Raw genomic sequence first — 72,089 nt, 5'->3', positions numbered from 1 at the left:
TGCAACAAGAGGAGACCGCAGCCTAAATGTTGTTGATACACGGCAAAGTTGGCAACCAAATGTTGTTGCAACAGACCTGAAACAAAAGGCTACGCAGCTTTGATAGACCTCGAAGATACGCTACAAAGGAAAAGGTAGGAATTAAGGTGAGCCAATCATATGAGAGGAACAGTTCTCATAGAAGGTGTACGAAAGGCAAAAAATAGGATGATGATAATAATAATAAAAATTAGTTTATTAATAATAATAATAATAATAATAATAATAATAATAATAATAATAATCATATTATTAATATGATAATGATGACAATGATACTGGAAATGCATAGTCTAAACATGAGGATAGGGAGAAAAAATAATGTGATGATAATAATAATGATAGTGATAATGATAATGATAATGATAATGATAATGATAATGATAATGATAATGATAATGATAATGATAATGATAATGATAATGACAATGATAATGATAATGATAATGATAATGATAATTACAATGATAATAATAATGACAATGACAATGACAATGACAATGACAATGACAATGACAATGACAATGACAATGACAATGACAATGACAATGACAATGACAATGACAATGACAATGACAATGACAATGACAATGACAATGACAATGACAATGACAATGACAATGACAATGACAATGACAATGACAATGACAATGACAATGACAATGACAATTACAATGACAATGACAATGACAATGACAATGACAATGACAATGACAATGATAATGACAATGACAATGATAATGACAATGACAATGATGTGAATATTGAAAATATAAATAAGTAATATAAATATTAATAATAATAGTAATAGCAATAATACTTCTAGCAGTAATAATAATAATAATGAACAGTTCCTCAGCTCCAACTGTCTGCTGCTTAGCAATAAAATCTCGTTGTACTCCTCACATAAGACATGTATAAGTGGACTTTTTATGGCCTGCTTCTGCAATATACCCCTTCTCAGTCGGTTTAAACAGGGCTTGGCAGCAGATCGAGTTGAAAAAACAGAAGAGGACCGCATAATTGGCCAAGTGGTTTGGGCCTGCTGTTGCAGTCACCACCTGGGCAACATCGCCCATCGCCAGCACAGCCAGCGCAGCCAGCACCACGGGCACAGCGAGCGAAGCATTCGAATCAACTTCAACCTTAGCTTCTATCGCTGCCTTTGCATCTCGAGACGAGTTTGCCGGGCCATAATTTTATTTTTAGCCATCCTCCTTAGCGGACGATTGGGTCGGGCTAACTGGGATGCCTTGTTGGCCAGGCTGATTGGTTGGCTGGCTGGCTGGCTGGCTGCCTGGCAGGCCATAACAACTTGCCGCTTGTGTTATTATCTCAGGGCATAAATTTTATGGCCAATATTCACAGCTCCACCCACTGTTGAAAATGTTTTGTGTGTTCTCTGCCGCCCTGGCCTATGCCTCTCTCTCTCTCTATCTCCATCTGGCCCTTAGCTAGCCAATTGCGAAAATTATTTGTGGCCATAGGCCGAGCCATATAAATTATGCAAAGCTGCGATGCCTCAACCAAATTGATTTGCTGCGATTCGTCTCTCCCAGTGAGCGAGCCAGCGACTGACGGACAGCTCGCACAGTTGGTGACGGATTTGCTGTGAGAGTCGCGGCAAATCGCTTGGCGCCACTTTAGGACAATTGACGTAGCTGTGGGAGTTGTAGCTGACTGTTCCACTCAGCCTCACAGGCAGCGCCTGTCGCTGTTTGCTTTTCGCTAAATCAGCAATAGATTGCAGTCACATTGGCCGCAGCTTGGCTCAGTTGACTCTGTCCCGACCGCAGAACTAGTTTCCATTACACATTCCAAAAGGCATTTCGGTGCGAGCTGAGTTATTGGTGCCCGTTTTGGGTGTCAACCTCAGCAGTTTATTGTTTTTGCTTTTATTCATATAGTATATTCAGATTTCATGGCAGCAACAACAGAATTGACAGTTAAAATTGCTTACAAGTGGCACACAGCGCTTTTGGGGCTTGAGCTCGACTACGGCTCAACGCGACTCGGCGACTCATCAATGAAGTTGTTAAAATCTGCGACAAGGGCCACTCGGGACCGACGTCCACAGCTGGCAGTGGGAGCAACTAAAACTGACGGCTTTTTTTGTGCACTTCTTCCACTTGGCAGCTTCAAGTGCCAGCGCGACTCGAGAGACAGCAAAACAAAAAAAAAAAAAGAGCTTGAAAACTTAAAACTTGAAGAGCGTCAAATAGTTGGCAAAAATATGGCATGTATATGTGCCTAGATATGCTAAATGTGTAAGATATACAAGCCTATGTCGGCACTTTTTGCTGATCTGCTGATAATTGAACTCAGCTCGTTTGTGAAATTCACGCCAAGAGGTGGAAAATAGATGTAAAACTCAAATGTCAATATAAAAAACTAAAAGAGCGTGGAAGAGATATGAAGTGGAATGAAACACATGTCGCCTATTCAATTTTTAGCTTAAATAAAAAATAAAATAATAAAACAAATATAAGTATATAAAAATATATAATTAGATAATATATAAGATCTTCAATATTATCAAAAATTGTGCAAAGACAACAAAAAGTCAAAAGAATGGAATTAGTATAGAAAATATATAGAACAGCCAATCATATGCTAAGCTTTCTCTCTGCTGACTGAGTTATGAACAGTTTTACTATTTCAAATTCACGACAACATGCGGAATATAAGTGTAAAATCAGCTAACTACAACTTCAATAAGTTCAAATTTAAACATTTTTATATAAATAAAATTTGTAAAACATGAATTCCTCTCCCCCTCTCTCTCTCTCTCTCTTTTTCTCTCAACATTCTCTTTAGCCTTCAGCCTTTCACTAACAGTGTTTACTGTACCTACAGCTAAGCACCTTATGACATTGAGCCAGAAAAAAAGAAAACTTTCGTCAGCTGACTATAAAAAGCAATATTCCGCAATATTCCGCATATTCGCACCCACATCGGAGCGGACTTTAGTGGGGCGAGCAAAAAGCCAGCCGCAAGGACACAGGGCCATAAAGTGTCAGCTATTTGAGGCTAGGGAACCGGTGGAGCCGGAACGTGCTGGGGTCGTCATATTTTATGCCCAAATAGTTAAACGAATGCACAAACACACATAAAAAGAAAAGCTGGAAAATTGCTTGTAAAACATTTTTGTGTGTGACATTGACACAGGCTGCCAGCGAGTGGCAGAGAGAGCGGGCGAGTGGGAGAGCGAGGGACAGACTGTGCGAGAGAGGGAAAGACATTTATAGCAAATCTCCCGGCTACGCAACACATTCCCATAAATCACAAAAAGCATTTCAATTTTTTTTCTCTCTCTCAGCTTTTCTTCTTTTTTTTTTTTCTGCTGGCTACATTAATGCGCCTACACACACACAGCAAATAGGTGGTGCTGGGACAGGGGCTGGTTTGGTAATGGGAGCCTCTGGTATGTAGCTGACAGCCTATTTGCGCCTCGGCAGCCAGCGTCACAGCTAGGAGCTGGCAGCCGGCTGTGGCTCCTGCCAGGCGCTGGCTTGGCTTTAAGCTATTTATGATTTTAGCGGAATACCCTGTAAATGCTTCAGCAGCGCATCTGATTGATTCTCCATGTGCTTAAGGGACCCAAACAAAATGCTTCCAGTTTGACTTGGATTAGACTTATTGAGAAGCATGTGAAGTGTTAAGCATTTGCAAAGCAAATATTTTACATGGTATGGTTCTTATTGGAATGTCATGCCTAACGGCAATTTGACTTAAGGCATGATTTCTATATATAATTACACATATTATATATATTTTTATATAATTTATAAAATATATAATATATAATATATATATTCTTTCATTTGGACAAGCTAAAGATATTTATGCATCTGAAATTCTGGTAGGAAATCGTTAACCAATGAGACTATAGTTCTTTATACTTCTATATACCTTGTGAGATGGCATATTTTGTGTATTATTTTATAATGAATTATAGATATTATAAACCAATTTTCACTTACTTAAGTCATGATATTTTAAAAGTAATTTTAATAATAATAATAAAGTAAGTCTACTAGGAAATAATTTGCCAATGCAAAAGGGAACTTCAATTAGAATTATATCTTATATCTAATATATATATATATATATATACCCTGTAAATCTGTAAAGGCCATAATATAGATATATGAGAGATGGCATAGGTTATCTATCTATCTAAAATTAATCAATAATCAAAAGATCATATTGAGAAATAACTACATAACTTCTGAGAATAAAATTCTAATTGGAAATACTAAAAACGTCGTATAAAACTTTTGATTAGATTATTCTTTAAACAAGCTGTAGTTATATATTCCTCTAAGACGTTCCCAATTGGAAATATTGTTTATTAATTTCCTTTTGAATATAATAATATATAAGTCGAATATAGGTAGATTTTGTTGAATATAGATGGGATGTACTTACATATAGATACACCTACTTATATTTTCATATAATTGGGAACTAAGCCTTAAGCCTTATTCTAGATTCTGATTAGATTATTAAATGTAAATCTAATAAGTAAATCTAATGAGTAATTCCATTTAGAAGCTAAAGATATACTATAACATTACGCCCCCATCGAGCACTTAGTCTTCACACTACTCTTTTCTCTACACTTGCTACAGGGTATATGCATATGTAGATACGCCTTGTTCTATGCACACTTGCAGGGTATTTTCATAGCTGCCAATAACCCATTTGATATGTTTTATTTTGTTCATTGCTTGTTTTATTTTTATTTTATTTGCATGCTGATTTTTCCGGGCCACAGTTTGGCAGCACAGTGTTGTTTGTGCGGCTCCAAAAGAGGGGCGAGTGTGGATGGGGTGCAGCAGCTCGTGCAGACTCGCGAATGTTTAACAAATGTGTGACATTTTTTTGCATTGGCAGGGGCCGATTCGGCTGTGGGCTGGGGAAATGTGTGTGGAAATTGTTGTGGAGACCTCTCGATTGCCTCGATTCTCGCCGTGTGTGTGTGTGTGAGTGTGTGTGTTTGTGCGCGCCTCTCGACAGACTCTCGACTCTCGATTGTGGCGCTGTCTGTTTGCTCTTTGCACACGCGTTTGGAATTGATTTTTATGCTGTGATTATATTTTCGAAAAGGTTGACGATGAGCCAGCATCAAGGCTGGCAGGAGACTGGAGACTGCAGACTAGAGACTGTGTGACTGGGGGCTGGGGCTTGATATGGGGGTCGCAACACTGTTTGTTTTTATTTTTCACAGCAACAATGAAGTGTCGCCAACACGCTTGAAAAAATATAAATTAAATTGTGCGTTCATGTTGTTTTAATGGGCTTGCCCCGCCAACTTGTTGGCAGGCGGTGGGCGTGGCAGGCGGCAGATGCTGCTGGGGCTGATAGTCGACGGCTTTTTATGCGCCTTGTTTAACGATCGGAAGTCATATTCATAAAAATATGTCAATGAATTGTGAATTATTTATGGCTGGAGCGCATAAAGGGGGGAAATAAATAAATTTATATAACGGTGCATAAAAATCTTGAAAAAGTGTGCGTCGCACACATATCACAACCTGATATCGCTGGCCAAAGAGCAAAGATAGTCGAGCATTGCGGTCTCTGATATGACTGATTGAGTTGTGGCAAGCAGCTTGATGGACAGGCAAATGAAGTTGATATACCCGGCCGCAGCTAGCGCACAGAGAGGTATCAAATGTTGTCAGGCCTAGCCGCGAAAGTGTGTTAAGAGACGCGTTTGGCTAAATTGGATTCGGCTGCTGTTGCCTTGTGCTCAATTCATAAAACTGAAATTGAAACTGAAACTGAAACTAAAACTTAATTGCAATTAAAGGCGAGTCAAGGACCAACACAAGCAGCAACACCTAACATTAAATTAAGCTCTATGCGCTAGGCTAGGCGACCTACTTTCAGCAAAATACAAACAGAGCTGCCAAAAGCTTGGCCGGAGACGTGGCCGGTTCCCGTGGCCCGTCCGTTCCGGACGTCACTCGACGTGTTGGCCGAGAGGCTTAAATTTCAAAACGACAATTAGAAAATTTGCAAAATTACAGAGGCGCGCGCGCGTCCGGAGAGCGGAAATTTTTAATGAAAAGTGCGCGCAAAGTAAAAGCAAAGAGTGGAAAACTTGTCAGCCAACTAGCCAACGTTGGCAGGCGTGGCCCAGGTCCGGTCTGCCAGCCAGTTTTGGGACATGCTGCATTGTCGAGCCGTCGATGCGACTTGCCATTAAATTATGGGCCAAGCCAAGAGAGACTAGCAGAGAGCGAGAGGAGGCCAGACATACAACGGGTGTTAACTTGGTAATTTTATGCCTGAGTTAACATTTAATTTGTGTAAATGATTTTGTGGATTTTATGCGGCGCTATTAAAACTGCGCAGAGGCGACTAAGCGGCAAGGGAGCAGCGCTAGAGCGGGCAGATGACATTTTGATGGTGCGAAGATTTCTGGCAAGATCAATGCATTGACAGCGGGACAGCGGGACAGCTTAATGCCGTTTGATTTGTGCCTGAGTGGCAAGCAGCTAAAATGACGATTATATATACAGATGTTCATTGAACAAGCTAGTTCATTCGAAATAGTTCATTTGAACAACTTCACTAGTTCATTTGAATAAGTTTACTAGATCATTTGAACTAGTAAATTCGAACCAGTTCACTTGAACTACTTCAATAGTTCATTTGAATAAGTTAACTAGTTCATTTGAACAAGTTTACTAGATCATTTGAACTAGTAACTTCGTGCCAGTTCACTTGAACTAGATCACTAGCTCATTTGAATATGTTCACTAGTTCATTTGAACTAATTTACTAGTTCATTTGAACATGTTCACAAGTTCATTTGAACTAGTAACTTCGTACCAGTTCACTTGAACTAGATCACCAGTTCACTTGAACTAGATCACTAGTTCATTTAAATATGTTCACTAGTTCATTTGAACTAGTTCACTAGTTCATTTGAACTAGTTCACTAGTTCATTTGAATATGTTCACTAGTTCATTTGAACTAGTTTACTGGTTCATTTGAACATGTTCACAAGTTCATTTGAACATGTTCACTAGTCCATTTGAACACGATCACTAGTTCATTTAATCAAGCAGACAAACTCGATCCACAAACCACAATTCGATCAGTTCGTCGTTCTGATGACGAACTTAAAGACATTTGCCTTTATTTGTATTAGTTTCATTACAAACTTAATTTCCACTCTCAATAGCGTTCAAGGTATACATTTCCCATGATGTGTATATTTTTGTTAACTGCAACTTTCGGCTTATGCATTTACCACATTATGTAATCAGCTAAAATGCATATCGCTCATACGCCACATTGACCCCAGCTGACAAAGTCATTTTCTTGTTTGGCCTAATGCGGCGCTCATTTGAAGCTCATTTGAATTTTAACACTTTTGTGCGCTGCTCTTGTGCCAGAGACGCAGCAGCCACAGCGACGTCGACGTCGAAGTCGACGTCAACGTTGTCGCTTTACGGCTCGTAAAAAAAAAACTTTTTTGGCGCCGCACATTATTAAAATTTCTTTATGACAAGCGAGCCGAGTGTAGCCAAGAGTTGAGAGTCGAGAGTCGACGACGCGACAAAAGGCATAAAAACTGGTAACAAAATATTTGTGTTTGCTGCACCCTGTAGGCGCACAGCGAAAGGGGATTTTGTTGCACATCTTTTGTTGTAATCTCTTTGATTGCAATTTTAAATAAATATAAATTTAAAAACATTTGAAATAAATAACGAATGGAAAATATAAAAAATAAAATATATAATATAAAGAGAAAAGAGAAAAGAGAAAAGAGAAAAGAGAAAAGAGAAAAGAGAAAAGAGAAAAGAGAAAAGAGAAAAGAGAAAAGAGAAAAGAGAAAAGAGAAAAGAGAAAAAGAGAAAAGAAAAAGAGAAAAGAGAAAAGAGAAAAGAGAAAAGAAAAAAGAGAAAAGAGAAAAGATAAAAGAAAAAGAGAAAAGAGAAAAGAGAAAAGAGAAAAGAGAAAAGAGAAAAGAAAAGAAAAAGAGAAAAGAGAAAAGATAAAGAGAAAAGAGAAAAGAGAAAAGAGAAAAGAGAAAAAGAAAAGATAAAATAGAAAAGATAAAAGAGAAAATAAAAATCTAAAATCTAAAAAGATCTCCCCTCTCCCCTCTCCCCTCTCCCCTCTCCCCTCTCCCCTCTCCCCTCTCCCCTCTCCCCTCTCCCCTCTCCCCTCTCCCCTCTCCCCTCTCCCCTAAATATTAAATATGAAATATAAAATATAAAAAATTATTAATTGAAAATATTAAATACAAAATAACTTTTATGCTCCTTTATTCTGCGAGCTGCCTCCAGGGTATCTGCTCGGCTGAGCATTGCGTCTTTGTCTTGTACCGCCCAAATAGCAAAAATTTGTTTTGGTCTTTAGTTTTTGCATAAATTAACATGAGATTTATGTGCCCGTTGCCATTTGAAACAGAGCCAAGCTAAAAGCCCGCCACCAGCCTAACAAGTGCATGAAAAGTTAAGGATGGCCAAAAAGAAAAAAGCAAATAGTCAACAACAATTTTTAGGGGAAATAACTTAAAGCCAAAAGAACCAAAGCGCCAAAGACTCAGAGAGTTTTTCCTCTAGACGCGCGCACGTGTCTGGCATACGAATAGAGGCTACGCCTGACAGGAGCTCGAGGATATATTTTAGCAGCGACTTAAAACTCAACTCTTTCTTCGAAGTTTTCGTTGTTTAAGTTGGCAACTTTGCAGCCGTCTGGCTTTAAGTGTGACAGAGCCGTAATGAGATCTTTCATTAAGCGTAGCGCAGCTTATTTTATGTGCATAATTTAAGTCACATCTTAACAAGATACAAACAATAAGATGACAAAAACAAAACAAAGCAAAGTCGACGGCAATCAAAAGATGCGCTTTATATGGCAGTAACGGAAACTTGTTTTTAATTAAAACCTTTCCGTTTCGAATCTCCAATTGCCACTAAAATATCTCATACAATGCGATTCGATACGATACGCTTCGATTCGATTCGATTCGATACGATTTGAATATTTAAAAACGCATAAATAACGGGCAGATAAGATCGCTGCGGCTGCTGCCGCTGATCATTTCTAGCTGCCAATTGGTCCAACGATTTATGAAGTGCAATTGGAGCAAACAAAAGGAATCGATTAACTGCGCGAATGGACATGAAATATTATTGGATGAGACATAAAGATGCGCTCACATTAGCTGACAGACAAGTTTTTTTATTGATATTGCTTTAGCACCAACTGTCAAACTGATTTCGAGTGATTTCACTCACATTTTGCGGTTTTTTTGCTTGTTATAAGGCCAGTTTTAAGTATCTTTAAAATAGTATATTGTGGTTTAAGTTTGAGTTCTCATTTTGGAAAAATATATGTATTTCTATAACTAAGACTGGTGTATGGAATGGCACACCGGAAATGTCTTTTTCTAGTAGAATTAGACTTAATTTGTAATACACGTACCGCTCTGAGCAATTCAGTATTAAGGGGAACGTTGGAATAGAACACTTGAAAGGGTTTGATATTAGGAATGTCATTAATAGCTTGTGCCTATATGTTTCTTTTGGCTTTTGATTCATATCTCACAGTACCACAGATCTGGCGCCCTTTGAAATGAAACATTAGGAATGGAACACGTGAGCAAATTTATAATTTTTTATCCGGACCTCTGCTTTTGTTATTATTCTATATAACTATTTCGGCTAGTATTCTAAATTTCTCTTTTGAAAAATGTGAAACAGTTGAATGGAACATTTAAATTAATAGTAAAGTAGTTTGTATATTCAATATGCATGTTTTAGTGAAATTTTCCTACAGATCAAACCAAGAAGTAGCTCACATTTAAATGAAACATTTGGAATGGAACACTATTAGTGCGAACCCAATATCCCTAGAAATGACCTGAAAGCGCTCGAATTTTTTTATTTCCGTTCTACGCATATGCAAGTTCGCCAGACTAACCTACCATTGCAATGAAACACGTGGAATGGAACATTTGATGTTTATAACTCAGCTGCTATTTCTGTTGTTCTTCTCTAGTTTGTATAAAGTCCAGCCAAACTCACTCAGGCATTCACTATTTGTGAAACATTGGGAATGGAACATTTAACATGCCATGCCATTAGCATTAGGAATGACGTCGATGGGTTTTGATTTGCTGTTGCTGTTGCTATTGCTGCTACAGTTGCATGCTTCAGTTTTGGTTTCGTTCGGCTTGACCGATGCGGTTTGCTGAGGTCTTGATATTTTTTCTCGCGGAAGTCACGTAGCGAGCGCACAATTTGAAAATGAGTTTTGTCGGTTTTACACAAGACTATGGCAGAAAACAAAAACAGAGAAGAACAGAAACAGCAACAGAAACAGAAACAGAAATCATTAATGTACAACACCCAACATTGCCACATGCCACATGCCACATTCAACATGAATTGCTGCTCTTTCGGTTGCGGTCAATGGAAGCCGCAGCAGGAATTGAGCAATTCGCACGTCTCCGGTTAGTCAAAACAAAGTAAAGCAACGAGCCCAGTAGGCGTACTATGAACAATTGCGGACACATACGACGCGACCATCTAGAATACAGAAAAAACAATCCAACTATTGCACCGAATATATAAATATATGAGTTGCGACTGGCGAGTCCGAGTGCCCGGGCTGGGTTCACTTCCAAGAAGTGCCATAAATTCGTCAATTATGACGGCTGAGCATGCGGACGCATGATGAAATCGATGGCGGGCGGAGTAGGGTGTAGGGTTAGCAATCCTCGTGCAGGGAGCGGCCAAGCTGACAGCTGTCAGCCACTAAATGAGCAATGGTCAACCAGCAGAGACTACGAGATTGGCCAACATCAATGGATGCCATGAGCAGCAGCAGTCTATATAGAAAGTTAACTCTGATCTCTATTCATACAGTGAATCGAAATCATTTTTAAATTAAGAAATATTTCTGGAATGCAGCAATGACGATTTGCCTTATATATAAAGTCTGGCAACGCCAATATGTGCTGCCAGAGTGATGACATGATCTATTCTTATTCAAGTTTCAAGTTGACTAGAATGAAACAATGAGAATTATGCCATTTGCTTATAGGCAAAGTCTGGCAAAGCCAAAAAGTGTTGCCAGACAGAAGTTATTTGTTTAATTTTGAGAGCAAAGAATATTCTATGATAAGATTTAGATCCATATGTCCATCTCTATGTAACCATTTCCTGTTTATAATCCATAGATTAAAATTCAGATTTTTCCTGAATTTTTGATTATCTGCATTCAATATTAGAATTGATCTGATTATAGTTGTCTGAGTTCACATATATCTATCACAGCAACGTTGCCCAATTGATGCAATACAATAAACTAAAGTGAACATGAGCTGAAAGCCCCCATATTTCCCCACAATAAAGTGAAACATAAGCATAATTCGCCCCAAAAAAAAAAAAGAAACGAAGAGAATATTGGAGCTGGCAGCCTAATCCAGGGCTTCCAGCTGGGCCATCACAACAATTCAAAATGTCTTACTAATCCATTTACAATCCATTTACGAGCTTCTTTCTAATTCCGGTGACGAAACCGATTCCAAACAAGCGGCGCGAACAGCAAACACACAATGCGGGAGCGAGCTGCCGCCTGCCAGCTCCCTGGGTCCGACTGCGCCCACGCACAATTGCAAACACGTGTGCGGCGTGCAGTCTGAAAAGCTGTAGAGACCAAGAGCGGGCAAACGTCGAGGCGTCATTTAATTAACCCGCGAATGCACACGTCCACGTCGACTATGACCACATGATGGGGGTCACTAGCAGCGGCGATGCCTCGTCGACGGCCTCGTAAAACGTTAAAGTTATTTTTATGCGCTTTTAATAGACTCGCGCTTAGACTCGACATTAGACGACCCCACGAGCTACAGCCCCAGCCACAGGCGCAGCTCTTCCTATGCTGCTATGCTGCATCGTATTTCATGTTTATGAATGCATTTTTATTATGATTTTGTTGCTGTGATACGTCAGACCCGCCCTTGCGCTTTCAGTTTCATTTTCATTTTCATTTCCATATGAGTTTTGAGTTTATTACAGCGCGGGAGAAATGTTTACGACTCGGATTTCGAGTCAGCTTTGTGCGGGCGGTGGGAGCCAAAAGCGAATCTTGCCACGGTCATAATAAAGTTGTAAATATTGATTTGATATAACAATTAGCATTAGTTGCTTTAATGGGCAATCTCTTTTGAAATTTTGTTGGCCAGCAATTAGGCCAACGTCTATGCTACTATTGAGACATTCGGGCACTGCTCTGCTTAAAGCCTGCCAACGGCCGAGTGGGGTTAAAGCCGCTGCGTAGTGAGCCGCAGAGGCACATTTTCCAACCAGGCAACATCCATAAATCTTGAGAGCTACCCGAAAAACATGCCATAAAACACATGAAGACTGTGTAAATAACACAGAGCGAGTGTGAGCGTGAGAGGGAGAGAGACGCAGATAGAGGGCTGTTTAAGACAGAGCCAGTTGGAGGTGCCAGAGCGGGAGGGAGATAGAGATAGGCACCTTTAAGCATGTAGCAATTTATGTGCGAAATATTTTTGGTTTTTTTTTAGCGTTGTTGTTGCTGCTGGCTGCTGGCAGCAAATGAAATCAGGCATTGCCCATGAAGCTGGTGGCCATTAATTTATGTAAAGCACAAATTATGATTGGGACAGAAAGTGGGCAGACACTGGGCCTTCCTTCTACTTCACTCTGGCAGAGCTCCAACTAGGCCTACCAACTGGAGCAGAGCAGCAGCAGCAGCTGTAACGCGATGATTATGCAAGCTGCCGAGTTCCCATAAAGCCTGATGATGATGAGGCTGGTTAGAGAGGCGACCAGGCCGAGGCATTTGAATTGGGTGCTGCGGTTTCTTTTTTCTTCTTCTTCGTCATCTTTTTGGGGCCATCCAACAGTTAAGGGTAAGTGAAAAGCACCGCAAGAGGAAACGACTTTGGTTAATGGCGCAAAATGTTCGCAGTTGGCGGGCCCAGCCAGGCACGAAAAATGATTTATGACACAAGGAAGTTAATTTATTAATTTCAGGACGCTACAAATGCAGCAACAGCAACAGCAACAGCTAAAGGCGAGTTTTAGGCAGCATCAGGAGCACATCCTGACATGTTTACAAGCTGCCTGCTGCTTGGGATCGCTGGCAGAAGCGACTGCGGCCCAGCTTTAAATTAGAAACAAAAAAACCGCTAAACAAGCGCACAGAGATTACAAGCGGCAGACCAAAATGGCCAGAAGAGAAAGGGAGAGAGAGAGGGGGGAGGCAGGTATGGGGCCAGCGCTGTGTTTTAGAAAATATTAAAATTACACGTTGCGCGAAATGTTGCTAAAAAGTTATGAAGCAATTTGATAAGAGCAACATATGTAATAAATAGCTCCTCGGTATATATATTTCTGATATGTTTCTTTATTCTAGATAAAGAATGTGGGATTTGACTTCAAGTAAAGCCCCATAGACACATAAGTATTGCATACTTCATATGATAAAGCTCTTCAAGAGCTGGTTTCCTTGGTAAGTATTTACCTAATGAAGGTATTTTACTTATTCCAAATATGTGTACTTTGGCTATAAGAAAACTTTTTTTTCTAACGTCTTACCGAATAAAAATGTGGAATTTGACTTCAAGTAAAGCCTCATAAATAAACCTATGACTACCTATGCAGATGTAGACAGATTTATAGAGAGACAGATCAGCTAAGCTCAATTACTTGTTTCGCTCAAATATATATACTTAAGAGACTCTGCCAAGTCTGCCTTATACCCTTATACTTATATAAGGTTGTAAGCCCTTTACCCATTTTCGTGTGTATTAAAACATTTTATTATTTATCAAAAAATGCATAACTCACCCAATAAATATTTAAAAAATATTCAAAAATACAAAAATGTTCAATAAATATAAAAAATTAATCAAAAGTTAAAATCACTTAGTTTACCCCAAATGTGGTTTGCAGTTCAAGTCAGAAATTACGTATACGCCTAAATGGCCAACCCCGCCGTTTCACCCGTTTGCTAATTGATGAAATTGCGGGGCGCGGGGCGCGGGGCGGCGCTCACTCGCGCTGGCACACAACTCAATAAAATCAAATTTAGCTCATTAGCAACAGAAATTGATTGCAATATGTTTGCTTCACTTTGATCTAAAGGTACTTAGACGAGCCAACCATAAATCGAGCGAGGCGAACCGAACCGAACCTGGGGTCCGCATATATAAATATAGAAATCTATGGCGCAGCAGTTGCCCTACAAAGTGGCAGAAGCAGGAGCGAGTGGTGGTGGCAGCCAATGCTGAGTGAGCGGCTCTGAGCTGATGGAAAGCGCATGGAAATGGTCTGATTTTCTAGTCAATTTCTAGCAGCAAATGGTTAAAATGTAGCGCTTGATTAATTGCACAATCCGAATACGAAAATTTCCATCGACACTCGAGAGCATTCCAAATTCCGCTTATTAAATCATCATTCGCGCATTCTGCTTGGATCTTGAGAAATTGTTGCGTTGACAAACAATTTCATTGGCAGATTGCGAAAAGAAATAAAAATAAAAAAAACAACTTTTAGGTACGTTGTAAATCAAATGATTATAAAAACATTTCATTCGCTTTCAAATCTTTTTTCTTCCTCTTCACATTTCTGATTTGGCGCCCATTAAACTGTCAGCAACTTGGCTGCCTGCGGAAATGAAAGAGAGAGCGAGAGCGAGAGCGAGCGGGCAGGAAGTGTGAGTGACTGCGTTGAGTGTGATGCGTGAAAAGCTCAAAGGCAGAACAAAAATTGACAGTCGATGATGCCTTTCATCTATTAACCTTGTCTATGTAAACACATGGAAGCCAAAACCGAAATGCATTTCAAGCAGAGCGAATGGCTTAATTTGTAGGCGTTGATGTAGTTTATTAAATATTTCTATACATAAATGAATAATATATTAAAATACTATTATTATATTAATTTAATAATTTAATATATTATTCAAAACTAAAAGAATATTATGAAAATATAAAATTATTATTTTATTTTTGAATTTAAGATAAATTTTAATTTAAATGTTGTTTATTTTTTTATGTTCACAAGAATTACGACCATTAAATTAATTTATTCTAACAACAAAAACTAAAACAAAAACAAATTTTTTTTAGAGTTACATATTACATAAAAAATTAATAAAATTTAAAAAATTGTTTAAAAGTTGTTTATGACTGTTTCTCTAAATAAAACAAAAAAAAAAAACACAAAATATGAAATAATTATACATAAATAAATAAAATAAAATAAAAGTAATAACAGCTTATATTTAATTTAATTCTTTTTAAATTCAACTTAATTTCTATATTTTTAAGCCCTAATTTAACTCAAGAAAAATAAATCAGAATGTTGCTTCCTCATTTTGGGCATTATAAATAATATATAAACATAATAAAACAAATAAGTTTTTCAGCTTGAGCAAGCATTCAACAATTTCTTATATTAATGGATATCCAAGTACCAAAATATATTACCTAAATAAATAAATTTGCGGCCGAATGGGCCTCCAGCTCAACACACACACACACACACATATGCTTAGCTATATTTTCAATTTGAGCAGCCTAGCTATATAATAAATTCGCTGGTAATAAAAATACATCATCAAGTAAATAGTTGGACCGTGTTGCACACGAAGAGAAACTTTGAGTCGAAGCGATCATTTTTCGTGGAACTTCAGTTGGCAAATACACGAGTTAAATAAATTGCATCTACGCAGCGCTCGTCCGGCGGCTGCCGCACACAATTGTAGAGCTTATCTCTGGCCACGCCAGCCGTGGCATGGTCGGAGCAACCCTTAAATCACATTTTGCCTAATTTTTCGCTGTCAAAAAAAGTCATTAATCTTTTGGTCTGGCTGGCAATGGCAGCGCCATGGAAAATGGAACAGGAAAAAACATACGCCGCACGGAAATTGCTATACGAGGGCGCCACAGCCGAGCCCAGCCAGCACACCAGCACACTCTCACACACACACAGACAAACACACGCACACCCAAAAACCAAAAACCAAAATCCGCTCTCACCTTGCTGAGTTGGGCGAAATTGTTGCTGCCCTTGAAAAATGAGGCGCTCGTATGTCAGACGAAGCGCAAATGTCACCCCAAAAATAAAAGTTGCTCGAGCCGAAAGTCGAACGTGTGTAATTTATTTAAATTTAAGGATAAAACAGGACATACCCAGGCGACGCAGACTCTCCACGCAAATATGCGACACTTTTTAGCTCGACTCGAAGAACCCCGTTCGTTTGGCCCACTTGAATATTGATTTCTTGCGTAATCTTTGCGGCACGCCCGCCGGCTACAGCTACAGCTACTGCTCCTCCCACTCCAGCTCCTCCAACTCCAACTCCCACTCCCACTCCTCTACCCAATCCTATGCCGATAGTGGCCAGGCCTCCATTGACGTTTCATATTTATTAATGAGGCGCATTTGTGTTTGGAATTTTTAATTGGACAGAGGTGAAAGGGGAGGTGGCTATGCCACTGCCTATGGCATAAATGTAATTGAGTAATTAACATAAATTATAATACATAATTTTCTCTTGGCTCTTGCGTAATTATTGTTAGGTAAATTAGATTTCAAGTCGCCTCCGCCCCACCCGCCACAAGACTTTAACTAGAAATTATTGTATGGCATTTTGCAGCGAATGTATTTGTTTTGCCACGATAAGCAATTTATGTTAAAAGTTTTCGCTCAAAAACTTGGCTAACAGCTATCCACATTTCCGGCAACTGGCGTCTGCTCGCAACCAAATCAAACTCAATCAGCATCAGCACAAAATCTTAAATAATGTTTGCACAGCGCCAGCAAAAGCAATCGACAGTCAAAACCAACGACAACGAACAGTGAACATGAGCTATGCCAGCAATGGAACTTGACAGATGACAACCAACTATGAGCACTTGGCAAAAAATCAAGGATAACAGCATCAGAGTCTGTGTACATCTAGCTGAGCTTGAGTAAAGACAGTGAAAGGCTAAAGAGAAGCATAGGCAATGGGTGGGTAGTCAGCAGTTCAGTTAGTTAGCACAATGTGGCATGTGAACTTGCCACAACTTGTGTTCTAATACTTAGATATATGTAGGCTACACTTACGTCAATGTAGCGATTACATACGCTAGGCTCTGTTCATGGCATCTATGGGTGAATCTAGAGATTTGTTAAGTAGATCGCTGGAAAGAACAAGAGAAAAGATGATTAGATTAGAGCAAGGAAATCAAACAGAAATAAGAAATATATATAATGATAAAGGGAGAGTGAAAGAGATAGAGAGAGAGAGAGAGAAAGAGAGAGAGGGAGGGAGATAAAGAGAGAGAAAGGGATAGGAAAATTCAGAGATAGAGAAAGAGGTATAGAGAAAAGCGTGGGAGAGAGTTGACAGAGTGAAGAGATAAATTTACAGGGTAAGAGTGTGAAAGAAAGAGAGAGAAATATCACAGAGAAAAAGAGAGAGTTTGAAAGAGAAAGAGCAAGTAAATGAGTACGACTAGGCAAGAGAGAAGAGAGCCACTGTGGGAGATGGAGGGACAACGAAAGTCAGAGAGCTGAAGACAAGCTCACACTGAAATTCAGACTAAGTTAAAGAAAGAGAGGAAGATATATAGAGAAACTCAAATATAAAGCTAGAAAGAGCAAGCGAAAGGTATCTCACAGAGCAACAGCGCATAAAGTGCTGAAGGTGAGGCAAACTGTGTTGCCAATAAACTTCGTCTCATCAAAGCATAACATCTTGCAGCCATTCAAAATTATATTCGCCACAGAAGAGCCAACAAAAAGTTTCGCATAAATCTGTCCATATATATGCACATACTCAAGTCTATCGCTCTTAACTTTCACTATTCTATCTATTTGCAGATATTCAGAGCAAATCTGGCTAAGCCCTAGAATGATGCTACCTGTTTTACAGCCCATATACGTCAAGAGCCAAAAGGAATTAAGATAATGAAAAAGTTAACCATGGTCTGAAAGCCATGTGAGCTTCATATGCCATCATACGCAGCACTTCAAAATATTTATATACTTTGCATAGTTTTAAAGCATCCACAACACCCCAAAGAAACAACAAAAAAAGTGTGTGTAGAGCATTTAAAATGCTATCAAAATTTCCACACTTTTCAGACAGAGAACCCAACACGCAGCACACACATGAGGACACAGGCAGGTTGGGTGCTGGGACTTAGCAGCAGGAGTGAGCCGGCTGAAGCTGAGGCTGAGGCTGAGGCTGAGGCAGTCATCTGTCAGAAGTTGGCAACCCTGCCGCCATATTGAATTTTGCTGTGTGTCTGGGCTTGGGTTGCCTGGTTGAGTTTGTCTGTTGGTTTTCAACCCACCTTGTTGCTGATTGCTGCCGCTGCTGTCACACACATCAACAGCAGTAGCAACAACAACGCTGCTGGGATTTCATCGCTCTCTGACACACACACACACACACACACACACCCATAGAGAGAGATAGCAAATGGCAACTTTGTGCATAATTTTGCGCCTTGTTGTCATGTTTCATGACTCCTCTTGATCCCTCCCGCAGCCAGCGGCCCCCGCGCTCAGTCTTATGTGTGTTTTGTGCTGCCTTGTAAAATGTAAATAAATACGTTGAGCAGGAAAATCATTTTTGTTTGTGTAGTTATGCCAGTTAAGAGGTTTATGCTTGCCAGCAAATCAGGAAGAGTGACAGAAATTAAAACACATAAAGACGCATCTACTCGGCTGATGGCAGCTGCAAAGTGAACGCACAGTTGATGGATGGAATAAAACTTAAAATGTCCATGGCTAATGGCAAAACAAGAAATGATGATTAATGTGTGACAGAAATTGTTAAAATTGTAATTAGCTTTAGTGAGAGCTGGCAGAAGAAAGTTTCCTGCTGATGTGCAGATGAAGAGGAGACTTTAGATGACAAAAATATTGCAAATAATAATGATAATACTAGTAGAGACACTAATAAAAATTATAATACTAATAGTGATGCTAATGATAATGATAATACTACTAGTGATATTAATAATAATGCTGATATTAATAGTTATACTTATAAAAATGATAATACTAATAGTTATACTAATCATCATGATAATACTAATAATGAAATTTATACTAATACTAATCGTGATACTAATGTAATAATAATAATAATGCCAATACTAACTGTGATACTAATACTTATAGTGATACTAATAATAATGCTAATACTAATACTAATAATAATAGATATATTAACAATAAGTCTTTTAGTAATAATAATGATAATACTAATAGTGATGCTAATAAAAATTGTGATACTAATAATAATGCTAATACTAATAATAATGCTGATATTAATAGATATATTAAAATTAAGTATATTAGTAATAATGATGCTAATAATATTGATAATACTAATAGTGATGCTAATACAAATAGTTATACTAATAATAATGCTAATATTAATAAGGATACTTATACTAATACTAATGGTAATACTAATAATAATGCTAATACTAATACTAATAATAATGCTGATATTAATAGTTATATTAATAATAAGTCTAATAGCAATAATGATGCTAATACTAATTTTAATACTAATAATAATGCTTATACAAATACTGATACTAATAATAATGCGAATACTAATAGAGAAATAGTAATGATATTAATAGTTATATAATTAATAATCCCTTTACTAATTATAGTGCTGATAATAATGATAATAATAGTGATATTAATAATGCTTATACTAATAGTGTTACTTATACTAATAATACCAACACCAATACCAAAACCAATACCAATACTAATACCATTAATATTACCCTAATTAATACTTATACTTATAACATTATTACTAATTAAACAACGCCAAAAAAGCACACTAATGACCACTATTAATGACGACAAATTCTGTAATTTTACAAGCAATTCGAATGTTAAGAACATAATCTTGATATTGAGCACGTATAAACTCTGAACTGAGCTGCGTGTGAGGAAATTGCCTAAGCTTGTTAGAGCCTCGCTTTGGCTTGCTTTTATGCCACCAATTTCCACGCACTATGAAAAGGGGTGGCCAGCAGCAGCCCTTAGGCAGGACGACCACCCCTTCAGGCGCTGCCATGCACGCAGCTATCATCAACAATAATAACGAGAGCACAAAGCACAAAGGAAAAGCCTCCGCCCGGCCACGCCCACTCGCTGTGCTGAGCAAGTTAAGCGTCAAAAGTTTTGATAGCTTGTGAGATGCCTACTGGAGCGACTCCAGCGATTGCTGCGACTGCTGCGTCTGCTGGCTGGACCCCATTGAGGCATTGGGGAAGAACTTGGAGGCAACATTTTTCATTTTTAGTTGAGCAAAATTTTTTAACACAAAACTTTTATGTAAAATGTCTTGCGAGATAAAAGTTTAAATTGTCAATTGAAAATGTTGTTGGTAAAAGTTTTTTTTGATTAATTTTCACTGCGCTGCGCCGTTGACAATAAAGTCGATGAGCAGCAGCAGCAGCAGCAGCAAGAAAGTGTGGAAAGACCCAAACATTTACATGTTCGCATCGGCACGAGGCAGACAAACAATTGAGCACATTAACGCGCAGAGATACAAGTCGAGAGAGAGAGAGAGAGATAGCAGTTACATATTTGAGAGGGAGATGGAACGTGAGTCTATAGCGATTTGCATGTGAATGTGTTGAAATAGAATTTAATGGCAAAAATAACAATGAAAAGTGAAGAGCAAATAAATAAAAATAAGCTGCAAAAGTCTATTGAAAATCAGAGAAGAAGCGAGGTAGAGAGGAGTGCGAGTAAAGCAGCACTTAAAAGGGAACTGAGAATATGAAAAGTAGAAGCTGGGAACGTAATATGTGACTAAAAATCCTTTTATGCCCATAGGGAATATGCATGTTACTCAATGTGAAGTGAAATGTGCATAATTTTGTATTCACATTTGTTTCATCTTGCTTTGAATTAGTGTAAAGCATTGTAGAGTTCCACTTAAGTCTAAATATTATATTATACATTGCGCCTTTCGTAAAACATAATCATTTCACCTTACAGGGTATTTTGTAGCGTTTACTAATTATTTAGTTAGTTTAGCTTAGCTTATAGTTAATTTCTTATTCCTGCTCTACCTAGGCAGCTCTACCAATGTCATTTACAGGGTATTTTGCAGTCTATGCGCCTACTTTTAGTAGATTTGTCTCTCTTATACACTTGCTATCACTTCTACTTTTCCTTTTTTAATCACAATTTTCTATATTAAATACTCCCCATGCCTAAACTGCAGGGTATTTTGAAGTCTTTACCATTCAACATATTTTCATATTCCTGCTATCTGCTTTACCAATGCCAATTCTTTTCTATGTCGACTCTTAATTATCTCCACATTTTCAGCTTGCTTAGCTTACAGGGTATTTCGCAGTTTTTACTCTTACTACCAGCTAAATTTTCCTATTCTTTGTTACTTTTTCCACTATTCCATTGCTTTTTATCTAACTTTCTACAGTACATTTCCATTTAGCTTAGTTTACAGGGTATTTTGCAATCGTTACTCTAGCTTTGAGAATTATTTTAATATTCTTTGCCACCTTTTCTACTATTTCGTCTTCTCTTTATCCCACTTTTTATATTCTATTCCCGTTCTGCCTAGTTTACAGGGTATTTCGTAGTCGTTACTGCTTACTCCCACATCGCCTCTGTCTGCTCTACTAATGCCTTTCTTTTTCATCAAATTTCCTCTGTGCCTCAACCTTTGTCATTGGCAGCTCTCTGCAGTCGTATTTACTTGTGTTTTCCCCCTTCCTGTGTGATTTAGTGTAGGAAAAGCCATTTTGTACAATTTCCACACGATTGATTTCGCAAATTTTCGCCGCAAGTGCCCCCAGAAGCGACATAGCAACCGCAGACCCACTCCGCTAGCTCCACCCTAGCAGCTGGGCTGTCGGGCTGGTTTCTATGCTTGTAATGCCTTTTGCCCCGTAGCCACAATTACCCAAAAAGCCGATCCAATTGCTGCCGCTCTGGCCCCACCTCCTCTGCTGACACCCTGGCTGGGTTCATATGACTACTTTGCTCCAGACTTATCGAGGAATACATCTAGCTCTAATGCAATTAAGCCGCCCCGCATTGCCTGCAATTCATAAATATTTTATTTGACCTCAGCACAGGAGCATAACTTTCGAAAGGACCAAAGTCCTGCTAACAAACCGAAAACCCGAAACCGAACGATAAAAAATACACACACACACACACACACACACAGGCTGTGCAGATAGACATTGCGTATACGGCAGCGAGGCCAGCCAATATGCTCTCCTACTTTTTGGGGTCATTATTACTTAACGCCCTGGCAATGTTAGGCAAATTGCTTTTCGGACGAGTCCCACTGGAGTGGGACAGCAGTGGGCGCCTCTTTCACCCTCTCACTCTCTCTTTCTCTCTGTTTGCCTAGCGTATTAGAGAGTTGCATGTGCTTCCGTTTGCGTCTCAGTCTGTGCCTGTGTCCAACCCTCAGAGTTGGAAAACAAATGGCGTGTGGCAAAGGCAAAAAGGGTTAAAAGGTGCGGTTTGCCACGCTTCACGTTACTCATGCCACGTCCGCGACACCGGAAACAACCACCTAAAGTGGACACCAGCTGCATTTGCTCTTGTCTTCCGTCTGTTTGCTCTTTCAGGGCTTGGGGCGGCCCTTTTCTTTGCTTTGATGTGCCACAAATTAATTGCCTACAATTAGGCGCTCTGGCAAATGTCACTCATGCCTCACTCACTCAGTCGCTTGCACCACCTCAGACTCTAAGCATTTTTGACACTTACCGCTGTGCCTGCCTGCTTGCAGTGGTAGCTTAACGGCTTGCCAAGTCTGCAAAGAAAAACAGTTTGTTAGTGCCAAAAAAGTTGCGATCAAGAAAAATCCACTACAACACGCTGCCTGACAAAACATATGCCATTACAGCATTACTCGTGTATACTTGTGGCATGTCTGCCACATGCAGAGGTCACTTGACCAAAAAAAAAAAAAAACAAGTTGCGAGAGGCGGGAAAACTTGCTGAAAACTTTGCTTGTATCCTCGACCAAAGAGGGACTTTCTGCTAATGAAAAGTGTCTGCCGCTGGCTCTTGACAAACTTTTTCATTGACTGGACCCAAGTCCAGTTCTGCCAGCGGAAGTTACTTTACTTTACATTTTTTTGCAGGTTCCCCCCTTTTTTATTGAAATAAATAAAAGCAAATCGAATTGGGCATGAGAGCGAAAACAAGTCGAAGACCTGATGCTCTATGAATTGGAAAAGAAAATGTTGATAAATTGTGATAATATTTATTGTGAGAATTTAGATTGAAAGAAGGTCCTTGCAGCCAGACCTCTATCTATTGAGTTCAATTTAGATTTCAAAATATCTCATCAACTTTCATTTGAGTCCTGGAATTGTCATTTCAACAGACTTTTCACAGTTCACAGCCTTCGCTATTAGTTGAATTTCTTTTGAAAAGCGATATACTCCCAGTAAGCCCCGCAATCATTTCGACATTCAAGTCTATTGCTAACTGACTAGAGATATGAAGTGAATACTCTGGCTACAGTCTCTATTGTTGCTCAAAGTTTTCGTGCCAAACAGAAATTACATTTTGGTTCGCATTTGGGTTTTTATTGTTGGCCAAGTCCCTGGCCACTTTCCTAATGGCCAGCACAAAGCACTGACCAAAAGATTTATTATCAACTGTCAGTTTTGCTCGCTTGCTCTTAATTCCCACACTCCACATGTAAGCATATAGATATATCCACACACACACACACGCACACACACTCTGTCTCTGCTGATGCTGTCTCTCTGTGTGTCTGGCCTGCCTGCTGCAAAAGCATTTGTTATAATCAAAAGTTCTTGACTATATGCGCTGATTGCGCTCTGTGCTTTGATTTCTCTGAACTTTCGCAAATAGTTTTGCCATTTTGCCAACGCCAAGTCGCGCCTCATGTCGTATGCGCAATTTATTTGGCTTAACGCTGACAGTTCAATAAGCCAGCCCCAGGCTGTCTCTCTCACACACTCTATGGCTGTCTGTCTCTATGACTCTTTAATTTTCATAAATAACCAAAAAAAGTAAGAAGAAAAGTTGTAGGCCAGCAACTATTGCCAACTACCTGAGACCCTAGCCACTAATTACGCATACGCCACGTTGCGGGGTTGCAAAAGTTACAAAAGTTCCTTAACCTAGCCTAGTCGACTGCCATTTCAATAACTTCTGTTGCAGTTCCCATATAGCTACGGGGGATTTAGCCCAGACTAGACACACACACACATAGAGCAACATTTTTGGCTACCATATATCGTTTTAACATAATTTCTGTGGCAAAATTAACTTTATGAACTGTTGAGCGAAACGACAGCCCGGCAGCTCGGCAGCTCGGCAGCTCGGCAACTCCACAACTGGCAAATGGCAACTAAAGCTAGAAGACAGTCCTTGGAGCGTGCGCCGCACAACCTGCCACTTAAAACAAATAACAAAGTTTTGCTTAACTTTGCGGCAAGTCGCTCGATGGGCTCGAATCGTTTGCCTTTGACTTTGCCTGCGTCCTGCTAGCTCCTGCCGGCTGTCTGCTGCCAAGGAGCTGCCCTAGTCAGGCCCTGTCAAAATTATGGCCAGACACAAAGCAATGTCGTTGTGCGGCTTTGTCTTGGGCGTTGCAGGAAATCATCCGCAGTACGCGATGCCCGCACCGAGCCCCTCCGCCCTCATCCAGCCTAAATTACGTATGAAAATGGATTTTATTAAAAAAGAACTTGGCGACGGTAAGCAACTCAGCAGCAATTCTGTTTACATTTCCCCATCAACAATAAATTGAGAGCTGTTAGGCAAAAATATAAAAAATAAAACAAACATGAAAAACATTTAGCGACAATCACAAAGTAACTGAAAAACAAATTTGAAACAAATGAGGAAATAGAATAACGGAGGCATAGATATATATATTACATATATGTAAATGAAGAAGTTGAGTCTTAAGCTTCACTTATATTCCACCTGTTATAGTGGATTGCATTCTGAATTTGAAAATATGATGAAAAGATTTTAGCTAATTTTAGCTTTAACCCAACAGCTAAATGGCCAACACTTGCCCAAGCTGGCAAATATTCATAAATATTTGAAGCTTGTGAAAAGCCCAGCTGCTGGCTTTTTGTCAAAGTGAAAGCAAATAAATAGTTTGGCTTTCGAAATCTGCAGAGAGCCATGCTAAGCAAATATGAATTGCATTTGTTTAGCATTTCAGCAGACAGGCTAATTGGAATAGATGTGGAGCCACACAGCCCCACACATGCTGCTGACGACCCACTAAAGAGCAACCAATAAATGTGGAGTTGAGGCTGAAAGGCTTTTGGGCAATTGGCTGCAATGCAGCTTGAGGTAATTGCGCTTGCTTTCAACGCCCCAGCAAAATAATAAGCGTTAACAGCAGAGAACAACACCTATAAGGCACACACACACACGCACACACACATACAGAGAAGCTGGCATTAAAATGGCGCCAAGTTTGGGGCAAACTTCATGAATTTTGAATGAACGCAAAGGCAAAACTAAACCCGGAACCTGCGCCTGACTTTTTTTTTTGCTGCTTCGTCGTGCAGGCGTCACACAGTTGGCGCTGCGAGTCCTACTCGATTCGCCGTTGTCGTCGTCATTGTTGTTGCTGTTGTTGTTGTTGTTGTCGACAACCGACGACTACTTAGAGACGCCTAAACAGCTTCATTACTTTTATGAGGCTGGCGGCGCGCTTCGTTGGCTCGGCCCATTGTCTGGGTCTGGGGTCTGGGCTGCCAAGGAGCCCATCCTCGTCTGGCCAGGCGCAAATTTGTTTGTGTAAATTAAATAAAATGACTGTAAAAATGCCAAATAAGCTAATTTGCGGTTAGTTTTTCCTTCAAAATATTCATATATATGTATGCGAGTAAGCTCGTTTATAAGGCAAGCCATAACTCTGGGTGCCCATCATTATCAATCAAAAACAAAATGGCGGCCATTGCTCACTTTAACGGCTCGCCCCATCTCCCTCACTCTAGCTGGCCTGTTGTTGTGGTCATGCTCGTCGCCCATGTTCCGGGCTGCATTTTAAATGCAGACAAGTCTGTCCCGGCTATTTGGCCATGAATTTTGCATTAGAGTTTAGTTAAAGTGCAGCTGGTGCACAAACTAGCTGCGGCAGGAGAGCAGCTGCCTGCAGCACATTGAGCATTAGAGTAAACTTTTTTTATGAAACTATACGAGCAAAGCACTGACCAGGGACGTTTTTACTCTGCAAACGGCTTTTCTTGAAAAGCCCTTTCCAATTGTAATTTGACTAAAGTATTTTAAGGTAACAAGAAGACGGCAGCAGATATGCATAGTAAGAGAATTGTATGCAATTTTTGATTGTGAAAATAAAAATATATAAATTGGTATATACATATGCATTTTTATATGTCCGCGTTGTCTCAGAGCTCTCACATATTTTTTTTACAAATTGCTTTCTCGTAACGAGCCTGTCAAAAGAGCATAGCTAGCCATCTCGCTCTTGCTCAGCAACAATAGACGGCGTTCTGCAATATCTATCATTGGCACTCTCTCTCGCTCACTCTCACGAAGTGAGAGTGTGTGAAGCGTGCAACTAAAACGCAAACTCACTTGGATATTTTTACACAACTTCATACAAGCTCTCACTAATACTAATGCAACAATAGAAGCCAATCAGCAAGAATGTGAATGGAATTAGGAAACTGTAAGCAGCAATAAGAGGAAGAGGGAAAGGTAGAGGAAGAGGCCGACAACGAAAGCAAAGAAAAATATTTTGAGTTAAATGAATTATAAATATTTTTTAAATAATATTCACATTAATTATAATTAGAGCAGATCATTTAGAAGGATCTACTATGCACATATGAATAGAAATGTAATGTTTCTTATTATATTTGAAGGTAATTAAAATTGCTCTATAATTATTGTATTCGGTTTGTATTTCATAGCTTTAGTTAGCTTAGTTTTAAGCTGACATTAACATATTTTATGAATATGTATATATAAGAGACCATCTCCAATACGCTTCACAAACAAGCCCCTCAATTCCCATAAATAGATAAAATTAAAAAATCAAAAAAAAAAAATAAAAAGCCCATTTCTGATAGCCAAATTGTTTAGAAATAAAGCAAAAGCAATAAATTCTCAAAATACACAACAAAATTATAAAAAATATTACAAAAATCCAAAAAAATCGCGTATACAAATTGCAAATGAGTTGCATATCAAACGATCATTAGCATTTTGTAGGCATTTTAATTGAAAATTTATATGGCCATTGGCGGGAGCCCAACTTTTATGTCAACTGAATGAACTTGGCGTATGGCAAACGGGCGGAGCCAGGGGGCAGATGACACGGGGGCGTGTCCAAACTGTGGACACGCTGTTTTGCATATCAATCTGAAAATCAATTAGAACTTGCCGGCACGCGCCAGCTGCCCAACTTTTTTCATTAAAATTAAGCGCCAGCTGAGAGGGAGCGTGGGGGAGGAGGGCAGAGTCGCTCAACCTGAGTGGCAAAAACTTTTACAAAAATGTATAATTACGAGCGTGTACATAGAGCGTTTACATTCAGTGAATATCTCTCGCCCACAAAGCCCGCTTACAGTTTGCATCAGACAACAAAACAACAACCACATCACGGATCCACACATCCTTTCAGCTTGGCGCTACGGCAACGGTTTATAGAGAAAAAATTTGCATAAAGTGTGCATAAATTATGCCGTGAAAAAAAGTTATAATACCATACTTACAGTACCAGAGTTGAGAGACAAGCAGCAGCAGCAGCAGCAGCCACAACTCTGCTTCTATCTGCTCAATAACAAGAACATCCCCATCCACTCAAGCTCCAAAACAGAGCTCTCTGTTCAGGTGTGTGTTGGCCTGGGACGCATGTGACAGAAACTGCGCAACTTTTAAGAGGTGGACTGGAGGTGGAAGTTCTGTGAGGGGGGCTAACAAGTCGGGTCTTCACTGTTTACACTTAAGCAAAACAACAACATCGGCAAATTTGTTTAACAAAAATTTCATAAAATAATGCAAAAGTTTCATCTGCTGCCGCTGCTGCTATAATTCATGCCCAGGCAGCTGTTGTCGCCTGTCGTTGGTTTTACACTTTCCGCACGGGTCGACTGCAACTAGGCAAAAGTTGGCAAACGCTAAAAATGTTCATCAATTCATTAAAGTGCCGAGCAATAGAAATTGTTTGCCCATCAAGCGCCATAACAAGCAGCTGGTGCTGCTACTACGAGTTAATTTGTCACTTCTAACAGTCAGAACGGAAAGTTTTCGGCCATCAGCCAAAATCGTTTTGCTAGTTAATAATCAAATACATGTTTCATCATCATTTGGTAGAACTTTTCGCTTTTTTTCACTCTGCGTGAATCAGAAATAATTGGATAATCAAAAGAATTTAACTACAGTTTAGATAGAGAACAGTTGCTGAATAAGAAGAGAGAGGGAGAGAGAGAGAGAGGGAGTAATAGAGATGTGTTGCTGAAGAAGCTTTGCTATAATAAATTGAAATGAGAGTCATGAAAATCGCGTAGAAAGGTGATATATAGAGCGACCAAGTGAAAGCGTACGAGAAAGAGATAAGAGAAAACGAATAGTAGTCAGAATACTTTTGCCGGGTGTGCCTGACTAGAAGATACCCGTAATCTTGTGCCATGTCCATAAAATGCAGCTGAGTGGGTTTAGTACTCAAAATGTAAAGTCCCCTAGATATGTTTCATTTCAGAATAAGCTCCAATGAGCACACTCAAATAACTAAATTTAAAAATTATGAATCTGCACGTCTCTAGCTAATGTAGATAAGCAAACTCCAAAATATTACCCTTCTTAGCGTGTTTTATTTGATTTTCATTTGTTTCCATTTCGATTAAGAAAATTCGAGCGTATTCAAATAGCAATTAAAATAGAAAAAGGCTGGGCATCGTCGGTATCGATTTGATCCAAGCAAATAATACCTACGAAAGCTTTTTCTGCGCCTTACCCTAATTTCGCTTAGTGCTTCGGCTGCAGGGGTTCTACAATCCAAAACCAATTAATTCATTGTCTAAGCCAACGGCCGGCCAGTTGCTAACACCTGTCAGTTCGAGTAGCTGGCGTCCACTTGCACCTTAATTGAATTCGTGTAAATCGTCCGGCATGAGAGCAAGTTTTCGTCCTCCTGCCCAGTCTGCCCGTGCTGCCGTGTCCGTCGCGCTTCGTTTTGCCCCGCATAATGAGGACTGACAGGCGACAAGCGTAATTAAATTTTATTTAAGTGTTACATGCAAATTTTTCGCTCAGAAAAGTTCCATTTGAGGCCGACAGGCGGACACGTTCTCAGTTAGGTTTGGTCTTTGTCTTTGATTTGTTTGGGGCTTATCTGGCCCCAGCTTTGGGAATGGGGCTAATTTATGAGCTAGCCGAACCGCGGGCGGTCTGAGACACCTCTGATGTTAGTAGCTCTTAGTGCTACTTGATTGGGGGTACTAATGTCTCACACGCAACGTCGCTTATTGATTCCACCCTTAGATATTGCGCATACGCCGCGTGTACACAACCCTCTAAGCCATTAGCGTCTGCTGCAAGGGACTAGGCCATAGCCGTAGCTACAGCTACACTTGATTATGATGGAAGATGTGCACTGGCCACACAGACTCTCAAGCAGCCCAGACACGCTACCCTTTCTCTCTCTCTCTCTCTCACTTACGTCCTCTCTTTCTCGTCCACTACAAACAGCTGGCACTGACAATGACATATTGTCGTCATTAACACTTTCCTTTTGTGTGTCTCATGTTGCATAAGCATTTTTCTTGAACGTACTGCCCTGTTTCTCGCTTGTAGCATTTGTGCTGCTGCACTGATTTGTGCTGCTAGCAGAAATACTTTGATTGGCAACTGAGTCAAGTGAGCAGAGTCACTCAATTGACACAGAAATTCGTTTGCAACCCAGTTGCAACTGCAGCTTTCAGACTGATTCACGACAAACTGCGCCCAATCGACGCCAACAGCAACAACAATGACGCCCACTATTTAGCCAGAACCGAGATTGGGAGTAGGTGCTAGTCGAGCTAGTCGGCAAATGGCTTTAATTAGCCTATTGCCTTCTACATGCAGCTTCATTTGCATAGCTGTTGAGTGGGAGCTGCAGCACGCGGGAAACAGGTTGTTATTATTTATAATTATATTTCATATACTCGTATACTGTGCACTTTGTGTATTTTGACTAAAGCTTAATCACAAATGCGCTGCCAGCAAGTTTTTCCACTTTTCTCATTAGCTTATCTGGCTAGCGTTGCACGCGAATTAATGAGAATTGCATAGAAAGGCGGCTTTGTCGCAGAGAGAGAGAGAGAGAGAGCAAATGAACTCTTGTGGCAGATATATAGATGCTTATTACTGTCTTTGTTCATTAGCTTATCTTATTTTCGTAATATGTTAATGAAAGAGAATCACATAGAAAGGCGAATATCTATAAAATAGAATTGTTATCTAAACCATAATGTAGATAAAATATGATTGCAAATGTAAAGTTATATTCAGTATTTATTGATTTGCTTACATTGATAAAGATCTCTAAAAAGAACTGAGAATTGCATAGAAAGGCGACTGAATAACTAACTTAGCAATGATGTTGTTTATGGATTGCAGATATGTAGCAGGAATTTTCTGCATTACTTCATTTGCTTAATTTGATAAATTAATAAAAGATGAACTGAGAATTGCATAGAAAGGCGATATTGTATTAGAAAGAACTGGTATCTTATGCTAATATATTTTTGTAAATAGATAAATATTTATTTTTAGTATATCTTTATTACTCGACTCATGAGAATTGCATAGAAAGGTGATAATGTTTAAGTAAAAACGGAAATAAAAAACCAATACAAAGATTAAATACTATTGAAGACGTAGCGAAGATCTGATATTCGAATAAACTAATCATAAGTTCGTTTCCTAGTACTATTATCTAATTGGAATAGATACTAGTGCTTTAAAAAGTATATTTTATAAGACTAGGCAGTACTATCCACTCGCAAGTCTATAGCATAAATTTCCATAATCTCCACACACATTTTTCTACACAAAAAATAAAACATATTTCAGTGCTGAAACACCTACAGTAAGTGACTTAACAATATAATTGAGCACAATTCCAATTAGATTTAAGGCATTTTACAAATTTATTTAAGGCTGACGCCACAGAGTCGATTGATTCCTGTCTACGCTCCAGTGCATTATAATTAAGAGGCGCTGCAGTTGCTCCACTTTATTGAAGTATTTGTCTGTTGTCTCGCCCCGGTTTGTGGGTCTATCTATAATGCCATTGTCAGCAATAAATAGTCAAGTACATAATACTTATAATTTATTTTTGCATGGCAAATCCAACTTGGCTGCGATATGAGTCGATGCCTGATGCTAAAGCCGATGCTGATGCTGATGCTGATGTTGGATCGTATCATTCGCGCTGCTGCTGCTACTGCTGCTGCCCCCGTCGCACTTAGTTAGATTTATGGCAAAGTCAGTCGAGCAATTTGCGTGGGTAAACATGCACTAAAACTCAATTTAGAAGCAGGCATATATATATATATATATTTATGTGTGTGTGTGTGTGTTTGTGTGTGGGTCTATATACATATATATATATATTTAGTGTAGTTACAGTGCCAGCGAAATGTATGCTGACACAGCGCGCAATTTAATGCGATTTAAGCGGCGCAAATTGAGCGGGCCACTTGAATGCTTGTCGAAACTGAATGACTGAATGACTGAGGAACAACAACAACAACAACAACAACTGATAACGATAACGGCCTCGCATCTTAGCAGAGTGCGTCCTTGGTGCCTGCCTCACTTTATTAAATTATACACTGTAGATACTCTCTCCACGCCGCTTTCTCAACTCTCGCGCACACCAATTAATCCCAACTGGATTTGGCATAAAGATAAGACAACAGCCTGCTCCTTCTTGTCGTCATATAGCTGCAGGGAGAACAGCATAAAATGAAGAGAGAGAGAAAAAAAACAAAGTATGTAAGCCTCCCTCTTGGTGGACTCGACCATTGCGCCGCTGCTCCCAAATGTGCCATTGGACAATTTTCAGCGCGTGGCAAGCCTCTAAACGGACCCCTTCCATTTTTTCATTCCCCATCTGCCACTTGATACCAGCAGATAAGTCATTTTTATGTGACACTTTGCCTTAAATATTTCACATTTCTCTCTTTTTTTTTGCCTACTTTTCCGGTTTGAAGCGGCACTCAGCAGGCGCCATTACATAAAGCAGGCCAACAGTCTGGCAAAATATTCTACAGCTCCCACTCGCTGTCGCTTGGTCGTTATGTAGGCGACTGGGCAATGACACTATTCTAGCATATATATATATATATAGCGGGAGAAATATTAAAATGGAGCTCGCATTATAATGGCAGCCGCGTCTTAAATGGTTTATGATTTGGCGGCACAGATAAGCGCAGCAGCTGAACGCAAATGACCTTCATTGGCAAGCACCAAAGAGTTGCTTAAGCTGATGATGTTGAAAAGACATTAGAGCTAAGTGAAAAACCAAGCTTGACTTGTAAATAATAAAATTTGTAGAATTGAAGCGCGTTTAATGAGCAGCAGAGCAAACTCAGCGGGAGTAACTTTTGGAATTGCTACATCAAGAGAAAGTTGAAGATGGAGCAACCTAGGTGTATGTTGCTCCGAGATGTGGCTGCAAGTCTAGTCTGTTTAAGATCATATAATATCTCTTAGCAATATTTAAGTTTATTAAAATATATTTTGTTATACTTCGCCCTTGCAGTCACTCAGCTGTATTGTCTCTTCACAACTCACAGAGCATCACCTTTCTATGCGATTTTCATAAATTATATTATGAGTAATGACCTGCAGCTCTAATTATTTTAAAATATTTTTAATTTTTAATTATTTTAAATTATTTGAATTTGTTTTAAAATATTTTTAATAATTTTTTTATTTTTATATTTATTTTTAAATATTTTTAATTACTTTCAAATATTTTATATTTATATAATTCTTTTATATATTTATAATTTAAAAATATTAAAAATAAAATATTTTTAAATAATATTTGTATATATTTTAAAATAAATTAAATATAAATGATAACAAATATTCAAAAAAATGAAACAACATATTTGAAAATAATAGATAAGAAATATGTTTTATTAATTTTATAATATTTGTGATTTATTTTTCAATATTTGTTACCTAAATGGATAGCTCTTAATCATTATATTAAATGTTTTTGTGCCCAGACTTCTGCCTATTAATAGGCATTCTAGCATCGCAGAGGCAATTTTGCTATTTGTCTGAGATGCAGCCAAGCGAATCATATTGGGAGACAGGCGCAGTGCGAAGCATTCGCACATCAAGTGGCCGTCAGTCAGGCCAAGTCAGGCAGTTGGTCAAGTGGCGTGACAGCCGCCGCATCTAGAGCCGAATAGAGCCAAAGCTGGTCAACATCATTTGCCACATTGGTGCTAGAGCTGTGGCTGTGGCTGAGGCTGTGCCTTGGTTTGGCTGCATTTTAGCATTCGGATTTGGTCAGTTTTTGCAACTTGTTGGCTTTAATGGACTTGACGCGTTGCCCGCCCCGAGTTGGCGATGCAAACAGTGTCGAGTCGAGTCACAATTTGGAGTGCGTCTTTCAGCCCGACCAACTTGGCCATAGCCCGGGCTAACTGGTTTCTCAGAATTAAGCAATTTATAATTTATTTGGCTTTTATTTATTTTTTTTATTTTCTCATTTTTGGCTGGAAAATGTACTCGTAATTGAATTGAGTGTCAACGTTGCCATGTGGGCAAACATTTCAACAGCTATGCTTAATTATAAGTCGGCGACTTGAGCCCATAAGCTCAGCTCGAGCCGGGCTCTGTTGGCCAACGCGTATAGAAACTCAAACAGTCAACACAAATTATGATTGTTATTATTTTTACGCATTATTTACACACCTTTCTGGTCTTGTTTACATTTTGGCTACGCCACAGCCACAGTCACAGCCACAGCCACAGCAGCCCCAGCTCCAGCTCCAACTCCATCGACATCTACGTCTTCATGATGCTGCAGCAGCCCTCTCCACTCCACCTGAGCTGGCCTAAGCCGCAGCTTTGCAGCCCGCTCACGTCCGACCGGACACGACCTCGTCATTCTACAATTTCAACGCCTTCTCTCTCGCTCTGCCTCTGCCTCTCTGCATATCCCTCTCGCTCTCCGTTTCAAGTTACATTTGGGCCAGTTGGGGGAGTGGAGAGACATCAATTGACAGCAGCTCAATTTTGTCACGGCTCGTTTTTTCGATTTCCACACTCGATTCTCGATTGTCTCTCGCCCGCACTCGCTTTGCGTGGGCAAATTGTTTCGATCGTTCATTTTTTAAGAGGCTTTTGTTCGCATTTGTTCACCAAATGAATTAAAAACTACAACATATGAAATTGAGTCTTGGAGCATTACGGATTTACCTATCAACATATCATATGTTGCTATTATTTATATGAAGAAAAAAACTAATTCAATGATAACTTTATTTGATTTATTAAAATGATGTAAAAACTGTTTATTTCTTGCGCACTTTCTCAGCCTTCAGTTGTAGCTGCAACACGCTGACTAATCGCCTTTAACCGAACCGGTTCAAAGGAGAAAATCCAATTAATTTTTGTATATGATCTGGCTCACAAATGAGCACATCTTGCTTAACTGACATATGAGCTGGGACAGTTGATTTCTGAGCATCTTTTATTTTATTTAAAAATGAATTGTTTACTTTTTATATTTTATTTCATTTCTGGAACACTCAGACTGTCTATGTAGATATCATATGTGCCTTAAATTGCCTTAAATTGCATCGCTTTTAATGCATAATTCTAATAGATTTTTGACCAAAGAGCCAAAGAGGTTCAAATAGCCATCAAAGCATAGCATAGTTATATATTAAAAGCTCTAGGACCTTTAAGTAAAACGCTTCAAAATAGGAAATCCAAAAATTTGTTCATCTGAACTGCCTCACATATGGAAACATCTTGAACAATAGACATAAGACACTTTAGATATGAAGCAAAATGTAGTGAAATTATTTCTTCATCTCGAAGTTTAATTTTATTGAAACATTTTCATTTCCATTCATTAGATTTCAGATGCACGAATTCACGTGTGAATCGCAGCAAACGTTCTTTAATAAATTAAATTTTAATTCCAAATTAAATCATATTTTTCACAGTTAAATGAATGCAAATATTAAACGAAAAATCAATTTACAATTTTCTTTTAGCTTTGTGCAAAAATCAAAATTGATTTCAAAGACTGTGAAAAAGCATGAATCGAACTCGAAATCCGCTTTTGTTATTATATAATATTATATTTTGATATATTTCATAGAGCTATGCGCTCAATTAAATGTTATTTTCATAATATTTTAATTAAATTTCGCTCAAGTAGATTTTCTGGCAAAAAAGCTTTCACTCTATGATTTTTTACACTTGTCTTTTACACAATCATGAATTTAAAATACATATATTTTTTATATAAATGTATATTTTAAATTGAATTTGTGTGCTGAATGCTCTTTGGGCTTTTAACAGCATAATAAATAAATTGCTCGCTTGACTGCATGGCAAACAACAACAACAAGAAAGCAAACAAATTTTACAAATTTTTTGTGAAAATCAATTTTCAGTAAAACTATATATATATATATATATATATATATATATATATGTATATATATATAGAGTTTGTATGCATATAGTTATGTCTGCGCCTGGACCATAACGATTAACATTGGTTAATCAAAATAAATATTTGACGCGACTTTTATGCAAATCGCATTAGGCGCCAATGGTCAGCCCAGAGAGAGAGAGAGAGAGAGAGAGATGGAGTTAGACAGAGCCAGCAGCTGTCTAGTCATTTTCATAATTGGCCAAAATGCCAACACTGAACCGCATAACTATTAGCCAGCGCACAAGCTGACAAAATGACAGACAGTTGGACAGCTGGACAGTTGGACAGTTGGACAGTTGGACATGTCGAGCTGTTGTCCATTTGGCTGTGGAGGGACACTTTGCTGGACAGGCGCCTCCTTTATTAAAATTTAACGCCGCAAAAGCGTAAAATTGCCACATTTATCTGGCCCTGCCCCTCACTATGCGTGCAGCATATAACAGTTCTGCTATTTTTTTCTGTAGAATGGCACAAATTGACTTTTGATGTTTCGCGGTTGATTTTTTTTTAATGGTGCGTTAAAAGTTTATTAAATTTTTAAGTAATTCGCATTCGGGCAATGCCATAAAAATAATTTTTCAATTATGCTGCTGACAAAGAAAGAGACAGAGAGAGAGACCGAGAGCGCGACAGTTGTTAGTGCTTTACGGGCTGCTGCGTTGTCCTCGTGTAATGAAGTTTTAAATGAAGTGCGACAACTAACGAAGCAGGCGAGAGGGTAAAGGATACCGAACGCCAACTCTGCTGTGACATTTTGTGGCAATAATGTTGGCAGCAGCGGCAGCAGGGGCAGCTGCTGCCACACATGGCACTGCATGCAATTTTTGGCAGCACAAAGTGTTGGCCAGACACAGGCAGAGGCACAACGAACCCAACGGCTGCTGGCATAAAGCACAGCTTTTTCTGTCTGCCTCGACAAGGCCTGTGCAACGAGCTATTAACGCAACTATCGCCAGACTCTTGTATCAGTCCGTGTTGCAAACGATACAGCACAATCTGTGCAGACACTTTCCAGCACTCGCTCGAGCAGGGGCAATACAGATTCTCTGCTTTTCACTTGCTTTAAAATAGTTGAAGCTTAAGCAAATATCATTTTAAAAACTGTAATCTTCTTTTTCATTGTGCAGCTTATAAGTTTTAAGACATTCATAGTAGTTCTTGACAAAATTAAATTTGTTTTTGCTACTGAAATAAAAGGATATGATTCGCAAAGCATTCCTTCTGTAGATTTCTCTGGCATTTTTATTATAACTTTGAACTGTCTGCTGTCAGTTAGTTGTATAGCTTATATATATATAATATATATGCTTTGATCTAATTAATTTATTTGTGATATATGTCAAGCTTAGCTCTTCATCTTTATATCATATTTAAATAGATAAAAATGCTTAGCTTTTATTGCTAATGGAATGGCTTTATTTATATGGACAAACGAATAAACGCAGCTCGATCAGCTCAGCCTTTCATCGAGATCGAGTATATATATATTTTATGGGATCTGCCACAATTGCTTTTGACTGTTTCATACTATTTTACTAAATCAAATTGGCCTGAATTTCTATTTTAAATATAATAAATAATTTCATAATAATATTTTCATTTAAATATAATAAATAATATAATAAATAATTTCAATATATTTTGCAATCATTTCGCAAAATATGTTTGAGATTTGATTTTCAAATAGAATCTTTACAACATATTTTTCCAGAATCCCTTTACTCATATTATATATTATTATTATAGCTAGAACTTTAGATTTTTTAATTATATTTTTATTATTATTATTTTTTATTATTTTTATAGCTAGAACTTTAGATTTTTTAAGCAAAGCTTGGCTGAGGTTAAGGTCTCGCTGCTGTGGACAAACTTTGTGATTGTAAAATTTAATATTAGACCATGAAACAAAACTTGTTCAAGCCAAAAACAGCAAATACACCTAGACAATACAAATCAAAAAATCTGTTTCCAAGAACATCTGCTTGAACTATGAAAACTTTTAGCAAAGCGCCAAAGTCTAAGTGTCTAAATAACTCGCAAGTCAGCAGTTATATATAGAAATCATGCCTTATATGATATACAGCTTGAGCAGCTATCCTAAACCCCGACTATTGCAACATCACCTATAAATCTTTATTTGCAGATTATAAAAAAACTGTAAATGTATAAGAAATACCCAAGCAAAAACCTGTGTAAATTGAGCTGGAACAGTTAAAACTAAATACTAACTAAAGAAATAACTAAGAGAAAACTGGCACTTTCTTAACTTTTCCAGCCCTAAGAGCACAACATAATTTGCAGATTATTTGAAACCGAAAAACTTGTATATTGTCGCTCTATAATTTCGCTGAACAAGTGTTGCCATTTGCATTAAAGCCATCAACAATTTGCATAATAAACGTGAACGAAACTCAAAACAAAGCACAACAAAATGAAGCGCGAATTAATTTTCATTAAAAAAAACCCACAACAAAAAGAAATATATAATAAAAATACATATATATATATATATATATCTATAATACGAATTTCGTTAGCACCTCGAATTTTGGGCGAGCTATAAAAATACCAAACGGCAGACAAAATAGACAATTAATTATGGGCTACAAATAATAGCAATAAAAATTAATAAGCATTAATATGAGTTATGAAATATTTAATGCGCTCTGCTCGCTGCTTTCGGCAGTAGCCAAACTTTTGCCATATCATTTTCATTTGCTGGTCACAAATCACAGCAAGTAATTATTATTTATATTAGGTAACTTCTAGGTGCGCAGAGTGTGGGTGTGCGTGTGTGTATAAGAGTTGCTGTGCGCGTTGCCAACTATTTCGCTTATCTTTGTCGCTTGGTCTGGCAAGAAAAAAGTTTTGCAGCAACTTCCAAACACAGCAATGGCAACAATAAAATCAACAAATTTTTACAGCGTCGTCGGCTTTTTGTCTTTGAAACACACACACACACAGAGAGAGGGGGTTCACACACGCACACCTAGTCAAGCATCGTCTAGGGCGCTTTGGTCTAACAGTGAGTAAGAGAGAGGCGAGCGCGCAGAGGCAGGCGCTGGGCCCGTTTGATTGGAATTCGCTCGCAACAAAGCAAAAGCTGAACAACAAAAAAATAGCTAAAAAAAGCTAAATTGGCAGCGACAGATCAAAAGGTGCCGTCAAAAGTGTTAGACGACAAATAGTCTGAGGGCTCCACATATACACACATATGTTATTATAATTATTATTATTTATGCAGATGTCGCTGACGGCCTTGCATAATCATCGATCTGACCTGCCGCTTGGCTTAATATTTGATTGGCGTTTAAACTGTTTTGATCGCGTGTTGTCGTCGTTATAAATTTTCTCAAATTTAACATTTGGACAAAACTTTTGCCTTTGATTGATATGCATAATTAATGAAGCGCAATTACTCTGCAGCAGCAGCTGTGCAGCAGAGACTAATTGCAATTGGCAGCAGCTGTAAAAATCAGTCTCAACTCAGTCAGGTGTCAAGTGGCAGTCAGACCAGGCAACAGGACAAGCTGGCCTGTTCTCTGCACAAGTTTCCCATTTTTTTGCTCACTTGACAAAGTGAACACAGGTGACAGAAATTAGCCAAAGGTGTTGAGTAATTGGAGCTAAAATTGATGGGAGGATGCAAAAAAGAAGAGCACGAATTCTTTAGCAAGCTTGAAGAAGTTAGCTGCAAGTTTGTCAAAGAAACTTTTGGGTCCTCTTCGATTTGGAAGCAAAGGAACAAATTTTTGGCCCCAAAAACAAGAGACTAATGATGGCTCTGTCAGTATATTGCCCAGACCTGACCGCCTGTGACTTTTTCTCACTTCCGAAGAGGCTCTTGAAAGAAGGGTTCTACGCTAGAATTGAGCTGCAGGCGGCAGCAAAGGAGAAGCTGAACGAGATGTGGAGTGCTTTTAGGATTGGCAAAAACATTGGCAGAAGTGTATAAAATGTGTTGGTATTATTGGAAAGGAAACAGTTTAGATAGTCATGAATAAATAAATACTTTTTATATCGTTCAACTGCCTTAAATCTTTAAGCAGTCTAAGATTTTGAACATATTTAAATACATTTTTTTAATATATCAAAGGACATGGTTTGTCTAATGTTTGACGAAAGTAGAAGACGAGACAGCTTCAGCTCAACTTTACTTTAGCTGTTTCTTTGAGTATTTGATTCATCTTTTCAGCTGTATCTAAGTGCAGCTTCTTAAGGGATTTTCCGACTTGGTTTTTAATACAAAAACCCATTTATAATCAAAGACAGCCAATCGAATTAACTCATACAAAACTCCTGCCACAGCCAAGCTGACAACTGACAAACACTCACTAGATGATCAGCTTGCCATAAAATCTCATCTCTATTCCAGAACGTTTTCAATTATAACGTAAATTTAGCTTGTTTTGTTTTTACCTACCCTCGATGGGCAAAAACTGAGCCACTCAATCACTTAATTGGAAAATTAATTAAAGTAAAAGCCACGCTTCTATAGTTAATCAAGCAAATGTCAGCTGTGCTCGTTTCGGATCTCCTGCATATATTTATAATTTGGAAATTAAACGATTTGCAAAGTGCGTAGCAGCCGGAACTGAACCGAGAGTGATCCATTGAGCCCGCTCGACCAATCAATCAAATTCAGCAGCTCAACAACAACGAGAAGAGCTATTCCATTTGTAAGAGCGACTACCTAAGCCAGCCCCTACTTTAGTCTAAGCTGCCCGCTTGATTACCGTTCAAAATTGATTGATTAAATGCCGTTGTCAACCGACTCCAACTTCTAGCTGAGGGAGTCCCGCAGTGCTCGTCTTCCAGTTGCTGTCAGCGCTTTTGTCAACCGTCATCGACGACGACGACGATGCAGACGACTGCGGGTAATCCCCTGGGCTTCAAGCGGATACTAGGATGCTGTGAAAAAAACACATGTTTGCATTTTAATTTAATTACTTACAGCATCGCAAGGAGACCAAGAGACACAGCTTCAACACACACAGAGAGAGAGAGAGACACTACAACACTCCTACAACAATTTAATTGATTAATAAAGAATTGTCAAGCAAACCGAATTTTCGTTCACACGTCCTATGGTGTGGGCGCTAGCACTCAACATTGACAAGGGTTGCCAGATGGCACTCAGATGTAGCGCCCAAAATGTGACTAAATTATGTCCATGATAATGACACTCGAGGAGCCTTATGAGGTGTCTCATTTGTATGTGTCAGCTTGGAGCTGAAAACTGCTGCCCTTTTATAAAGAGGGGGCGCTTAAGTGAACAGAGTTGCCAGATTGATTCGAAAATAAAATGTAAAATAAGAAAATAATCTTAGGTGCACTGAATATTTAAAAATTTAGTTCAAGAACAGAAATTAATGAAAAGTGTTCTTAAAAGAAATGAACACAATGCTGCCAGACTGTCTAAATATTTGTTAAAAACTATAGAAGTTTACAAATCTGTTTAATCTATTTCAATTAAAAAAGAAATCAAAATTCATTTAAAAAATAGTAAAAAAATAATAGAGTTGCCAGATTGACACAATAATTATATATGCGGATTAGGGTTTTGAAAACAACTGGCAAAAAACCTTAATGTACGCATAACATTTATATGCATGTTTTTACAGATAAAGAAAACAGTGTTGCCAGAGTGTTAAATTATTTTAAAAGATATATGGCAGTAAAAGCAGTTAAATGGGCCGAAACATAAATGTTTTTATGGTACCCAAAGAGCCTCCGTCTATAGAGGCAATCAAAAGGAAAATGTATTATAAATCACACTTTGGTGTTGCCACATCGAGTGCAGCCAATGCAGTCAAGTTAAAAGTTTCTTTTACTTTCATCGTAAATCTCAACCAACTGTCAATTGCTCGAGTTCTATGGCACAATTCAGTAAGTGGTTCTTCATAAATCTCGGTAGCCCACAGTAGATTGCCCAACGCCCGACCGAAGGTGCACAGAACTTATCTGGCGTGTCCCCATAATTGGCTACAACTAAAATTACAAAATCAAGTATTGCTCTAGCTTATAAACAGAGCTCTTGTGTACACAAAAATCAGATTGAACAACTCGATACAATGTGAATAGCTAAAGCCGCCGCCAGATAACCCAGCGAATCGAGTGCAGAGCGAGAGCAGCCACAAATTGAATCTAATCGTGCGGCTATCTATGTGTAATTACAATTAACTGAGCGAGGGAAAACTAACGAGCTAAAAAGATAATGAAATATATATGTATATATATATATATATGTTTGTGTGTACATAATGATTGTGTGGGCCGAGATAAGCTAGCCAAAAGGCAGGTTCATGTGCTCGAGCAGGTGGGGAAATGTGCCAGATTGGGTAGCCATTGCGGTAGCCCCCAGAAACAGTTGCCCATTTTGGTAATCAATCATTGTCAATGCCGTCAGCCGTTGCTGTCAATGCGGTTAAGGGTGCAGGAGCTGACAGCAACTTAAATTGCTTACAACTATGCGGCACTAAGGGCAGAATCTTAAATTGTGCGAGTGAAAGGAGCAAGGCGCAAGGAGAAAAGTCGCTGGGACAAAGGGAAAATGAGGCCAATGTATGGTAGCAGAAACTAATAAAAATCAAAAAGAAATCAAATTAAATAAGCAACAACAACAAAAAGATGGCCAAGAAGAAGCAGTTGAGAGAGACGCATAGCATAATGACAATAAAGCAGAGCAATTACAGCGAAGCTAGGCAGGACGGCGATGCGATAAAGGAAGACGAAGGCTAAATTAAAGCGGGACTCTGATAAATTTCCAAAGCAGACACAATGAAAAATACAACAACAACAAATGAGTAGAAGACGAAGCAGAAGACGCAACGACATAAAAATGCGTACAGCCAAGTAAGAGGAAAAGTCAAAGGAAAGCCAAGGAAAAAAGGCGGCGGAAGGAAATGCCATTATGACGTAAATGTGCTAAAATAAAACAACATGGCGGACAACGACAACAACAACAACACAGCAACAACAAGCTGCAGCAACAACGACGAACCGTGTCGAAAGCGAGCAGAGCTCCCCGCAGCGCCCAGAGAGCATAGTCCTAGTCCCATAGCTATGTGTGTGTGTGTGTGTGTGTGTGCGTTTGGGGCTAATGTCAAAGTCAATCTTGGGAAAAACGCGTGGCGCATAAACATACAACAAAATAAAGTACAAGGCGACGGCAAAGGCAACGTTAAAACCAACCCCCAAAAATCGTTTTGGGGACTCGAACCCAACAGAAAAGAAAAACCGACAACTCGATTTTTCTTTTGACTAAAGAAAAATTACCGAAATTAAAGCAAAAGAAAAACAATTTTCCAGCGTACGTTTTATTTGTTTTTTTTTCCTCTGTTTTTTTTTCTGCTTCTCCTTTCCCTTTTCTCACATGTGCGAAAAAGGGTTCGGACGAAATCCTTCGGAGAGCAACAAGAGAAATTGTTTAAAATTGCAAACTGTAAAGTGGCAATGAGCGTCAGATGAAAATGTTAAACACGTTTTCCGATTGTTTTTATTTCTTTTTTCCGTCTGTCTGTCGCTTGTGATTTGTCTAGGTGAAGAGTCAGAACAAGCCGCAGCAGCACCAGCAGTAAAAACACAACAAAAACGTAAAGAAAATGACAACAAAAACAATGGAAAAACTGAAAACGAAAAACTTTAGCAAAATAGACGAACTGTTGATGCTCTAGCAAAGCAGTCACTGGACTTAATTCTGAAAAAAAATTAGTTTAATATATTTATATTAATTTATTTATATATTTTTTATTTTAAAAAATTTTCTGGAAGACTCATAAATATTCCATTATTGCATTAAATTGCTAAAGCGCAGCCAACTTAATGCTGCACTGAAGACCAAATCTGGCAACGCCAAACTCAAGTAACAGTCTGTGAACAACAAAAAGCTTAATGATATAATAAAAACAATTTATAGCACTCATAATTTAGCTTTTATTAGAGCCGAGCAACTTTGCCAGTGTTGCCAGATCTTAGAGAACTTAAATTTTGGAATATTCTAATACGAAAAGTCTACAGAAAACTCACTAAATTTGATGGACTCCGCCGTGGATTTCCTGCAAAACGTTTGCAGCACAAGCAAACTTGATAACAAAGTTAACATATACCCGACTAACGGTTATTGCGATAACTGCAAATACTGGAGCAACGGCTGCAACGTCTACAATTTACCTCTCATAGTCGCTCGCTCGCTCTCTTTGTCCCTGGCCCGCAGAATTTTCCCTTTTTTCCCTGCAGTCGACACTTTTGGGGGTGGTTAGATAAAATGTGGAAATTGTTGAAAACGTTGCCGAGACAGAGCCTGGCAGAGCCTGCTGCATCGTTATGTGCCCGGGTTCGACGGACTTGGACGCATTTTGGGGGTGGTTGGCGAAGGTGCGAGACGCCGCCATTGACGTAGCTCTTGTGCTCCATGTGCTGTGACCATGTCCTTGCCAGCCCGCCAGTCTGCCAGTCTGCCAGTCTGCTGGGTGCCTGTGAGCCTGGCAGGCATTTTCAAAATTTTCTTGCCTCTCGCGCTGTGGCGCAGCCGAACAGAAATAATAATAACAACAACAGCTTCAAGAGCGCCAGCAACAATTTTTGCCACTCATAAAAAAGGAAATTTGAACTTGGCCTGATGTATGGACGTCCGGGCCAAAAAAAATAAAATCAAGTAGAAGGAAAACTGCCAATGTGGACGACCACTGCGGCAAGCGAAATGAAAATGCCAGACGGTAGCCCTGATGGCCACCGGGTGGTGCGGCACAGGCAAAGCCACAGCCACAGCCACAGCTACTGCAGCAGCAGCAGCAGCAACCACAGCGTGAGCCGAGAGAGAGAGAGGCAACAGGAAGAGCAATGAATTTCACTCGAGAGTTGGTGAAAGTTGCCCTTGAATAGTGTTTGGGATTATTTGTAACCCCCAGCCCACCGACTCCCCTTCCTCTGTCACCGCCTTCCCTTATCCAGCTCCTTCCGTCTTTCAAGTCTATTTTCCCTCTATTTCTGGCAGCCAATTGAGTTCGTTTTTAGTGTTTGCAACCGAATTGAAGTCAACAAACAAACTAGAGCCGAAAAAAAACTACAAATAGAAGCTGAGCCCATGATATAAGAGTAGAGTTTTAATAGCTATATTGATAACAAACTACTTTGATGCCAGAGTGTTTAGTGCGAGATTGGATAGAAGTTAAAGAAGTGGTTTAAAATGGTTTTTGAATTTTCCATAAGCATTGCTATGCAGATTTCACAACATATTCATTTTCTTCTTTCTCTTTTCGGTTTTCCAAAGATTTATTTATCTTCAAATACTCGGCTTATATTTTCAAATATTAAAAACAATTTTGAATAGATTTTAAATTACTTAAAGCTATTTCTTGTGGTTTTTTTTTTCAATTTCTCAGAAGACAAGAGATTGATTTTAAGAAAAATAGAACATGATTCTGATTTAGATTTAAAAATAGTTACATAGTATTAATATATATAATTCGTTTTTTTAGAGAAAACTCAAAAGTTTTGGATTTGATTTGATTTAAAAAATTTTTTTTTCATGTATTAAATTTTATTTTAAAAAAATTTTAAATTTAAAAAAATGGATTTTAGAATTAATAAAAAGTAATAATAATAAATACTTTTGTAGACTGAATAGACAAATAGTATACAAATTTATATAAATTATAAGTTATTCGTTTAATCTTTTTTCTAGATTTTTATTAACTTTAAAATTGTTATAGATTTTTATTTGTTACTGAATTTTAATAGATTAAGCTAAAATATTAATAAAACTTACCAGTTTTCGTATAAATTGCAACTATTTGTAGATAGATTTTTGTTTATTCGATAGGCTTTTTATATTATAGTTATTGCACTTTAGTGAAGTTAAAAGATTTATGTGTAGGTCGTATACTTTTTGCATTAGCACAAAACGGAACGGAACGGTTGCAATTGCTTCTTAATTATTAAATTATGCGTAAAACATCGAGTGAAGATTTATGAGGCTTGCTGAAAGTGTGTGTTTTTTATTCGATTATTGTTTTTATTTTAATCCATTTTGTGCGCCTGTAAGAATATAGATTAGTTATTGACAAGCAATTAAATAGAGAGAGAGCGAGGAAGATTGAGAAAGAGGAAGAGAGAGAGAGATAGAAAGCGAGCGCTGGCACAACAAAAGCCGGCTACAAAGAGGACGAAAGATAAACGAGGTACGCACGTGGCAAAACACACACACACACACATAGCACACACACAAACACACACCAGCCAAGAGCAAACAATAAACAGAGAACGCCGAATGGCAACCAGGTGCGAGTTTGCTGGTCCAAAAAGGGAGGCAAAGAGTAAACAGCAAAAAGCAAACGGTAAACGGGAAACGGCAAACGACAACTGGCGTTGGCCCTGGCCCTGGCCGCCCGGCAGGCTAAACAACTAAATCAAATCGCAGCCAAGTGGCGGACCCACACAAAAAAAAACCAGCTGGCAACGCTCTAGTCCCTATACCCCCGCTCAACTAACTCCCTCTCCGCTACCTCCGCCCAGCCCACAAACATTTTACGTTGAACAATTCGAGTCCGCTGCCCGGTTGGCTGCCTCTCAATGGGCTCTGGGGCAAATATTTTAAATGCGCAGATTTTTGGCATGTTTTAGTGGCAGTTCACGTTTTGAATTGTTGGGAGACTAGCAAACTGGGAAACTGGGAGCTGGGCACTGGCACAGGCACAGGCCCAGGACGTGAAGCAACTCGTTTCACTGACAATTTAATACAAAAATGCCAAATATTTCAAAAGGCGCACAACAATTTGAGTTTCTCATCCTCTCTCTCCCACTCTCTAAAGTGTTTGTTATAAATAAAAACATATGATAAAACTAACTGCAAATTGAAGCTCTGACATTGTATGAGATGAAGAAACATTTCTGATAACAAGCCAATAAAGTTTTCATATACAAATATTACATTATATATTTTATTTATTTCTTCAGATTTTTTTAAATCTGATATTTAATTTATTTAATATGTATAAATTAAATATTAGATTTAAAAAAAATGAGGAAATAAATATATAAAATATATAATTTTATTGTTTTCTTTAAGTTTTCCTCCTATTTTTATGTTTTATATAATTAAAAAAATAACAAAAAATATTGAAAAAAAATTAAACTATTTAATTTAAAATTTTTTCTAATTTCTCTTTTGTTTAAATTTTAATGTTTGTAATATAGATATCGTCACAAATTTTAGTAACATTTTTTTATAGAATCAACTATGAGCGTAACATTTTTCTATTACAATTTTCTTTCCCACTATCTTAATTTCCATTTAATTTCTCTTTACATTGAATGGTATAAATAACATTCCGTTATTCCCCCTTGGGATTTGTCCATATTCACATATGCATGCACACATATTAGAAATTTCCCTTGACTTTTAGATTGTTGTTGCAGTTTAAAGTGGCAGCCCCGTTAAAGCAATGTAAGGAAGGATTCGCTTTGCGCTTTGCCCTTTACGCCGTGCGTGTGTTCCCTTTTCCGTTGCTTCTGTTGTTCTTCTGTTTCTGTTTCTGTTTTTGCCTTGCCAGACTAACTCAATTAAAGCAGCAGACAGGAGTTGAGTGCTGACTGCCAGCCAACATGCAAGAGCGAGAGCGCGCACATGAAGTAGCTGCTAGCCCTTTGGCTCATAGAAAAATATGCATTTTAAATACAAATATATATATATATGCACGTATGCAAGTGTATATGCTAGATATATTTTTTCTAAATTAAAAATATTTGCCGGCAAGCTTAAATTCCGTTTTGTGTGTGCTGTTAAAGCTAAACAAAGCGTGTCTACTAAAATTATCTAGATACTTTTTGCAGTTCTGCTAACAACAACAAAAACAAAGCGTGTCTGGCATGTTTCTAGCTGCTGCCGCTGTTGTTCTTGTTGTTGTTGGCAGCTCGTCTCGTAAATACGCTAAAACGACATAAAAAACGTTATTCGTAGTCTGAGCTGGCGACAGAGACTTTGCCGTTGCCGTCGCCGTCGACGTTCGCTCTCTTTTGCTTTGTTTGTGTTTGGTGTTGTCGTTGCGAGTTTTGTGCAACTGTGTTTTGTTCTTGCTTTTGTGTTTTTTTCTCGCATTTTCCGTCAATGATTTTTGCTTCACTTTCATCAAACAGCTGCGCTCCACAAGCTCACAAAGTTTTTGCTATTTAGATACACACACACACACACACACACATGTATACACAGTCACTCACGCACACACATTGTAACACACACACATAGTAACTCATGTTGGCAAGCTTTTGTCGTTTACCGTTTCGTTGTTTTGTTTTTTATTGATTTCTTTTTGCGTTGCGCGTTCGCCGCCGTTCGGTTTGCAAATGCCGCCAAAATTGCAATCAAATGCAGTTTTTATCAGTTCGACTCGCGCTCCTTCCACTTTGTCACTCTCTCTCACACTCTCTCAGCTATTAAACTCCCACACGCGATGGTAGTAGCGTCGACTGCGCTGCCGCTGCTGGCCGCTGTCTGTTAATTAAACGCGCGACTTTTTGTTATTGTTATTAACACGCCGTACGCTTTGTTATCAGCATTCGCCGCCGTCGCTGCTCTTGCTTTCGCGTTTCGCATTCACGCATTCTTTTACTTCTCTAACACACTGCAGCCACCGACCGACCTGCTGCCCTACGCGCTGCTCTGCTGTTGTGCGTTAGCGTTTGCTGCGCTGTTTGCCGCTAATCGCTTTGGTTTCTGCCGCGTTGCGTAGTTTTTCCGGTGATTTCCACTTGCTAACTGACATTTCTAGCGACTTTTCCAACCAGACCGCCGTCTGTGTCTTCGTTTATCGTGCCCATCGCGAGCACGTCGCCAAAAAGTGCGACAAAAAGAGCGCAAAAGAGACAGAGAGAACAAACAGCTGTCTACTGCGCCGGTCACAATCGGAAACGTTTGCGAATTGCGAGCAGCCGAGCTGCCAACTCGTTCCATATTTTGGGCGTTAAGTTTGAATCGGCGAATGGCGATGAGCAACGAGGAATGACTAAGGAGTTCAAAAAGTTTATTTTAATGCAAGCTTTAAACATTTGCTTTGTTTTTTATAAAAATAAGTTACAAGTGTTATTTAAACTGTTTTTATTAAATCCAATTGGACTTCAATTGGGAAACTTGGAATTTGAAACATTGCATTGCGCATGAGCTTAGAGCGAAAGTATTTCCTATTGTGGATTTTCTCTGTAGTACGCGCGTAGCAAGCACCAAGTACACAAAAACAAAGCGCCCCCAGCCCCCGTTAGGGATCCAGCTAAGGGTGGCTTTATAGCAGCTATGTAAGCAGATTGTAAGACCTGCCGGCCGGCTCACTTGTGGTCAGCTACCTAAAGGGTCGAAATGCTTCTGTTGTTGACAAATGCCACTGACATTGGCGACTCTGTTGGACAATACAGCAGAACGACAAAGCAGCTAGCTTCATAGTAGCTGAAGTAGGCTAATAATTCAGCTAGCATTGACTGTTAGACCAAGACAAGGTAGTCTAAGGACATAAAGGATATTATAAAAGGCAAAAGATACTAAAAATGTGAAGAATTTTCAATTAAACTTCGTAGATATTAGAATGAGACAAGCTACATGCAAAATATCCCATTATTACAAGAGTTGTAAGGGATAGTTACGAAAAATTTGATATCTTATGTGAAGTTATATTCAAAAAATAAAAAAGCTGCAGCAAACTTGGCCTATAAGCAGAAAAAGTCGGTTAAAATTTCCCAAAGCAGTAGCAGCAATTAGATAAAAAAGATTTCCCAAATTACTATTCTAATTAGAATAGGAATTTAAGATTTTTAACTCTATTTACCTTAAGCCAACGAAATGTCTTAAAAATAATATATTTATAATGTATATTACTGTGAGTTTGTCAAGTATATAGACTACCCTCGCATAGACAAACTTTGCTCAAAATTTATGTTTTAAGAAATTTCCCTCGACTCTTCGCATTTCCCATTTAGTTTGTCTGTTTATGCTTTTAGTCCGTTATGATATGCGTTTTGCCCCACCTCTGGCTTAATTGGTCAATAAATCGCCTTTGGCCAAATATTTTTTTAACAATTTAATTCATTCATGCCATTGTGGAACGAGCACCTGCGGCGCTATCGAAATATGTTTGCCTTGCAATTAGAAATTGGGGAAAAAAGCAATTGGACTGATGATGCTCAAGGAACTTTTGAGTTTACCACACGCTATTTTATGGCCGAGAGCTTTTGTTTGTTTACCGACCTATTGCGACTATGCGCCAAAATACAGAGGCCTGACTGTTGGCCAATTAGTTAAAATGCCAGCAAGACGCACTGCAGCAGGCAGCCAGGGTGGGAGGGGCAGGTGTATGGGAGGTGGGGATTGGGGTTGGTGTTGGCCTGGACATGAGATACTCAACGGGGGCGGCACTCAATTTGCCATTTTTATGAGGCGCTTGAGTTCAAATTAAGAAGAATGTGGTTTCGCTCTTACAATACCCTGTAAAATTGGAAAAGCGTAAAATGGGGCATATTGACTATGCGCCTTTAGGTATAACAGCTTGGCAGAGCCAATTGAGCTGCGTTTATCTGATAGGCTGCCCGCTGAACTGCCCATAGCTATAATAGACCTCATATAACTCGGAACCTATAAGAACTGTAAACTTGAAATTTTACATATTGGTGCTATATAGCACACACAGGTCAATTTTGCTGCAAAACATTGCCAACTTTTTCTATATCCTGAAAATTCATAAATCTCACTATGAAATTTCAGTTATTTGCACATAACTCGAATACTTTAAAGGCTAGCTTGTTGAAAATTTACGTACAACTTCTACTCAGCAATACACAGACAACGAGTAATTCTTTTTTTGAATGCCTGCCTAACTCACCATTCAAAATTGACAGTTAAGAAAATTTCATATGAGTTTTTGTGCCTTTTTTCATATATACTAGATATAACTTGACACATGACTCAGGGTATCTCCTAGTCGCTCACAATCAACTCTTAATTGTTTGTTTTTAGCGTTAACTAAACAGCATCAAGTGGCGAGGAAATTGAGTTATCCGCTAGCTCTTCAGAGGCGGCATCAGCAGCATCAGCAGCGGCAGGGTTCGCGCCCACATGAAGTGCACTCCATCAGTTCAGCCCGACTCGGCTGTTTATTTAGCATTTTTACACACGCCACAAATCTGTCCACAGAGCGAGAAATACCCCAGCCGCCATGCAGCTCCCTTGCAGCTCATTTGTTTTTATGGCCGGCTCTTATATTATATTTGTTAATCGTAATGATTTGCGCAACTGTCATTTGACACTTGTCTTGGCTGACGATTTACACTTGACTTTGATTTAATATGCCAGCTCTTAGAATGATCATAGTGCTGCTGCTGACAATCATAATGATGATGCTGTTGCTGTGTCGGAAATGCTTCATTGCAGTCGAAATTAAAGCTCATGTTGCTGCCCCGAAAATTCAGAGCTGAGCTGTCAGCTGGCAAGTGAGCCATCAGCTGGGCTTAAATTAAGGCCGCGCTGTTATTTAATTAAAATTACAAAAATTATAAACAATAAACAATAAGTGGTCTGTCAGCTGAGAATGCACTCTGTTTACATTTCGGCCGGCCGCAGAGCAGAGAGCGACGGAAATGCGAATATTATGACAATTGCCAGCGTCCTTTTTTCCTGCTTTTTGTATTTTATTTCTTATTTAAGACTGAAACACTGAGGTAGAGTAAAAGTGGAAAATATTTTAGACGAGACGGTAATTATGTAACAAAAATAATTTTAAATTAAATAAAGAATTGCTTGGGAAGAAAACAAAAAATCAATTGAAATCTGTGCCAAAGCTAAGCGAAACTAATGTGAAAAACTAAGTTCTTATAAGCAGAATAACGGATAGACAATAAGAATTCCAATTGGACGGGCTTTTTCAATTGGCAGCAAATAGAAAGACAATTTGTTGGAATATCCCAAAGGAGGAAATCTAATTGGATACAGGACATTAAAATAATTAGGCCTTTTTACTTAAATAAATTTAGTTTAAATTAAAAAATCTATAAATAATTGTATAGTAATAACTTTTTAATATAGCTTGAGTATTTAATTACTTTTTTTTATACCCTAAAAATATTTGAACAAGCCAAATTCAATTCATATTTATTCTGTAGCTTTTGATATGAAACTCTTCTATTGCCCATATTCCCCATATTCCTCTCTGCCATTTACAGCGCATTCGCAGCTCGACTTAAATGTTTTTCGTTTCCGTTTTTTGTTTTATATTTTTTCACACACTCACGCCGACTTTTAAACAATTTCCACTGATTAATTAATAACAATAAAAGCGTGGCACGCAGAAAAACGTTAATGATTAAATACAGCAACAAAAGCAACAGCAGCAGCAGCAACAACAACGATGGGCGACAGCAATTTTGTTGTTGCTTTTGATTTATAGTGGGAAATGTGAAAATATAAAAAATCGTAGCATACTTTTGGGCTGGCTGCAAAAATACAAAAAAGAGCTGCAATCGCGCAATAAATCAGCGCTTGGCCAAATGTGGGGGCACTGTGGAAGTGGGCGCGGTCAGGCTTGCATTGATGTTGCTGCTGCTGCTGCTGCTGCCGCTGCCATGGACGCAGCTTTTAAACAATTTGATTTTATTGCATGGCAAAATTCAATGAAGCGACCAAACGACCAAATGACAAAACGGCAAACGGCTGACAGCAGGCGCTGAAATTTGCATACAGCAACATACGCCACACATACAGAAAGAGAGAGAGAGAGAGAACGAGGAAGAGGGAGACACACACACACACAGTCAACATGTTAATGCAAATAAATTGCCTGCTGACTTTATTTAAATTTCCCATAAGACACACATGGTTTGAGGGTGAGGAGGAGGCAACGGCAGGCAGGCAGGCAGCCTCTGCTCGTGCAGAAAACTTCTCCAGCTTCTCTCTAAGCAGGGCAACGAAGCGGCAAAGTGTTAGGCACCAGGCCACCAAGGATCCAGTTGGGAGATTTGTGTTCGCCCAAACAGAACCGCAAGCAGCAGAACATGTGTTGCCTCTGGCAGCTTTTTGTAATTTTAATTTTGATTTTAATTTGTGTTGAAATATTTACATAATCACTGACTGACAACAGGCTGCACCAGCACCCGCCCAAGCAACAGGATTCGAGCTCAAGCAGCTGCCGCCTCAGCCAAATTTATTAAACTTTAATGAAAATGTATAAAGCACGCCTGCATAAATGATTTAATAAGCACACACGCATCGCATGTGTGCGTGGGGGAGTGAGTGGGAGTAACTATGTTGTTGTTGTGCATCTCATAAATGAGGCATTAGCATTAGCCATTTGAATTCCACTTTAACTGCGGGCAGCCTAAGCTGCTGTCAACAGAATAATCGGATGATCAATAAACACAGCAGGAAAATCTGGAAAAGCGAGACAAAATTATTGAACTAATGTTGAGACTGAGACTGAGACTGAGACTGAGACTGAGACTGAGACTGAGACTGAGACTGAGACTGAGACTGAGACTGAGACTGAGACTGAGACTGAGACTGAGACTGAGACTGAGACTGAGACTGAGACTGAGACTGAGACTGAGACTGAGACTGAGACTGAGACTGAGACTGAGACTGAGACTGAGACTGAGACTGAGACTGAGACTGAGACTGAGACTGAGACTGAGACTGAGACTGAGACTGAGACTGAGACTGAGACTGAGACTGAGACTGAGACTGAGATATTATTATTATTATTATTATTATCATTATTATTATTATTATTATTATTATTATTATTATTTTTATTATTATTAACATATCATTGATTAAGTATTTAATTAATAATAAATAAGTTTTAAGGAATATCTATTTTTCTGCATTCACATTCACTGAAAACAATTCTTCAAAAGCTTTTTCAAGGCTCTTGAAACATAACAGCAAGCTGAAGGACTTCTCTAGTCATTCATAGAGGCGTGTGTCCTTCGGCTACCCCTAGCCGTATGTTAACAAAAAATCCCAAGTCTTATTAGAACAAAAATTCAAATAAGAACGGCGCAGCTTTGACCATTTTAATTGCACTTAGCTGGCAGAGCAACAAGCAAAATGTGAAAAATGTGAAAAATAGGAATGAAAACAGAAAAGAAAACATATTTTTTTTTAATTAGAGCTAAGAGAAAGAGCTAGATAGATATGCATATGTGTGATGGCAGGCCTTGCAATTAACTTTGACAGTGCGGCTAGAGTGGGCAAATCTTGAAGGGGCAGCAATCGCTTTCACTTGGCGCAAGATCAAAGAGATGCGAGCATATGCAAACAATGGCAGCTTTATAGAGAGCTTCAAACTGGAAGCTACTCCAGCTGCAGCATGAAAACGAGCGCTTAAAATGCAACTGCAACTGCAACAACAACGACAATAACAAATGGCAGCGCAGCTCAACTTTAGATGCAAGCATAAAGTGGTAGAGAGGGCGAGGGAGGGGGACAGAGCGAAGGAGGATATATAGGAATAAGTGAATGAAAATTTTTTGCTGAATGGAATGTAACTAGCGCTGCCTTTGCCATTGCTCTTTGCCAGATAAAAGCCACCGTGGAAACCCATAAATACAGGTAGTCGCATTTTGAATGGCTGGGTAAACGATGCCAAGTTGCCAGAGGGGGACAGCTGAGGGGGGTGGAAGAAGAGTGGGGGATGTGTGCGCTGCCTAAGTGAATTGCCGCTTGCCACAGGACCACACAGACAACCACATGACAATGCCAAACAGAGCTCGACTCAACTCGACTCGACTCGACTTCTAGTGGAGCCTGATTCCAGGAGCTCTATTGCATTGTTTTTAGTTGCAAGTCCCGGGCAGAAAGCCTTTGATTTATGGCACATGCGTTTTAATTTTGATTGTATTTCCAAACGAGCCAACTCTTTGAGCGTGTGTGTGCAACTGAAAGAGCGAGAAAGAGCGAGTGGGAGAGCGTGGAGGTAAATGCGGTTTTAATTGGCCAGCAAGAAAAATTTTGAAAAAACTGTTGCCTACTTTTGAGCTGAAACTCTTTGGGAAGGTGAAGAAAGGCTCTAATAGAGAGCAGACAGAATGGAGATGAGAGAGTGAGAAAGTAGAATTGAGAGTGAGTGAGAGACAGAGCAGAGGAAGTTGAATGAGAAAGAAAAAGAGATAGTATATAGAACACAAGAGAGCCTTAGAGAGAAGGTTTAGCAAGCAATAAAGATCATATATAGAGAGAAAGAGAGTTAGATAGACAGGGAGAGAGAATATGGATTATTCGAAGAAAGAGAAGATAACAAATAAAGAGAGTCACGCAGAGAAAAAGAATGAGAGACAGTTATAAAGAGTGAGAGAGAGAGAGAGAGAGAGAGAGAGAGAGAGAGAGAGACAGAGAGAGAGAGAGAGAGAGAGAGAGAGAGAGAGAGAGAGAGAGAGAGAGAGAGAGAGAGAGAGAGAGAGAGAGAGAGAGAGAGAGAGAGAGAGAGAGAGAGAGAGACCTAATTAGAGAATGAAAATGGGAGTGAGAGATAGATGGATTGCGGAGAAGAGAGTGACAGAGAGTGAGAGAGAGACAATGATAGAGAGTCAGAGGGAGAAAGAGTTACACGGAGAGAGAGCGAGAGCATTTGAAAGACTGAGACAGAGAGAGAGAGAGACGGGATAGTATGCCAATACGAGATCGTTCAAAACAGAGAGAGAGAGAGCGTATGGAAAGTCAGAGAGAGTGAGAGTTAGAAAGATAGAAGTGAATATAGAACTATCATATCCGAGTAATTGTTCTTATCAACATATTGCACAAACAACAGATGCTCTGTATTCAAATCGAGCAATGCAGTCTGCTCTAGTTGAAAGTGTTATTCTCTCAACTAAGATATATAATAAAACTCTACATATATATGTATATATACATATATATATGTATATATAACTATAAATTAACGCACTAAGCAGATATTCTCTCTCGTTCTTTCTTTCTCTCTCTCTCTGATCCAACAGCCTCTATATAAAGTGCTCTCCAGCTGCTTACACTGCCAAAGATGTCTCTCCGCCAATATAGCCAGCTACACTCCTGCCAAACAGTGTGTACAAAGGCGAGAAGTCGCAACGGTAAACAACATTTTCCACAAATCTCATGTTAATTTTTGTGGAAAAATGCAGCAAAGGAGCTGCTGCATATGCAGTTGCAGTTGCAGTTGCAGCAAGCACACAGCACGATGGCCGGAGGGGTCGTGCCTGGCTGGCTTGCATAGATATGCACGCGAGGCTATCAACTGAGGGCGTACACCCCAGCCCGCAACACACCCACCCACGCAGAAGCGCCACAAATTGCGGCAAAATGCATTTTTCACAAGACACAACGAGAGCTGCGAGCCGAGGCACAAGCAACGAGAGATGCAATCTCAAGTGGTTATCTCTTCTGCATATAGAAGAGAGCAAGAGAGAGAGAGAGAGAGATGGGGAGTGAGAGTGGTTGGGGGCAGCTATAGTCCTCAGAGTCCTGGCAAAGTCAACATCAAAGTTCACGCCGACAAAGCGTTGCGAGTAAATGTTTAATGAGCGAAGTGGTTGGGCGCAGGGGCCACATGTAGTTGGAGCCGGAGCCGGAGCTGGAATCAGAGCGAACGACTCCTTCAAGCCGGTTCGCATGCCAATTAAAACAAAAGCCAAAAAACAAATGCACTTCAAGTGCCAGCTGCCAGCTGGACGGAACACTAGAGCAGCACGTTTCACACAGTGTCAAAGGCGAGCCTACCGCTGCGCCTGGCCCGGCCTACCTCGTGAAGTGTTTGGACTAGGCGGGGGAGGAGGGGCGGCCATCCCCTAGCTGACAATGCAAGCACTCCAAGCAACAGTTCAGCCTTTGAAGTCAAAAGGATTTCGAATGTTGGGCGGTTGGGCTAACTCCAAATTAGCTACTCTTGAAGAAAGGCTGAGGGGACTCTGGGAACTGGCAGCTGGCGGCTGGGGCAGCTGCAATAAGGTCTAAAAGTGTTAGCTGCAGGCCACAATATGCTGCAGCTGCAAGGTGCTAGAATGTGGGCAAAGGAAATGAGTTCTTCGAGGCAAATGATGGGCGGGGGGAATTGAGAGGGAGTTGTTATGAAGAAAAGCTTATTAGGAAATGTCCTTGATTGTTGAGCTGGTCTGGGAGAGCAGATTGGCACGGCAATGGACAAATCTGTAAGCATCTTGTGGCAGAGTGCCTCCGCTCCCTGCTGCTGCCTGTGACACACAATTTCCCAACACCAACTCCCATTTTCAATCGACTCAGTCTATCAAACCTCAGCCAGACTTTCATGTATAAAGTTCCCATCAGGGCAATCGTTGCCTGGAAATATAGATTTTATGGTTTCCTTATAGAAGGAACACTTTGCTAAGGCTGTCATCTGGGCCAGCTAGTACAAATTGTGAACAATCTCAGTGTATATTCAGCATTCCATAGCATTCGTCTATTTAATGCTACGGAAAAGCAGAATCCAAAAAAAAAATAATACACACAGCTCGAGGAGTCGTTGACATCAACTTTTCTCACTAATTCAACAATATTTGAACGTTGGTTAACAATTGTATATATTTAATAAAAACGTGTGCTTGATTCAACGTCGTTTGGCCGAAACGGCCCGAATTAATTTTAAACAAAACGCAAAACGTCAACTGCGAAGAATTCAAATTTCTGTATTTATTTTCATTTGGCTTTGATAGAGAGAAGCCGCTGGCGCTCTAGTCCAAATTGTTTGCTCGCCAAACATAAGGTAAATTTATATATATATTTTTGATCTGGCAACAAGGACTGTTTGAAGTGCAGCTGCCACGCCATGGCTGACAAGGAGCCGAAGATTGACTTGAACGACAAGGATTTGGCTTCGCGCAATCCCATTACTGGCATGGGTCTGAACGGAGATGGGGTCGGTGGCCTAAAGCCCAAGATTGCCAAGAGCCGAGGTGAGCCACGAGAGTCAACTCAACTCAACTAAACTAAACTAATCTTTACTCTCATATATAACATTGCGAATATCTTTCACAGCGGGCAACCCGGTTACTGGCGAGGGCTACAGCTCGGGTCACACCGACATGGAGGTGCTGCGAAAGATTAGTCGTCGTCCTGGTCCGCTTTCCAATTAGTTTTTTTTTATTTGTCATTAAAGCAAGAAGAATTAAAAAAGAAGACGCCACTACATACGACCCATGCCGAGTTTCCTTTGTTAAACAACACCACGCCGTTTGACATTTTCCATATACGATTTTGCTGCGGAAGACGAAATAAAAAATTGGACTTACCCGGGAGAGTTTTACTGTCGTTGGGTGGCTAGCAAAGGGGCGTTAATTTAGTTGGCTAGATTAAAGCTGCATAGTTATAATATTAGAACTGAATGGATGATGTGTATGTAGATTGAAGCGCTACTATGGCTGAAGCTTTACTTGGTTAGGCTTCTTGTTTCTGGTCTTGAGGTTATAGCATATGAAATATGTGAGGATATAGAGTATGTATTGCATATGGAAGTTACTATAGCTATAGTCGTTAGTTTTCTAAAACTTGGTTAACCTTCAAGTGAATCTGGATATGTGCTGTCCACACTTTTAATTTGGAAATCTGCTGCGAATAGCAAATAGCATAGGAATATGAATAGAAAATATAATATGAATTATATAGCTAAACCTTTGATGCTTTTATCCATGCTTGCTTAGTAAAAGATATATACACAATTTAATATATATTATACACAATTTAATATATATATATATACAATTTAATATATATATGTATACTATATGGTATGTTGCCAAGCAAATTGCAAGTCTCAACGTATACAGGAATTGAGCCTTAAAGGTTAGGCTACAGTTAGAGCTTTGTAGTAATTGAGCAGCTTGATAAAAATTGTATTTTTTTGCATAGCTTTTAGTATAAATTAGTTCTATCAGAATTGTGTGGTTCTACTATAGGTAAAGCAAGTCTACTCATTTTCATTTCACTCCTATTCATTTGCTCTTCTCCCTATCTGAGATCCTTATTTTTTCAAATTAGGGAAGAACTCTGGGCATAAGAACTAACTGAACCTTTAGCTAGTTAAATAATTATGCCATGCCTTTAAGCTAGTCCTTGACTAGTTAGCTAGCTTTCCGTATAGTCTGCAGGTAGTTTTATTTAGAAATTCATATTTAGTTGAGTATTTGAAGCGCCTTAGACGTAGTTTCTCTACCCTGCCGCAACACTCTGGGCTGTCTCTGTCTAACAGTCTCTTATCTGGTTTGCATTTGTTTTATGTAATTATATTATATTACAATATTATATAACTATAGTCATGTAAGCCCAGGCCTGTTAAGTTTCTCTGTCTCTTTGTGTAAACTAAACTATGATTAAGAGATTAATAATGCTTGCTTTATGTGAGCCCTTCACAACTTTATCGCTTTTTTCCCTGACTTTACATCAATAAAAGTTGGCTGAATGACAAATTAAACTTAATGGAACATCTAGCTAAGCCTTACCCAACTATTTTTGTATAGAAACGTATCTTGCTGCATAGTCTGGACCCAGCTGATGCTGCTCTATTCCTGTAGATCCTAGCTATGAATAGGAAATTAGCTTTAGCCTTGGCTACGCAAGCTCGAACCAACTTCCTGTGGTTAATAATTTTTATTGCTGCTTGGGCCTTAGTCCGTTAACTATTTAACCAGCTCGACATTTGAGCCACTTTATCCGCAGTTTTTTCTCGCTTTTAATTATGCTCAGCTCTGACAGCTCCCGCCTGCACAATGGATGCCAATGGAGCAGCTGGCGGAACTGGCGCCCAGCGATATGTGACAGCCATTTAATTTGATTTATGGCCAGTGAATAGTCTTGATTAGAACGCACCCGCCCAAGCATGGGATTACAGTGCGCCAGCGGAATGTGTGAGTGTGTGTGCGTGTGTGTGTAGCGAATTTAACTCAATTTCACATAAATCAAAAATGTAGCTAAACCCAGCCGGGAGCTATATGTGAGCGTGTGGGGTTTCCTCTTTGCTCAGCGCGCACCTTGGCGCTAATCGTATTTCAATTGTTGAAATGAATTGCGAATTGCGAATTGAATGAAGTGCTGAAATTTGAGTGCGGGGTTCACAGAGATACACACACGCACCTACACACACATGTCGATATGTATCTGTGACTGTGTGAGTGTATTTCAATTCCCTTATGCAGCATCTAGAGGAGTTTTCTTGTCTGCTCTCGTTGTCAATGCGATTACCGTTGAAGTCGGCAGCCGGAGCGTGGCTACAAGTTCATAAAAGTAACGCCAACAATGAGCGAATTTAGGTGTCAAACAGCAGGTGGCAATGGCAGCAGGTAACGGGAAATGCCCAAACAGTTGGGCCCGGCCCCACTCTGACTGCAGACTGTGGACGCTGGGTCCATGGAGTTAGGATGTTTGGGGGCTTTTGGGACTGGGACGCGTCAGAGACAGATGATATCTTAAACACCACACACACACGCATAGCCAGATACACAATCACACATGACTACACACACACACACAGAGACAGCAAAATGTTATCAGTGAAGCAAGCGCCTGGGCTGTTGTACAATTTTTGACATGGGTTTCCCAACAGCAACAGCAACAGCAAAAAAAAAACAAATGCCAAACAAAAGACCAACAATCGTTGGGTTTGGGTTCTGTCCGTGTGCTTCCGTGTGTGTGTGTGTGTGTATTGGCAAACCGCAAGAACATCAACTGATGGCAGATAAATTAAATTTTGCGGTTCTAAATGGGCAATCAATGAGGCGTACTAGCTGGGTAAGTCAGGTGAGGGTGCGTTCCGCTCTTTTTTGCACTATCGAAAATAGTTAAATTTAAAAATTTAACCAACGATTGCCAATAAGACTTGACCCCAGACTCTGGGCAAAGTCCCTGACACGTTTGGCTGTGTCAACTGTGGCAACTTCAAAGGAAGCCGAAAGAAACGCCCCCGTCTGCAGCTGCCCACAATCTCCTTCCAACTGTTGCAACAGCAAAAAGAAAAAATAGAAAAGTTGTTAGCGAAACTTTTGCTCGTCCTCAAATATTGACTTAAGCAGCAGCGCGCGCTCTCCTCGATGACTGCAGCGCCTCAATTGTAAGGTGTCCTGCTCTCTCCCTCGCTCCCATACTTCGAAGGTGTTCTTTGGCTGTGAGTGCGTTGTACAGTTGACACCTTTTCGCTCTGAAGAGTCTGCCGTGTACGGCTGACTGTGTGTGCTTGGCTGTTTATTGGTATTTATTTGGCTGCCGGCACGCCCAATCAAACAGACATCGCAGCTGCTTGACAATAGGAAATGAGCTGCACTTGCTATATGTATAGGAATAGATATATATATAAATATATATATGTTATTTATGTATGTATTTAATAGACTGGACAGAGTACAAAGTATTGGTTGGAGTTAATTTCGAACTGAATTTAAAATAAAAATGAAATGTCTGTAATAATATGTAATTGAATATTTTATAATTACCTATTGTCATTGTCATTGTCATTGTCATTGTCATTGTCATTGTCATTGTCATTTGTCATTGTCATTGTCATTGTCATTGTCATTGTCATTGTCATTGTCATTGTCATTGTCATTGTCATTGTCATTGTCATTGTCATTGTCATTGTCATTGTCATTGTCATTGTCATTGTCATTGTCATTGTCATTGTCATTGTCATTGTCATTGTCATTGTCATTGTCATTGTCATTATCATTATCATTATCATTATCATTATCATTATCATTAACATTATCATTATCATTATCATTATCATTATCATTATATTATCATTATCATTATCATTATCATTATCATTATCATTATCATTATCATTATCATTATCATTATCATTATCATTATCATTATCATTATCATTATCATTATCATTATCATTACCATTATCATTATCATTATCATTATCATTATCATTTGCATAATTATAAGTATTACAGTAACATACTTTAGAATTCATATTATTAGCTTAGTCTAGACTAGGCAAGTAGCCCTTTTTTATGAGTGGGTCAATAGACTTTAACAAGTGTACGGACAATTGGGCTGCTGAAGGGGCTCAGATTTATGCCACTTCAATGGACCACACGGCAGCAAGATATTTATTAATTAACCATTAACGCTATGGACTGGCCAGCAGCAGCAGCAGCAGCAGCAGCGCCAGCATTGATGATAAATGGATGTCTGAAGTGCAATTTGCATGCGAGTTTTAAATCAGCTGCAATACAAAAACCTGGACACGAAAGGCAGAAGCGCAACAGCGCAGCAGCAGCAGCAGTAGGACTGGGCACAGGTGCCGGAGCAGACGTTGATGAGCATCATTATGGCAAAGTACGGAACGCTGTGGATGACATGGATGGATGTTCAATGGGGATGACAATTATGACATGGCATTGGCAGCATTATTGCCTGCTGGCTGTTGGGATTAACGCCATTTTAATTGAATTTTAATATTTCACACACGACTCGAAAAGCCGGAAATGTGACGTGAGCTGCCAGCGGCGGGCTTTGAATTTGCGCAAAACCGCAAGTAAACGGGATGCCCACGACTATCAAGAGGATGCTGTGCCGGGGCAATGCCAATGAAATCGCCATTATGAAAATCTGCCATCTGACAAAAATGGTCAGACGAAAGCAATAATTTGACCGGCCCGACTGGCTGGTTAGCTTTAATGTCAATAAATGGAAAATAAATGAAAATGGCCAATGAAAAACTTCAGTATTTATTACATTTTTATTTACTTAATTATTTAAAACATTTTTTTAAAAATATTTTTAAAGTATTTTTTTTTGCTAGAAAATAAAGAAGTTTTTGAACTTAACTAATGAGAAAAATAAAAAATTAATTAATTAGACAATTCAAATTTATATTCAATTTTATAAGCGTCAAAATATTTACATATAATAAAAAATTTACTTACAAAAAAACCAAAATAGTTCTTTTAACTTTACTTAGTGCTTGAAGAAAATAATCAAAATATATAAACAAATAAATATATATTTTTGTTTAATTTAGTTAGCTTCAAAATATTTATTTAATGGGAACACAAAAATATTATTTAAATCTATATTATTTAAAGATTATTTATTAGATAAATAATAATATTTAAATATATTAAATAATTTTGTTTAACTTAAAGGAACCCAAAAATATTAACTTCAGCTTTTTATTGTGATTACATATTTCAATTAGAATATTTTCGCATAATTTTGATAACAATAAATTATATCTCCTATTTTTACTCCTATGTCATCGAACGTGCTTCAGTTGTCGCCTATCGATAAACAGTGCTCCATTTATTTTCGAATAGCATATGATTATTTTGTCATCTCAAAGCGAAAAGCAGGAGAATGTGAGCTTATGAATTTCAAAAATTATATATATATAACTATATGTAATCTTAAATATATCTGAACAGCAAGTAAAGGATGTCGCTTTACAGATCGAAGCTGAGACAGCTGAAGAAGTCGCAGCTGCTGACAGTGGATGAACGCATACAAATACTGGAGCTGGAAATTGATAAGCTGGCCAAAGACGTGCTAGCCTATAAGAAGTACTATAGCCGACCGAGGCGACTACGAGATGTGAGCCTGCTAAGCGATACGGATGATGAGCTGATTGATATTGTAGTCGAGATGACAGATCTGCATGCGGCAGAGCAAGCGGAATTTGTGAAGCAGTTGATGTGCCACGAAAGCTTTCCAGAATACATTTAGCCAGACCGAGATCTGACGATATCATGTCTGTATAGATGTTTCAGCAATACCAAAATATATTCAAATGTGCAATTGAAGTCAGCTCTATATGTGCAGTGTTGGCTAACGCTTTGGGGTACACACAACAACAACAACAACGACAACGACGACGACGACGACGACAATAAGTTGGTTCGCCAACAATTTTCTCGTGTCCAAATATTAAATGACCATTGTGACAATCAACGACAAGCGACTATAAAACTGTCAACTATTGATGGCCTGAGTTTCCTATGGGGAGGGGCGGCGTGTAGTGGTAGATACTATGTTGGTGTTCTGTCTGCAATCAGAGTTGGAAATTTCTTCGCTTGCTTTTTACATGCAAATTTAAACGAGTTTCAATCACCAGCGGCCATTGTCTACGGGCTCCATTCGAACTACCCCGCGCCCGCCCTCTCTCCGTCTCTGTGTTTGGCACACAGTGCGTATGAGCTATGAAAAAGTAATTAAATTTAAGGGCGCACACAACTGGGCAGCCAGCTAGTTAGAGACGGAGCTGAGCGACTCCCTGGACACAAGTAAAAAAGTGTCATTATTAACGCATTGAACGCGAATGCCAAACAAGCTGACAGCTGTGCCCCAACCAGGCGGGAATTGTGTGTGCTAAAGGATTCGACTGGACATTGGAGTGTGGGGTTTGCCGATTGGCTATGGGGGTGGGTATGGGTGGTTTTTCTGTTCGATGCTATTGACACTTTTCACAGTTCACGAATGACATTTATTGAAAATTTCATCATTAGGCAACAGAGAGAAGTTTGTCAACTTTTGCAGCATGTCAAAACTTGTTTAAATCGACTCCTGTGACACGCTTGTGTGTGAGGTATAAAGGTTCATATCATATTAGTGTAGGTTTATCTAGATGGCAAGAGAAATGTTGACAACCCTTGCATTTTGGGCTCGAAATCAGTTTGGCATCAACAGCAATTCACTGAACAGCAAAATATCCCCAAGGATCTATCCAAATTTTCTGCTTCTCCTTTTTTGTTGGTTTTTGCATAATTTTCAAAAAGAAAAGTTCGAAGACAGTTTGGAGATGCAAGCTGACAACAACAACAGCAATATATATTCAACCCCAAATCGAAAAATAAACAAAATGTAAATATAATATGCTCGATGGTTGGAGTAGGAGTTGGAGGTGAATGAGACAGATACTTGTGAGATAAGAGAGGCAGCTTTATGCTTGTTATAGAAGGTCAATATATGAAATATATATACATATATATACATATATATATATATATATATATATATTTTTTTTTTATATATATATATATATAAATGTATAAATGTGTTATTAATAAAAGAGAGGTAAGCCTGAAATAAATTCATTGAAAATACTTTTATAAATATTTTCAACAATTTAATTAAGCTCTGCTAAGAGTTGAAATGTTTAAATATAAAAAGAGAAATAATTAATTAAAAAATGGCAATTATTTAATTTTATAAGGAAAATAATATAAATATTTCAAAGCAATTCCCAACTTTTTCTAGTGAATAAATCAAAGTTTAATATTGACATATTCTTAATAAATAAATTTAATATAAAATATGAATAAAAAGAAAATTATATAAATTAATATTAAAAGATATTTGCTTAATCTTAAAATAATAAAAATAAAATAATTAAATTTGTTTGCCCACTGTGCTACAGACTACAGTATATAAATCTCACTAAACAAATAACCCCAAATATTTCTTAAGTAAATATTATTTAATAATATATTTATATATATGTATATCTATCTTTTTTTCTTACATATTTTGATTTATATATTTTCATAGACTTTTTCCCCACATCATCTTTATTTTTGTTAGACGAAATAATAAGTTTTCGCCCTCATTATTTAGCTGCTATCGATCTTAAGCGCTTTTCGAGCCCCCCTCAAAGAGCCTTAGCTTAGTTTCCCCCCAGCATATTAAACAGTCGTCTGTGCCACCCTGACGTCAGCTACAGCAGCAGCAGCAGTGGCAACAGCAGGGGCATGGCCACGCCCCTTTGTGGCAACAGATTCCATTCGTGTTTTCTGGTTTTGCCTGCGGCAAACATTTACCGGATTTTCGGGCAACGGCTTAGGGTCGCCTTCAGCCTTCAGCATTCAGCCGTCAGCCTTCAGCCTTCAGTTCGTAATCAAAAATGCAATGTTTGGCTTGGTTAAGCGGAAATCGGTAGATTGCGTCGCAGCAACTTGCTTGTTGATATTAACACCTCACACCAAGCACACACACACACGCACACCCTCCTTCCCCCCGCACGCCTTTACTTTAATAGGATTTGTGTAGGTTAATGAAACGTCACAGATGATGAGGACTTAGATTTCAATGATATGTCAAAACTGAGTGATGCTGTTGATGGATGGACGCAATTGCCATCCTTTGGCTGCCACGCCCTACTTTTTCTCACCCCATTCTCGCCGCTTGCCCTGCCTCTCATACATCAAACGCCGCAGCGCATAAATTTAGAACATTTTTGCAACTTGAGCAACGCATTTACATGAGATTTGTGCCTGACTGAGGGGAGTGTGTATGTGTGAGCTGCAATTGGAGCTAAAGGGCTGGGGCTGGGGCACACAGTGTTAGAGCCTCAACAAATAAACGAACATCCGTTGCCATCGTCACATGAAATGCAATTTTCATGGGTAAATAACATAATCAACATTTGAAGCCCAGAGCCAGAGCAGCCGAAGTCTGCAGCAGGTAAGTAGCAGCTGCCATACGCCTCCTTCGTGTCGCCGTTTAACCGCAACGAAAATGTTTCAATTTGCGTTGCCAAACGTAATTTTTGCCATATTGAAATTTGATTTGCGACACCTTTTTGGCCAAAGTGCAAGCGACATTCGCTGTCAACTGTTTGCGCAGAGTCTCAAGACGCTCCTCACTCTCTCGCTGGCAATTCAATTTGTGCAATTTGACAAATTTGATGGGGCAGGTGAGCAAAGTGGGGGCACGTGTAACATACATAATTTTAATGGCATTTACACAAGTTAGACACAAGACAAATTATTTTCGAAATTAACGTTCAAACTGACTTTAAGTGTTGGTAAACGAATTAAGCTTGGACATGCTTAAGAGCAACTCATATGGGACTAAAAATTTCTAATTCATTGCACTTTCAGGGCTTAAATGGGGCCAGGCGAGAAATGTAGCCAAGTTTGCAAAGCAAAAAAGAAAGACACAAAATGTAAACGCTTTTGCCTAGCAAAAGTGAAACGAAACATAAACAAATACGACTCGCAGCCAAGCGACTTACATCTACTGATAAAGAAAAGAGGAGCTCTCTGTATGTGTGTGTGTGTGAGTGTTGCCCCCCAGACTTAGGCGACGTCTTTTAATGAAAGATGACAACAACCACATGCACGATAAAAGGTTGTCATTAAAATTGCAACAGTTACCGCAGTCGCATCATTAGAAGAGACCTGCGAATGCAACTGCGACTGCCACTGCGACTGCGTTTTGGGTCTAAAGTAGGTTGGCGTTTAGCAAATATGCCATCAAATGAATGTTTAAGGGAACTACAAAGGCGTCGCCGTGTGCCAGGCATTGAATCAAGATGAAAGTTGAATACGTAATTGATTAAAGTAGTTGTAGTTGTATAGAAAACCTGAGCAAACCCGCTAAGGCAATACATGTTGGCAGCGCTTAAAATTTAAAGTAGCGCGCTCAATGCAATGTTGCCAGATAGGTATAAAAACAGCTGTTCGCAAGCTGTCTAACAGAGCTGAGTTCATAACAGGCAATATATAAGTTGTATGTTTACAGTACAGAACATGTCAGTGTAATATGACTGCTCATAATAGAGCCGCAAATGTTATTTAACATGTTTTTGTTTTGGAGGCAAAAAAAAAAATATCTTTCATCTTTCATTAATAAACTTAATCGTTTTCTCTGTAAATATACACTATCTGAACATTAAAAAATATGGAGCACACTTCGTTTATCTCTTTACACATATATTTAATTCAAAAAGGCAAAGCAGTTAACTAAAGCAAACGCTTTGAAGGCTCTGCATCCGGCTCGGCATTGCTGTCCAGCGGGCGAGTCAGCTCAATGGCGTTGATGCGGATCATTGTGTTGGGAGATCGCTGAAAGTTGATGCGCATATACTGTTTCCTGCGCTTCTTCTTGAAGTGTGTCTTCGTGTGCGTCAGCGTCTTCTCGATAATGGTGGCCTTTACAGTGACAAGTCCCGGCTCGAGAATGGGCCTTCCGATCAATGTGAAGTCACGTGCACCCGCCAGCAGTACTTTGTCCAAGCTAATCTCATCACCTATCGTTGGCGGCCAATAGCCCTCGACTAGAATGATGTCTCCAGGTGTAATCTTAAACTGCTTGCCACACAGGTGAACTACAGCGAACAGACGGCCCTGCTCTGATTTAGCCACCTGCTGATTAATTCGCTCGCACACTGTTTGGCACTCCTTTTGATGCTCCTTGGCAATGACGGACACATCAATTGTAGCGGGTTTGTTTTGTTGCTGCAATGTAGGAGCTAAGCTCAATGCTCGCATCGCACCTGCGACGGAACATGGAAAAGGCGAATGTTATGTCATGGCACGCTGAATAAACTGTTTACAAGCTTACCGCTTAATGTGGCACGTTGTGTTGTGTGGCGCAGAACCTGGCGCACGCTCTGTGCTAGCAGTGACATTTTTTATTCAGCAAAATGGACTTCAATGTTAATAGAGTTTTTATTAATAAATATTTGGGCAAGACAAATGTGCCGATAACTTTACCCTCTCAGCCTATCGGTAGTGCTGCATAGGATTGAAGCAATATCGCTTAACAGTATAACAACAGTACTTGCATGCGCTCAAAAGCTAGCTGATGTGCGAGAGTTATCGATAAGGTAGGCGCTGTTGTGCACTTCATGTATTTCATTTAAAACATTAATTGACAAGTGCCGTATACAATTAAAATTAAATAAATAATAACTAGAATATAGCATATGTTGGGTAACATAAATGTTCGAATTAGTGTCGATAACTTTAATATACATTTTAGGGCTACCATTGCTTGACATCGCTGCCTGCTCTTCAAAAGCTAGCTGCTCTGCGTAAGTAATCGATACATTCTATCGAAACAAGCGTCGCTGCGCACTTCAAGCATTTAAATTAAAGCGGAAATTTACCGTCGTAAAACTATTAAAATTATTTAAGGCTATGGAACGTAAACTGTTTCGAGATCCGGCTCTAGAACGCCACTTCACTGGACACAGTGGTAATATTACTCAGCTGCGCTTCAGCCCCGATGGCCATCAAATCGCAACCAGCTCAATGGACACTACAGTTATTTTGTGGAACCTTAAGCAGGCAGCGCGTTGTATACGCTTTGCCTCTCATTCTGAGGGCGTTTATGGCGTCAGCTGGTCTCCAAAGGGCAACTTCATAGCCTCCTGCAGCCATGATCGCACAGTCAAAGTCTGGGAGCCCAAGGTGCGAGGCGTCTCAGCCGAGTTTCTGGCCCATAGCAAACCCGTACGCAGTGTGGACTTTGATCCAACAGGGCAGCTCCTGCTGACTGCATCCAATGACAAGGCGGTCAAACTGTGGCGTGTATCAAGGCGTCAGTTCATCTCGTCGTTTGCACAGCAGAACAATTGGGTGCGTGCTGCCAAGTTCAGTCCCAATGGCAAACTCATCGCTACTGTTAGCGATGATAAATCTTTGCGCATCTATGACTTGAGCACTGGGGAGTGCGTGCGCACCTTCACAGAGGAGCGTGCCGCACCGAGGCAGCTGGCTTGGCATCCTTGGGGCAATATGGTAGCTGTTGCCCTCGGCTGCAATCGCATCAAGGTCTTCGACGTGGTCAATAGCCAACTGCTACAGCTTTATGTGGTGCACTCGGCGCCAGTCAACGATCTGGCTTTTCATCCGAGTGGCAACTTCCTCTTGTCCGGCAGTGATGATAAAACAATACGCATATTAGATCTACTCGAGGGCAGGCCTATCTACACGCTGACTGGGCATACGGATTCGGTGAATGCAGTTTCGTTTAATCAGGATGGCAATAGGTTTGCCACTGCAGGCAGTGATCGTCAGGTGAGTGCACTGAATCAGCAATCATATATACATGTATACAATTGTATTGACCTCTTTGTTATAGCTCTTCATTTGGCAATCCAATTTGCATACTTACGATGCCTCGCAGTTCGATGAGAAATCCATGACATCCTCCTGTGACATCAGCAGCAACTCTAAAAGCAGCAATGCCGCTAATTCCAAGACCACTAATGATTTGAGCATTCGCATTGATCCACGTGAATCGTTGGCCTACCAAACACTCGACGAGCACTTCCAGGTGGTTGACAGTGAACACACAAAACAACAAACACCGCTGAGCTACAACTCTAAGTTGTCAAGTCCCAAATTTCGTACCGAATCGAAATCTCCGTCCCTGCAGCTAAAGACAAAATATAATGCTCCGTTTTTTAAATAGTTTATTTCTAAGCAAAACACACAGCTGCCTCACGACATAGCAAAACCCCAACTGCAAGCTTATAGCATAACTTGCCAAAACCTTCCACAGGTATTGGATGTATCGCTGGAATCCGAGTCTAGTTCCGAGTGCTGCACCTGTGCCGCTCAGCTCGATGAGATGAACCAACAAATGAGGCAGCTGGAGCAACGTTTAAGGCGTTTAGAAAGTTTACTCTTTGACTAAAGTTAAATACTATGTTTATATTTCGTTCATTGTGAATCATTAAGTTAATTATTTAGCTTTTGTTTGTAAAGAATATAAGACATTTATCGAGATACTTGTTCTTTTATGCATAATTGACTACTGTTGCCTATGCAATGCTATGGGAGAAGCGCAAGCAGAGAAGACTAAGAATTTCAGACGACCCTTAAACAGAAATATATATAATATGCACATAAATATACAGACACACATATGCGTATACATATGAGCTTACCAACTTACGTATATGTAGAAATACATTCTCTTACATTTAGTATAATAGAATTGATGCTTATACGATTTTATGAAATTTGAGGAGAGCATCTTTTGCAAATTCTTAAAAAAGTTGAGTAATTATACAAATGCAAACAAGTATGACAGCAAATTATATTAACAATTTCACATACATATATGAATATATACAGACACATGTATATGTATTGCAAGCGTACATATATAGATATATCCTTTTATATACTAGGAAAAGTCCAGTAAATTCTGTTTGTGCTTCGATCAGAGTTCTAATAGACTACACTTAATATTTATAATTATCCTGCTAATCTCTCAAATTTTTTCACTAATTTTCAAGTTAAATAAAAATTTGTACAAGTGAAAATTGGAAATTAAATTTGATAGCGACTTGCCAAAGTCATTTATAAAAACACATATATATTTAATCAAGTTGGTATGTCATATATAAACATATATATAAATTGCTACCCCTTGCCACAGCCATTGAACTGAGTTCAGTTCATTCAACTGCTAACCAAATGCCTATGGAAGCGGCCGCTTCTAATGATCATCGCGCAGGGGGCAGGTTCAATGGCATTTGCTAAGCAACTTGTTGCCGTATTTATAAGCTAATTATGCACTCGCGACATATTGGCACAAAATTGCAGTGGCTAAAGGCAAGCCGAAGCCGAACTTCAAGCGACAAACACAATTGGCAACCACAATAAAGAAGAGGCTACTTGAGAAATGAGTGTGACAAGCGAACAATTTGCACCTGTAGACAGTTAGCGCTGTAACTGTTCTTTGGCCAAAATGCAGTTATAGGGTGCTGAACTAACCCTTTTGGGCATAGAAAAAGGTCATTGTCGTGTAGGCAGGTTCAATAAACTGAAACCTTTTGCATTTTCAAATAAATAAGCTACGATGCCCTCGAAAAGTCGAAAGGAACCGCAAGCAACCGCTTAACAACTGAGCGGGATCTACGGCGAGCAAGAGCCAGTGCATTGTAGGAGGCAGCAGCAGCAGCAGGAACAGGAACAGGAGCAGCAGTGGCAGTGGCAGTGGCAGTGGCAGAGGTCCTGCATGTGGCATGTGCCACAAACGAGCCGAGGCACCCTCTCGCTTTGCTAAGCTAAGCTTTTGCCTCTGCGCTTCGGGCACTTGCGTTGGCTCGTGTCATCTGTTGAATTATAAAATATGGCAAAGGAATTAATTTGCTTGGCGTACGAACAGAGTCGAATCTGGCACAGCAGCAGCAGCAGCCGCAGCAGCAGTCGCAGCAGAGGAGCTCTTAGGATAACGCCTAAGGACCCCTACCAATCGTTCCATCTACCGCTATGCTCTGACTGCAACTTCTTTTGCTTATCTCTGCGCACCTGTCGCTGCTCGATCTGCAGACAAAATGAAAAGGTGCGCTTAAATTCTTATAATGACTCGGACAGAGCTCGACGCGCAGTCAGAACTTCACTCTGTTCTTTTTGTCTGTCTCTCTCTGTGTGTGTTGCATCTTCTTGCCGCAATTTGTTGTCCTTTTGTTTGCCGCTTGCCGTCTGTTGCCTCCCAAATCTGTCTATAATCTGTGTTTAGGCCATGCACATTGATTTCAGCTCAACATCAGACAAAACACCTTGTGCCTTCAAAACTCTCGTTTCT

The 72,089-nt window shown here is 39.3% G+C and overlaps 3 protein-coding genes and 1 non-coding gene across 4 annotated transcripts; 2 read left to right on the top strand and 2 right to left on the bottom strand.

Annotated features, from left to right (window-relative positions):
- Nucleotides 1-22,848: 22,848 nt before the first annotated feature.
- Nucleotides 22,849-48,646, bottom strand: LOC111591874. The gene is made up of 3 exons (XR_003944162.1): nt 48,079-48,646; nt 45,573-45,841; nt 22,849-22,894 (listed from the first exon to the last, which is right to left on the bottom strand). It is a non-coding gene; the product is annotated as an uncharacterized LOC111591874 (transcript).
- Nucleotides 48,647-57,178: 8,532 nt separating this feature from the next.
- LOC111591867 (microtubule-associated protein Jupiter-like) lies at nt 57,179-58,053 on the top strand. Its single transcript, XM_023303749.2, has 2 exons — nt 57,179-57,718; nt 57,801-58,053. The coding sequence occupies exons 1-2, from the start codon at nt 57,592-57,594 to the stop codon at nt 57,896-57,898; spliced, it is 225 nt and encodes a 74-aa protein (XP_023159517.1). The 5' UTR covers nt 57,179-57,591; the 3' UTR covers nt 57,899-58,053.
- A 9,393-nt stretch (nt 58,054-67,446) lies between these two features.
- Nucleotides 67,447-68,296, bottom strand: LOC111591864 (39S ribosomal protein L21, mitochondrial). Its single transcript, XM_023303746.2, has 2 exons — nt 68,106-68,296; nt 67,447-68,037 (listed from the first exon to the last, which is right to left on the bottom strand). The coding sequence occupies exons 1-2, from the start codon at nt 68,170-68,172 to the stop codon at nt 67,505-67,507; spliced, it is 600 nt and encodes a 199-aa protein (XP_023159514.1). The 5' UTR covers nt 68,173-68,296; the 3' UTR covers nt 67,447-67,504.
- A 135-nt stretch (nt 68,297-68,431) lies between these two features.
- LOC111591856 (POC1 centriolar protein homolog) lies at nt 68,432-70,408 on the top strand. Its single transcript, XM_023303738.2, has 3 exons — nt 68,432-68,577; nt 68,681-69,565; nt 69,630-70,408. Exons 2-3 carry the CDS (start codon nt 68,684-68,686, stop codon nt 69,960-69,962), a joined length of 1,215 nt encoding a protein of 404 aa, XP_023159506.1. The 5' UTR covers nt 68,432-68,577; nt 68,681-68,683; the 3' UTR covers nt 69,963-70,408.
- The last annotated feature ends 1,681 nt before the right edge of the window (nt 70,409-72,089 follow it).

The sequence above is a fragment of the Drosophila hydei genome, unplaced genomic scaffold (genome assembly GCF_003285905.1).
Source record: "Drosophila hydei strain 15085-1641.00,03,60 unplaced genomic scaffold, DhydRS2 tig00000001-arrow-pilon, whole genome shotgun sequence".
NCBI classification, from domain to species: Eukaryota; Metazoa; Arthropoda; class Insecta; order Diptera; family Drosophilidae; genus Drosophila; species Drosophila hydei.
Note: the sequence above shows the minus strand (reverse complement) of the source record. Positions and strands in the feature narration are given on the sequence as shown.

Excerpts from the sequence above, each read along its gene's own strand:
- LOC111591867 (XM_023303749.2), top strand. The coding sequence starts at position 57,592 with ATGGCTGACAAGGAGCCGAAGATTGACTTGAACGACAAGGATTTGGCT. Across the intron at positions 57,719-57,800 it reads CAAGATTGCCAAGAGCCGAG|CGGGCAACCCGGTTACTGGC; the intron begins GTGAGCCACGAG and ends TATCTTTCACAG.
- LOC111591864 (XM_023303746.2), bottom strand. The coding sequence starts at position 68,172 with ATGTCACTGCTAGCACAGAGCGTGCGCCAGGTTCTGCGCCACACAACA. Across the intron at positions 68,038-68,105 it reads ACAACGTGCCACATTAAGCG|GTGCGATGCGAGCATTGAGC; the intron begins GTAAGCTTGTAA and ends GTTCCGTCGCAG.
- LOC111591856 (XM_023303738.2), top strand. The coding sequence starts at position 68,684 with ATGGAACGTAAACTGTTTCGAGATCCGGCTCTAGAACGCCACTTCACT. Across the intron at positions 69,566-69,629 it reads CTGCAGGCAGTGATCGTCAG|CTCTTCATTTGGCAATCCAA; the intron begins GTGAGTGCACTG and ends TCTTTGTTATAG.